The 62,343-nt window shown below is 50.1% G+C and overlaps 3 protein-coding genes across 3 annotated transcripts; 1 reads left to right on the top strand and 2 right to left on the bottom strand.

Moving 5' to 3' along the window:
• Positions 1-4,414: 4,414 nt before the first annotated feature.
• Positions 4,415-35,483, bottom strand: Uroc1 (urocanate hydratase 1). The gene is made up of 20 exons (XM_041640786.1): positions 35,358-35,483; positions 31,416-31,546; positions 30,344-30,437; positions 29,789-29,848; positions 29,383-29,511; positions 29,197-29,258; positions 24,545-24,611; positions 24,313-24,456; positions 23,205-23,293; positions 22,237-22,299; positions 21,804-21,983; positions 21,242-21,339; positions 20,764-20,836; positions 19,557-19,678; positions 17,708-17,778; positions 13,046-13,144; positions 10,937-11,036; positions 9,442-9,523; positions 6,977-7,076; positions 4,415-4,979 (listed from the first exon to the last, which is right to left on the bottom strand). Exons 1-20 carry the CDS (start codon positions 35,481-35,483, stop codon positions 4,839-4,841), a joined length of 2,031 nt encoding a protein of 676 aa, XP_041496720.1. The 3' UTR covers positions 4,415-4,838.
• Positions 35,484-41,297: 5,814 nt separating this feature from the next.
• Positions 41,298-55,365, top strand: Chst13 (carbohydrate sulfotransferase 13). Its single transcript, XM_041642231.1, has 3 exons — positions 41,298-41,419; positions 48,465-48,547; positions 53,855-55,365. The coding sequence occupies exons 1-3, from the start codon at positions 41,323-41,325 to the stop codon at positions 54,692-54,694; spliced, it is 1,020 nt and encodes a 339-aa protein (XP_041498165.1). The 5' UTR covers positions 41,298-41,322; the 3' UTR covers positions 54,695-55,365.
• Positions 55,366-57,512: 2,147 nt separating this feature from the next.
• Positions 57,513-59,308, bottom strand: CUNH3orf22 (chromosome unknown C3orf22 homolog). The gene is made up of 3 exons (XM_041635760.1): positions 59,220-59,308; positions 58,775-58,903; positions 57,513-57,717 (listed from the first exon to the last, which is right to left on the bottom strand). The coding sequence occupies exons 1-3, from the start codon at positions 59,306-59,308 to the stop codon at positions 57,513-57,515; spliced, it is 423 nt and encodes a 140-aa protein (XP_041491694.1).
• Between the last annotated feature and the right edge of the window lie 3,035 nt (positions 59,309-62,343).

The following is a 62,343-nucleotide window of genomic DNA, read 5'->3' as shown; positions in this document are numbered from 1 at the left end:
ATATTTTTGAGCCATAACATAAAATATTGCAAGTTATATCATGCCCAAACCAAAAAAAAACATTTTAGTTTTGAAAGGAGATGTGTTATAATAATGACATGTATAGGAAATGTTCAGAAGAGCTAAGTCCATCAGACAGTAGATTAGTGGCCACTGGTGACTATGGGGGAGATGGGGAATTAGGATTAACTTCTAATAGTGATAGGTTCTCTGTGGAGCAAAAGGTTTCTGCATTAGAGGTGCTCACTGAACAGCACATCGGATATACAAAACTACGAACGACAAACTTGACAGCAATGACTCTTTTGTATGCTTCAATTAAAAAAAGAATGTCTAAAAGTCAACACTGAAATTGGAATATTCCATTTGTTTGTATGAGAGAGCATTGCATTATCTGTGCATGTGCTTATATACTCTGAAAAAATTTTCTAGAATGATCTTTGATGCCACTTCTGTGGTGGGGTGGAGAATGAGGCTTTTAGTACACCCTAGATTCTCTTTGGCATTGAGTTTATTATTTGGTTGTGGGGTGTGTGTGTGTACCATAGTAGGTGGGGGTCAGAGGACAGCTCACTGCAGTCAGTTTATCCTTCCATCATGCAGGTTCTGGGGTTAAACTCAGGTCATCAGGTTGGGTAGCAGGTGCCTTTAAGCATTGATCCATCTCACTGACCTTAATTGATTTGTTTTAGATCACAAATAGCTTAGAAAATCAATTCTAGATTTAGAAATTATTTTATAGGGAAAATGTTTTGATAGTTCCTTAAAAAAACATGAAATTATGCGATCTTATAGTTAGAGTTTTAGGTGCAGACTCAAAAGCGCTGAAAGCAGGGGCTCTGGTGGATGTGGTGATATTTTGTTTGTGCTTTAACAAATAAAGCTTTCCTGAAGATCAGAGTGCAGAGCGAGCCACACTTGTTAGCCCTAGAGGCCAGGAAGTGGTGACACACGCCTTTAATCCCAGCACTAGGGTGGTGGAGACAGGAAGTGGTATGGCTGGGCAGAGAGGGAAAGCAGGAGGATACAGGAGCTCAGGATTCAGTCTGAGGTTTCGTAGAGACAGCGTTTGGTCTGAGGGTTTGTAGAGACAGGATACCTCGTTTGGTCTGAGGATTTCATAGAGGTAAGAACTAGTGGCTGGCTGCTCTGCTTCTTTGATCTTTCAGCTTTCACCCCCAATATCTGACTCTGGGTTTTTATTATTAAGACCAATTAGAACTCGCGCTACAGGTAGATACATGCACACCTGTGCTCACACCAACATTCACAGTGGCCGAATAGCTAAACAAATGTGGTCCTCTATGCAATGCAGCCTTGCTCAGTCTAGCACGGAAGGGCATTCTGCTAAATGCTGTCATGCGGTTGGACCCAAGGACTTGGCAATGGTTGAGTGAGCTGGCAAGCACTATGTGACACTGCATTTGTGAGGCCTCTGGAGCACAGAATACATAGGAAGGCAGTAGGGAGGGGACAGTATCAGCTTGGGGCGATGACAAGCTCCTAGACCTGGGTAGTGGCAACTGCTGCATTGTACCCTGGAGTGCTTTGGATCACTGCGCTGCACCCTGGAATGTGTTTGGAGTGGTAACTTTGTTATGCATGTTTTACTACAATAATAGATGAAAGAAAATGTTCTGGAAAGCAGCAGCTAGCATGTGGACGTTATTCTATGTTCTCTGCTGTTTCAAGAGTGTCTCAGTAACTTTTAGGACTCTGTTATGGGGTGCATTCAGCCTCCTGGGTTTGCAAGGAGCCATCTTACTGATCCTGCACTGCTCACTCTCCTCTGGTTCACTAGGCCTCCTGAGCCAGGTCTCCGAAGAATACTGTTCTTCTGCTGCCATCCCTTCCAGGTTGTGGTGCCTTTCGGGTCCTGGCTCCAGCAAGGATCAGGGAAGCCACTCTGGTTTTCAGATGGACGTAGGACATGCTGTTGTTGCATTTTGTAAGGATCTCCCCTGGAGTGCAATTAGGCTGAGGAGGAAGGCAAGGGACTACATAGAGGCCACTGAGCAAAACTGGCCTCACAAGCAACAGAGGAGGCCAGTCAGCACAGTGTGGCATTAGGGGCTGCTTGTTGGGGTTTCTGTCCTGCCCAGTTTCCACAGCCGGCAAGTCCCAAAGAAAATCACAGAGGTCTCCATAAGTTATAAACTCATTGGCTCATTAGCTCAAGGTTCGTATTAGCTCTTATAACTCATATTAACTCATTATTCTTATCTATGTTAGCCACATGGCTCGATACCTTTTTCAGTGGAGCTGGTCACATCTTGCTTCTTCTGTGATCTGGGAAGGACTGGGGAAAGAGCTTCCTTCTTCCCAGAATACTCCTTTTCTCATTGCCCCACCTCTACTTCCTGTCTGGCTACCAGCCAATCAGCATTTATTTAAAATATGATTGATAGAATATAGAACTGTCCCACACCAGCATAGGGCCCATTCCACACAGCTGTGTTGGTGGACACTTTTCAGAAGCTCTCCACAAGATTGTGGCTTGTTGTTTTTGAATGCTACCATATGTATTTACTTATTTTAGACGTGTGTGTGTGGTGTATACTAAGTGTGCATGTGTACTAAGAATGTGTTCTACCACTGAGCCTCCCCCAGCCTTTTATAAGGACTGCATTTTTATAAGCAAACATGTTCCTGGCTTTTAGGAGAAAAATAGAATCAGCCCAGCCTAAACCAGGTATATATGTAATTATAATCTCATTATATTTTAGTTATACTTCTATGAGCTAGAACTAAATTTACTTTAAATGAATTAAACCGTCAAAATTTACAATTCAATTTCCTGTCACACATGCCACATCCAAATAATGAATATGTCACATGAGGTATCCATTCTACTGAAGATGAGGGCTAGCAGCTTGTGTTGACTGTTGCCTACCATACCCTTCACACTGCAGGGAAGTTCCTCTACAGGGAAGGGCTGGGGCTCTGCATGACAACAGTGCACACACATTAGGTCTGCGGGTAGAGGGGGCTGTTCCAGTGCCATCCCCTGCCTGATCCTCTGCTGTGATACCACATAGAGGATAAAAAAAAAAAACCAAGATTATATCTCAACAGAGATCTAGGTATCATGGCTTTGCTGGGCATATTTGGAAACTGAGGCTCAGAGACTCTGGTCTCTCAATGAAGGATGTCTGGCTTCACACCTACTTTTCAATGTAGGAAAATTCTTGTTTTATGCAAGAAATATAGACCAAGCTACCAGATATCAAGTTTTGACCTCTGCTATGGCTCAGCTTATTCAAAATGCTGTTGGGAAGTGGCAGAACATGTAGAGGTAGAGCTGGTGGTAGGTCTTTGGGTTATTTGGGACATGCCCTTCGGGGGCTGTAGCACTTGGGTCCAAACTTTCCTTCTTTGCTTCCTGGCTCATAGTGTAAGCATTCTGTTCTGTCATGTGCTCCCTGCCATTGCCATTTGGCATTGCTGTCAGAGCAATATCACTTTTTGATCTTGGGTGGGGACCTCCAGAAGTGTCAGCCACAACACCCTTTTCTCTTTGTATATTAATTGCCTTGCATATTTGATTACAATAACATCATTAATAAAGCATCTTTTTGTGTTTGTATCAGACTGAATTACATTTTCCTAAGACTCGGTGTCTCCTTAAGTCTAAATAACTGCACAGGGAAGCCATTGGTTACTTTTGACAGTGAAGTAGGACTACCAAACCCAAATCTCTCAGTTCTGCTCCCACGGTGAGCATCATGGTCTATCCTGGACAGGGGTTGCTGGAGGACCCTGATGTCCTCCGTATGGCACTCTGGGGAAGACAAAGGGTTCCTTCTGTCTGGTCTTATACCAGTATGAGTGAAACCTGACAGACAGTCTCATAGAAGCACAGCTTTTCTGGAGCCAGGCCAGTCTTTCTCTTCCTTTTCTCTCATCCACCTTTGGGTTTTTCTCTTAGCTCTGGTTCAGCTTAGGGGACAACAAGCCTATGGTACCCACAGCAGGAGATCTGGCTTGATGAAGGTTGAAGAGAGGGCACAGGGCAACAGGGTGGTGGGAGGGGCCCTGAAAGCTGAGGTTTGGGGTAGGTAGGAGGCACTATAAAGTAGTAGTAACTTCTAGAGGAAGGCCCAAGGAAGCACAGCTACCCAATTCTCTTTGCCAGGGCCCCTGCTCCAGAGGCAAGCCAGGTGTAGAACTGGTTGGTCATTCTGAGAAGGGTGTAAGATTCCAGCTTTAAGCCAATTAAGCCAATGCAACTCCTGCAGGATTCCAGATCCCAAACAGACACCCAGGAACCTCAAGAAGTGGTTGGTTCTGTTTTTCAGATTCACACAGCTGGCCTGGAAAGTGTCATCTCTCCACATGTCCCAGTACCTGGCCACCTTGCTCAGACACGGCGCTACCCACTCCCCTTGCCCAGTTTAAGACACACACTTGCCTCTACTTTATTTTTTATTTCCTGCCTGTCCCCCCTTACTCAGCATCAAGGACCTAGTGGATGGGATGGGCGGATGGCTAGGAGAACGCTGTAGGGACAGTGTTGGACAGGAGACTGAACAGCACTCCGAGAATGTCACAGAGAGTCCCGGGAAACTGTGGCCAGCTTAGTCAGCATTCGAGGTTTCTTCCCATCCAAGCTGGAGTCCACTCTACCTCAGGTGTAAGGACCTTCACATAAGCGAGACAACGCCCTCCGTCGCAAAGCTCTCAAGCCACTGGTCAAAGACAAGTGCTTCCACCTTGATAGGCTACTGTGGCTCACTGTGTGGGACACTAGGAACACTAGGCTGGGATGTAGTGGGGGGGCAGTGATCTGAGAGGGGAGGGCAGAGGGAAGGGGGACATCAAGAGGATCTCAGCTCTTCTCAGTGCCGCAGGGCCTGCTGTAGCACTTGCTCATCTGCGACCTCGTGGGGAAGTGTCACCACTAGACCACTGTTCTCCTGCATTGTCTGGCAGATGATCTCATAGGCCTTGGGGTTCCCAGACCAGCAACGCCGAGCCACCTGCAGAAGCCAAGGACAAAGCATATCTATCAACATCACTGGGCTCTCCACTTGGTATCCTGGCTCCCAAACTTTGTGCCCTCTGCCCGGGGATTTCAGAACCTCCTTTGTAGCTGCTAGGCTCAGAATCCCTGTTCTCTTATCTGTAACAACTAACTAATTTACCCTCTTTTCAATCTGAAACCAGTTATTATTCTGGCCAGCTCTCTTCCCACCTCTAAGAACGACCTGGCCTTTATAGAGGACACCCCCCTGGGTAGAACAAGTTACCCATCCTTTCCCCTTTCAGAACCCTCACCATCAGCTACACGATCCCTCCCTAGCCCACTTCCTTTCTTATACCTGGGCTGTCCTAAGTGGTGACTATGGCACCTCCCCATCTATCTGCCACCCACCGTCTCTAAGCCTCCTTCGGCCTATATCTACACCACTGATAGTGAGGTCTCCTGGAGGAAGCCCCATCAAGACTTACTCTAACTTCTAGTGTCAGGATGTAGACCCCCAACTTTTTGAAGTGCTAAAGCTTAATGGTTCCTGGTGAGTGGCCCTACCAGAAGCCCCTTCCCTTTCCCCCCTGCCTCTGGGTACAACCTCAGTCATTTAGAGCTACTGTCTTCACTTTGGTCCTTTGCTCTGGAATCCCTCTGCGGTTTGCTCATACCCTATATACCTTTCCTCATTGTTACCTGACCTCTGACCTCAGGTCAACCCTTCTGGGCTGCCTGTGACGTGGTTTGGGAGAGGAATCTGACCCCTCTCCCCAGATGCTGTTACTGCAAAGATGGATCATAGTAGCAGGATGAAAGGCCCATCGAGCTTCAGAAATGTGCTCATTGGCTGCCTTCGAAGGTGACAGTGAGGGCTGGCGTAGCTGTGGTACAGAACCTGCCTGACATGGGCAACAGCCACCCAGGCAGCAAAAAGGAACAGCAATACAAAGCAGGGAAATATGACTGATGTGGGAATGATGTATGCTGTGAATATGTTTTATTGCCATTGGTTAATAAAGAAGCCAGCTACTTTCAGTCAATGGCTTAACAGAATATAGCCAGGCTGGAAGATGTGTGTGTGTGTGTGTGTGTGTGTGTGTGTGTGTGTGTGTGTATACATATATGTGTATATATATGTATGTAAGTATGTTATGGGAGTCAGTGAGAAGCCATGTAGCCATCTGCCAAAGATAGACATGCTGGAATCTTGCCGGTAAATGACGAGCCTTGTGGTAAAGTATAAAATAATAGAAATGGGTTAAATTAAGATATAATCTGGCTAAAAAGACACTTAAGCTATTGGCCAAACAGTATTGCAAATGATATAGTTTCTGTGTGTTTATTATGGGACCGGGCCGGACAAAAACCTCTTCCAACAATGGGCCTTAAGAGGAAGATCATGAGGCCAGGGCACAGCAAAATGACAGAGCTCATCATGCCTGAGGCCCTTAGTTCCATTCCAGTCCCCAAAGAGTGAAGCCTCAACACCAGTGTAGGGGGAGCTTCAGTGGAAGGGCTGAGCCTGCCAGGGTCCAGCTGCATTTATAGAAGCTAGACTTCAGGGCAAGACCAGAGACAAGGAGACCCAAAGGAATGTGTGGAAACAGTTGGGAAGGGGTGGTGCAAAGGGAACCCTGGGGGCTGGAGAGATGGCTCAGCAGTTAAGAGCACTAGCTGCTCTTCTACAGCACCTAGGTTCAATTCCCAGCACCCACACCATGGCTCACAACCATCAGTATCTCTCCTTCTATAGGACCTGATGCCCTTTTCTGACCTCTGAGGGCTCCAGGCACACACATAATGTACAAATATGCAGACACACTCATATACATAACATCAAATAAAAATAAATAAATCCTTAAGAAAGAGGGAGCCCTGGAAAGTCTGAAAAGGGAGTAAAGGCTCTTACTGGGGAAGGGCCAGAATTGCAGCCCAGACTTCCAACCTGGAGGCGGAGCCACGGAGAAGAAGGGGGAGCAAGAAGCTGAGGAGTTCTGGGGGACTTACACCGTTGGAGACATCCCAGCTGAGCATCATCCTGGCTTTCTGCTCAGCCTGTGAGGTCCCATCTAGCACGAGGCCAAATCCACCATTGATCACCTCACCCCTGCAAGAGACAAAGGGGTTCCCGGCTCACTCCCTGTGTAGAATTGCTTAGTGCAAACATCATGTAAGGTTATAGGCATTGACCTGAGAAGATATCAGCTTTCAGGGAGCCTTGTCCCATTGGCCTCTACTTCACAGAGCCATGTGGTCAGCAGAACAGAGTGGCAACATCCTGGCTTCTCAGCCAGTTATGCTTCTGAGCTGGTCTGGTCTACTTCATGTATACTTCCAAGACCTTCTCTATGTCACGGTCTGCTCAATGCCTGTTTGTCCACTGGGATGGGAAGCAATCATTCTCATTGTACCCAGGGTTTTGTACATGCTAGACAAGTGCTCCGAGAAGGGAGGGAGGTTGCTTCTCAGGACCCTCTGAAGTGGCCATAAAGAGTGTATGGGCACACAGGAAGGCTGCTTGGCACACAAGATGCCATGCCACAGGTGGGCTGCCAGTTACCCAGACTCACTGACTGCCCCGAGACTGCCTGTGTTAACTTACCTGATCTCTTATATGAAGTCTACCCCCTTGCAATCCTTTCCTATAGAAAGAGCCTAGAGAAGCCTTTGCGAAGGTACAATCTCTCCCACTCAGCGACTTGGCCAAATGGCCTTGTCCTCAGTAACTTGGCCAAATGGACACATCCGGGAGCACAGGGAGCTGCAGCCAACTCTTGTTCTCACTAAGCATGACCAATGGACACACGGCACAAAGGCAGTGGCTAAGCAGATACTCCAAAAGAGCAACAGTGAGGAGGCTGAGGTCATGGCGTGCCCTACAATTGACACAGCTATGGGAGGTGACCCTGCACAGAGAAGAACCTGTCGACAGGAGACCGCCCAGGAAGGGAAGAAGCAAGTCAAGAAGCCTGAGGACAAACAGCTCACACACAGATTCCTGCCAAATGAGGAAGAAACCAAAGCCACAGAACTGGGTGTGACTTGTCCTTGGAGAAGCAACAACTGAGAGCACCTTCCTCAACCCTTTCCTCAACCCTTTATGCAATAGTGCTAGAACCCAGGACTTCCCTCATCCTCCCTAGTGAATCCCTAGCCCGCCTGCTGCTTTTGTCTTGTGAGGTTTTGCACAAATTTCAGCCTCTGTCAGAGTCACAGTTGTCCCCTCCCATGCACCCCACAACCAGGGAGCTCTTGTCTGTGCTGTTCTCCAGCTAGGATGTGCACTATGGTCACATTTTCCATTAATTAAAGCCACCTGACAGGGCTGCAGCTTGGAATTCCAGCCTTGGTGGGCATGAGGCCAAGCGGGTCATCTGAATACTCTGGAGAGCTGGTTAATGGGAGGAATTGGCTCTTCAGGACAAAGGCTGGCCTGGATCCAGCTCATACTGGCTCTGGTCTTCTCCCTCTCTGAGACCATAGCAGCCAGGGCTCCAGTTTTAGCCTGCTCAGGGGATCCCAGACAGGAAACTTCCCAAGCAGAGGCAAGTCGTCTGGGCCCCAGTCTCCTCATCGTTAAAAGCCTGTGTCCTTTCTTTGATTCTGTGAGAGGGAACATCGAAAGGGGTCAGCAAATGATGCTGCATCATCTGTGTCTGATGAACCTGAGTTAATACTCTCGGCAGGAGAGGAACAGCCAATGCCAATCAGAATGAAACCCCACAGTCCGGATTTTCAATGTTCACTCGAGGGCCGTGGTGGGGCTTCATGGGAGGTCTTCAGATCACTGAGGAAGGACCCTTGCAGGACCACATGGGATCCCAGTTTCTTCTTTTCCCTGTCATGGATGAATGGCTCTATTCCCACCCCTAGAGGCTCCTGCCATGCTGTGCTGCCTAAAACAGTGTGGCCGACTGACCATGGACTGTGAAGCCGTGAATCAGATAAACCTTTCCACTGTACAAGCTAGAGACCACTTTTGTTACAGGCAAGAACAATGACTAACACGGAGGTCATCACAGAGTCCTTAATGACCCTGCCCTAGTGCTGGCTGGAAAGGGACCTGAGTGAACATAACTGTGAGCTGGGGAGAGCGGGGAGCCTACAACCTGCTGTCCTGGCAGCCATGGGCTCCCACTCTTTCAAATTAAATAGTTATGGTGGGAATTGGAATGTAGAAACGAACACGGCTGTTGCTCATGCTAGCCTTTGATTCCTATATGACAGGTTTGGGCCAAACTGCTGGAGTTACTTTATAGAAGTCTCCCTCTCTGTTCCTCCATCCTCCACACCCCAACATACTGACCCTCTGGTTCCCAGTTCGCATGAGGACTGCATTTGCATAAAACCCTCAATAGAAAAATGGCCAGAGATCTAAGTCAAGAACCTCAGGCCCCTGGACCTGTCTCTGTCCCAAGAGGTCCCCACAGTCTCCACACCAGCCCACAGCCAGCTCTCTGATGCCTTCTTACCAGCCCACACCCCCTCCATTGTGAAGAGCAACCCAGGTGGCACCACGACAGGCATCTCCCACGAAGTTCTGCACAGCCATGTCTGTAGAAACAGGGCAAACATGATCCATCATTCCTTGCACTAGGTGGTCTGGGGGCCAGACAGACTCATGCTGCTTCTTGGGACTGCAAAACAGTGTGACAGGGGACAAATGGGGAACAGAGACAGGGGAATCTGGAAACAGGAAGCAAGAGAAACGGATGGAGCCCGTCATACCTATTATCCATCTTGCACTAAATGCCCATTCATGCCTAGGGCAGGCATTGCAAATGAATGATGCTTCTTGACTCCATCAGAGAAGCAAGGGCCCCATGTTGGCTGTTGGGCAGGTATTTGACATGAGATCACCTTTGCACAGTGGGTGTGCTGCCCCTTTAAGTACTGTCTGTCAGCCCTCCACTAAGTAGTACTTTTGCTTCAGATAGGACTCTCCAGAGAAACCCAGAAGTTTTAGATGACTTCAGATGGCTCAGTCTTTTAGATGACTTAGAGAGAAATTTGTTTATTATCACACTATTCTACCCAGGAGATATTCCTAGCCAACATTTTTCTTTTGGAGTGGGCCATGTATAAAGCTGCAAGGGCTCCATCTGAGTATGCTTAATTGTGAGGTGTCTTTCTATATGAACCTGTATGAGTTTCCCGATGAAGAACCTCTGGCTTCCTTTGTTGTTTTGGCCGTGGTGCCAGTGCTTCCCCATGGGCATGGGCTACAGGTAATTAGCTAGCACCTCTTATCTCCTCAGTTCCTTTGCTGCACCAGGGACAAGCCCAGCATTACACAGCAGCCATGTACCCAGCCAACTATGGAACCAGGCACCCAAGGGAAGCAAGGCCCCAGCTGGTTGCCTTCTAAGCATCTAGCATGCTGAGGACAGGTGCGAGGAGGTCAGTGACTGTTGCCACTTTGCCACCCTGGAGACACAGGCATAAGACTGCAGCTTCCTCTTGTAGCTCTTTATCCACTTTCCCTTCCCTCCACCCTAGTTCTCACAGAGATCAGGGAACCTAAGCTCTCCCTGGTGCTGGGTGAGGAAGAGGAGGAGGAGGAAGGAAAAGAGCATACAGCCTGTTATCTAGAAGACAGGAAATCTAATTCCTCCTTTGAGATGAAATCTCTCTATGTTACCCAGGTTGCTTCTATTATTATTATTATTATTATTATTATTGCTTTTTCGAGACAGATTTCTCTGTGTGCCTTTGGAACCTGTCCTGGAACTCACTCCGTAGACCATGGTGGCCTCAGATTCACAAAGATCTGCCTGCCTCTGCCTCCCAAGTGCTGGGATTAAAGGCGTGCACCAGCACCACCCAGCTACTAATCAGAAGCTACTGCTTCTAATTCTTAAGCTCAAGCTCCCTGTGCCGCTGAGCTGCCAGAGGTGTTGGGACTAAGGATGTGCATCTCCTTGGCTGGCTAATGCTAAGGGACAATGATGCTTTCATTTTCCTCACCTGCACAGAAGGCAGAACCGTCATAAATATTTGAAGTCTCCCTGAAGGGGCTGTCAGTCCCACTCACATCATGGTGGTCACGGCTCAGGACCACTGGGGCCTGTAGGGGACAGGGAAGGGCATATCATCAGTAGTGTCTACCAGGCTTGTTGGCACGAGGCAGAGGATGAGAATGGGGCCACTCCAGACACCATTTGGATTCTTTCCCCTTGAAAATAGACCCAGTCTTAGAAATGAGAGGATTAAAGGGTAGATTATTGCATCTACTTTTAAACTAAAAAGCAACTACTAATATTTTACCTTGGTATGGATTTTTATATATTGATATAAATTTAAGGTTGTTTTTGTTATAACATACTGTATATATGTTTTTACTTTTGTATAATATCTTGTACCTATGCAGCTCATTTTAAAATGTAAAGTTCTAGCTCTTGAAAATTATTACAAACTATTTAGGATAGTTAAGAAATGTAGGTTAGTAATTAGTTATCTATAACAATCAAACTTGTATCCTTACCAAAAAAAAAAACAATCAAACTTGTAGTCATGTTAGGTATGTTTTCAAAGTCAAACATATATTTTAGATAGATAGGTGACCTTCAAACATTTCAGAGACATACAGAACATGTCATTTAAGATGTTGTAATTATATAAGGCTTTTTTTATGACAGTGAGATATGTCTGCTCCTGATAGCACTGCTCTACTTCAGAGATGCAGCTAGCCTTCCCAACCATTGACAGTGGTTCTTGGAAATTTAGAGGCTCACCAAATATGATGCAACATGCTGGGAGGCTTGAGGACACCATGAAACTCAGAAACCCCCAGCTGCCCTTGCCTTCTGTGAGCAGGCCATGCTGTGCCTATGACTTCATCTCTGCCGTGGAATTGTTTTCCGGCACCTCTGGTCATTCAGGGTTCAGCTGAATGCCAGAACTTCAGGAAGGCCTGTCCTGACCAACCATGTATCTTCAACTTACCACCTGGCTCATGTTTTCCCATGCTTCAATACACCTGTAAACACCTCCTAGCTCATACCTGCAGTTAGGTAAGCATCCCCTAGCTCATACCTGCAGCTAGGTATCATCTCTCTTTATTACAGCAGCTCCAAGCTGGAACTTTGCCCATCATACCCTCTGCTGTGTCCCTCAAAAGGCACCAGCACAGTAGAACTATCAAACCTTGTCCAGTGAACAAAAGTGGGAGAGTGCTATCTTGGGTGTGAGCAGGGACTTCTCAGCAGCACCCCCTCCAGTGGACTTCTAGGAAGCATCCCAAAGAGCTCAGGATGTTGTTCTTGCTGTGGTGACACTCTGGGCCTTCCACACCTCAGCCTTTCTTTAGTTCACCTTCACCTCTGAGTGACACTCCCAGTACTTCTGACAGAGCAATGCCACCAGGAACAGGACACAATCCCCAAAACAAGAAGGAAAGGAGCAAAGGACTTTAGTGCACGAGCTCAGGGTTCTGGGTCCCCAAAGGAGAGAGGAAAGTAAGCAAACCTGGGGACATTTGTCACGGTTTGAACAAGGTCATTCGGAAAAGATGTGCAGAATTATTTTTGTGGACTGTGACTCATTTGATCCTCACACTTACGTGGGGGCTATCAGCATGCTATTCTTCCTACAGAATAGAGAAACTCTGGGTCAGAGTAACCTGACTTGCCCAGGTCACAGCAAAAGAAACACTGTCGGGGCTTGTGTTTGAACAAGCCTGCTCACTAGTTCCCTAGCCACAATGACATATGATCAGGGTTGGGGTTCTGGGGGGATGTTAGGCCCTCTGTGCTCTCCTTCCCTCCCCCTTGCCTCTCAAGCAGGAACTGGTTCCCAAGGCAGCTCTTATCTAGGCCCCTCTGCTTATCTGCTCCACCAAGTCCAAGGCCTTCAGGGAACCAGTACCCCTACCAGGGAACTCAGCCAGGGGAGGGTGAAAGCTCCCTGCTACTAGGTCAGGGTGCTGGTGGAAGCAGCTTTCTCAGAAGGTTGAAGAGGTGGGGAGGACAGACTTGAGTGTGAGCAGGAGGTCCGAGATGAGAAGCCCCCAAGCAGAGACTGGGTGAAAAGGTGTCTGTGAAGCCTCCTTGAAGCCCCACAGGCTATCTCACTCACCTTGATCTTCCCACTGGCGATGGCCTGGTTGATGGCCACAGCAATGGCCACACGTCCTTTCTGGTCTGAGTACAGGATCCTCGCCTGGGAGCCCACCACCTGCAGAGGAGAGAATGAGAAAGCCCTCCCCCGCCCCAGCCAAAAGCAAGCATCCCAGCTAGCGATATGGAAAGATGTGAGAGATACTATAGTCCTGTTACCTGGCCAACTCCAGCCTGCTGGCCCTTCTAGGGAGAGCTCAGAGGACCCCGAAATGCATGGAAATGCTAAAGTATGGGACTCTTGCGCACCTCTCTCATGAAGCCCATTATACACCACGTTGGTAGGCAATGCATGCCCACACATTGACTTTTCTTGAGGTCAGGGCCACCTCATTCTCTTCTATGTCCTTTTCCTTATGGTCCATTCCTGAAGGCGCCCAGAGACTGACTCCACGTGTACCATGCAGGATTCCTATTGTGGACCCTGCCCCCTTTGAGCCTCTTTCACATCAGGACCACCAATGTGAGACTTGATCCAGCCTGACTTACTGAGAGTACTGACCCCACAGTCCACAGCTGAGTCCCCAAGAAGATACTGCTTTCTTGTCACAAGCTTGATCACACGGATGAGGAAACAGACTCAGACAGATGGGTAACCTCCCTATAGGTCGGCACTTGGATCTCATGCACTTGCGCTGCGCCTCTGTGAGGGAATGCCAGTGAGCTTCCAGAGACGAAAGGGAGTCATTTCTTGGCCCCATGGCTCTCAACCAGGATGCTGCTTGCAGTGGCTGCAGGTAATTTTGGTGTGTGGAGCAAATAGAGATTAATCTAGAACCATATAGGTGTCTGCAAAGCCATGAGTACGGTGGCATTATTCACAAGAGCAAGCAGTGAAAACAACACAGGTGTATGGTAGCTGAAGCACGGACAGGTGGTCTGTCCATGTGATGGAAGAGAGCCTGGATTAGAGCTTCTGCCCCTGCAGATTCAACCAGCTGCCCATCAAGAATGTTCAGGAAGTCTGGGTCTGATGGCACATGCCTTTCATCCCAGCACTCAGGAAGCAGAAGCAAGTCAATTTCTGTGAGTTTGAGGTTAGTCTGGGATATAGAGTGAGTTCCAGGACAGCCAGGGCCGCACAGTAAGATCTCATATTTTAAAAATTTCAGGAAAGGGTTAGGGGAGATACTACAGTGCATAAAATGTTTTTTTAAATGAAGGTATAAAGACCAGAGTTCAGATCCCCAGCACCCATGAAAAGCTGGGCAATCCACCTGTAATCTCAGTACTCGATAGGCTGAGATGGAATCCCTGGAGCAGCCTAGCTAGCTAGACAGAAAGTTCTAGGTTCAGCAAGAGTCCTTGCCTCAGTAAATAAGTGGAGAGTAGTCAAGGATGACACTCAGTGTCAACCTCTGGCTTCAAACACAGACATACAAGCACATGAATCAGCACACACATGTTCCCATACAAGCAAACATGCATACACACACATGCATGCCACACATATACATATGAAAGAAAAAAAAGGATATTTAGGGAAAAACATCCCACTTATATTGAATGTGCATGAGCTTTTTTCTTGTGGATATTCCCTAAGTGACTCAATATTTAATGTTACATTGCTTCTATTTTGTCTTAGATCTAAAAATTCATCCAGAAGTAAGGCATGTGGAGGGCCTGTGTAGGTTCTGGGCCAACGCAAGGTCGCGTGTACCAAGGATCTGAGTGGGTTGTGGTATCCATCAGTATCTGGAAACCAACCCCCCCCACTTCAGATATAGAGGGAAAACTGTAACATTGTAGTCTTGGGAAGACAGAAGATTCTCGCTCAAACTGCACAGAACGCCCTTGAGACATGCCAGCTGGAACCTGCCTATCGGGATAGACAAGTACTGCCCTGTCTGCTCTTAAGGGGGCCTCCTAGGGCTGGGGAGGGAGGTTAGTGTTTACTAGAAACAGAGTTTTAGGTGAAAGATGAGAAAGTTCTGGAAATGGATGGCAAGGGCAGCAGGACATCTCTGAATGGGCTTCACACACTAGAACTGTACCCTGAAAAAGGTTTGAGGATCATAAGATTTATGCATATTTATATATGTCTTGCTGCAATTTAAAAAAAATGCCTCCTCCCCAAATGTTGGTAGTGTCTGGCTGTAAAACCACAGTGTCTCTAAAGAAAGTGCTGCATGTTTTCCCCTCCTCCCTGGGGATCTGGCCAAAACTGCAAAAGGTGGCAAGGATAGGCGACGTGGACACTAAAGTCTTACTGAGTTCAGAGTTAGCCCAGGCAGTGGGGTCAGTAACCTCACGGGGTCTAGCAAATGCAAATGGCTTTAGTTACTACAGATGCCTTCTAGGTTTTTGTTTGTTTGTTTGTCTGTCTGTTTTAACCTGCAAGTGTGAGTCCGTGCTGTGAGGTGTTCAGATTTCTTGGGGGAAATGAGGAAGAACTGGTATAAAATGGCTTGTGGTAGTTAATCTTCATTGTGAATCTGACTGAATTTATAATGACCGTGGAAACACATCGGTAGCACGCTAGGAGGAGTTTAGGAAAGGCTAACTGAGGAAGGCAGACTTCTAAGATGAGCAGCACCATCTTCTTGACTACAAAAAGCAGGAAGCAAGCTGAGCGATCTTCCTCTGCCTCTGGCAGTGGATACAGTGTGGCCAGCTGCCTGGAATTCCTGTCTCTATAGCTTCCCGGCTGTGAAACAATGAACCATAATAAATGTTGTTTCTCCAGTTGCTTCTGGTCAAGGCACTGAGAAGGACAGTAAACACAACTGCCTAGTTTATCAAGAACGTCATAGATAAAAAGAATTGCCAGCTTTCAAGAGAAAGTTCACTTCCATCAAAGGTGGACATCGCGTTCTGCTTGCTGGCCTGTGACATGTGCAGCTGACTTTGAACCCACCCCTTATAGCAGTCCCAGACAGCGGCATCCCTGCTGCCAGCTCTGCCTCCTCTCCTCCGGCCTCTCTGGATGGCTTCTGTATTCTGTCTGCAGCACTCCCTCTACTCTGTCCCCAGCCCCAGGCTCCCTGGCTTGGAAGTGAGTCATAGAGACCAAGGGTGGCACATGGGGGTTTCATGGAGACACACATGCAAAATATAGCCCTAGGATGGGATGGGCCCTGATGGGGACAGTTTCCTTCTGGCCCTGAGACCTCTGGCCAGGGACCTGCTGGTGAGCAAAGTCATGTGTGGACCAAATGTTCCTTCTTCATTTAATTTCCACAGTCCTCCCATCATCTCTAACCTGGGCCTGCTGGCTGTTTTCTGTCATTAGACACCATTCTGATCAACCATCCGTTCTCCTACAGGTGATGTCCTTCACTTACGTGCTCAGTTCTGGGACTGACAGAGCTGTGTGTGTGGTGGGGGGGATCACAGAGGCCCACTGCAAGCCAGCATCACTACCTCCATGTCATAGATAGGGGTTGAGCCACTCACCCAGGGCATTTATTTGGGAGTGCCACAGAACCAGCTCAGGTGCCTGAGCTCTCATCTCCCGCAGGAACTCCAGAAACTGTGGAGTGACTGGATGAAGGATGACCTTGTTAGCTGCTTCAGAGCCCCAAGCCACCCTTCTTATCCTCTCCATTAAAAAAAAATCAGTAAAATACACTGTCCTGGCTAGTTTTGTGTCAACTTGACACAAGCTATAACTATCTGAAAGGGGTGAGTTTCAGCTGAGAAAATGCTTTCATAAAATCCAGAAGTAGGGCATTTTCTTAGTGATTGATGGGGAAGGACCCAACCCATTGTGGGTGGTGCTATCTCTGGGCTGGTGGTCCTGAGCTCTATGAGCAAGCAGGCTAAGCAAGCTATGATGAACAAGTCAATAAGCAGCACCCCTCCATGGCCTCTACATCATCTCTTGCCTCCAGGCTGTGTTTCATCACAACAATAGGAACCCTAGCTAAGATATGCATATGACATAAATTTGACTGCTTTAATAATGTTTAGCAAGCTGCTTAGTGGCATGAACCACCTCACAGTGCTATGCAGCTGGCCCCACCATCCTGCTCCAAGACCTTTTCATTCTCCCAAGCCAAAACTCTGTCCTCATGAAACACTGACTCTGCACACTCTCCCCAGCCCTGGGACATACCCTGCCACTTCCCTGCTTATGGCTTGCCTACTCTAGGGGCTGCATGTGGGTGGCATCTTGCAAGGGTTTGTCCTTCTGTGACTGGTTTATTTCTCTTAACATCAAATCCTTCAGTTTTACCCAGGTGTCAGTGACTGGCAGAATGCCTTTACAGGTTGCTTTGTGTGGAAGGACATTTTGTTGATCCATTTGTCTGCCAAGAGCCCTTTGGATTGCCTTGGCATTTTAGTTTCAGTATCTATAGCACCCTAAATAGGTTCCAATCCTATTAGGGTCTACAACCAGCATGGAATGACTAGATTACATTGCTTTACACTCCCACCAACATTGTCTAAGGTTTCCAGTTTCTCCATGTTGCTATCCAGACAGCCTTTTACAGGCTCTTTCCTGGATAGGTGGCTGCCATGATGCTGCTGTCAGCAGTACCTTCTCAGGGCATTCAAGATGGGTGCTGCGACTGTGCTGAGACCTCTGTGACTGCATCCTGTTTCTGGGCAGTTTCTTGACAGCTCAGCCTCCTTCATGCTTCTGAAGTACCCATCTTCCCCCAAGCCAAGCTCTTACCAGCCGGTGCTTGGCAGCCTCCCGGATCCAGCGGATGTTATCCATATACTGTAGCTTAACGGATGCCTTCACTGCAGGGAGAAAGGGGAGTGATATCTTAGGCCTTGGAAGTTGCTGCTCAGAGTTCCTAGCTCTCTTTTCTGCTGGATGTTTGCACAGGCACCTGGAGACCTTGGGTAATTCCTCCTACACTAGCCATTCTGCATCTGTGAAGAGGAGTGTGGGGAGCTAGTTACTGGGGTGATGCTTTAGAGGATGCTGGTTACTGGGGTGATGCTTTAGGGGGATGCTGGTTACTGGGGTGATTGATGCATTAGGGGATAAAGGTTCCCTAAGAAAGGGAAGTTCAGAGTCCTCAATGCTGAGAAGCTCTGTGGGAACAGAATTCCAGAGGGAACATCCAGCACAAAGCCCCAGAAGTGGGAATCGGCCTACTCCAGAAGGAGGCAAGAGGAGGAGGGTGGCCATGGCGACAACAGGTCTGAGCAGCTCATGAGAACAGACTGGTGATGTGAGAGGCGAGCATAGAGAACATCGATATCTTACTTAAATAAACTCCCGCTTTGAAAACTATATTCGGGGTGAAGGTGCACTTGAACTCATCCCTGTTTGCTACTCTATGGTCCTGTGCTGTGCTCTGTGCCTTGGAGGTCCTCAGCATCTGTCTTCTCTGCCTGGCAGTAGCTCCTGGAGTGTTCCTGCTCGGCACGAGCAGCTCACATTGTAGCTGGATGCTGGCTGGGCTGGGGATTCTTAGCCATCACATTTGGAGGTGTGATAGCACCCAGCTTCTCTGTGGAGCACTGGGTGGTAGACACCCAGCTGACACCCAGTTGTGTCTGCTTAGGCCCAGGCGGCTGTTCTGAGCTAGAGAAGCTGGGAAGGCAATGGGCCAGATTTCCCAATATAAAACCCCAGCTACTTCCTTTAGCTTGGTCTGGCCTCCTCTTTGCACTTGACCGACAATGTCAAGTACCTTAGAAAGGACAATGTGCTTCAAGGAAGCAGCAGAGACATGCAGACACAGGAAGACCACAGACACCTAGCCAGGAGGCAGAGCAAAACGTCTGCATCTATGATCAAGATGAGCTCAGGGGTCCAGGGCTCAGAGAAGTTGAGCATGAGGTGGATGACAACAGGCCCTGGCATGGGCGTGACATGCTCACAAAAGGCAGCTGAAGTGAATGAGAAGTGCTCCTGAAATGCATCAAACAAGGCCATTGCTCAAGTGCTTCCCTCCCCCATGCATGGAGCCCAGGGCCTGCAGGAGAGCAGCTGGGTCAGAGAGGTCAGCAAGTTATCAATATCCGGTGAACCCCAGGGATTGTGGGCCCAGTTGCCAGCATGTGGCACCATTGGAGGATGATGGGACCTTTAAGAAAAGGGAGGAAGTGAGCTCATTGGGGATGTAGCCTTAGAGGAGATGTTGGGGTTATCTTTCCCTTTGTCTCACAAGGGTGTTCATTCCAAAATAATGGAATCATCTGACCACCGTTGAAGCCTTTGAAGCCAAGAACCAAAAGGAAACCTCCCCAACTTAAGAAGGAGGTTGTCCCACTCAGGTGCTTGTCACAGTGACAGACAGCTGACTGACTTAAAGTTCCTTGTGCCTTGCAACCAGCAGAGGCAGAGGCAGAGGTGAGCACAGGGCTGGGGGGAGGGGCAGAGCCCCATACATGGATGGACTTCATGCTCTGAACATCTTTGAGAGAAGAAAGTCTGAAAGTGCTTGAGGTCCCCTTGTGCCTGTGATTCATGCAGGAGATGACACTAGTCACCAGTTGTCCTACAGAAGCAGGGAATTTGGGAGACCAACCACTCTTGAGTACCATCCACCCAGAAGTATCACCTCCGTCGGCAATGGCTTTCTCCAGCACAGATGTGGCCAGATGATCAGTGACAGCCAGGTCCTGGGGGTCCCCTGATGTGCATACCCAGCGGAAGGGCCCAAAGCCCTGGGAGAATATGTCCCTGCAAGGACAAATGTCTCCTTAGCCACAACCTCCTGGGCTGCCTGCACCTTCTTGCCGAGCTAGGGAGCGGCATGTAGGCATGCCTAAGGGAGCTGGGCAGCAAGCAGAATGAACTCAAAACAGTTGGCTTCTAAGGAGGACATCCTTGCTCCTCTGCCTCCTCCTTGGACTCTGCTCCCATCTCTTAGCGACTGGAGATGGGAAATGGAACAAAGACAGACAGACGTTTTCTCGAACTGCTCTTAGAATGACTACACAAAGACCAATCATCTAAAGTAAATAGTTGAGAAAAGTGGGTGGATGTGTTGACCTGGCCTGGCCTTCCATGGTGACTCAGCATCTGTGGCAGTTGAAGTGGGGCAGAGGGATGCTATAACCTCGGGCCATACTAACTCCATACTGGTACACGGCTGAGTACACCCCTGCTATCTCTTTCCTGCTTCTCTGAGGAAAACCCGGTCACTCTGGATCCCAGTGTCCTAGCCCACCCTTGGTTCTGCTTCCACCCACAGTAGTATGGCTCAGAAGACAACTTCTGCTTCTCTGGACTCTGTCCTGAGATATCTTACATTCTTCCCTGGCTCCCTCTGTGCATACAGGCCTGTGAGTCTAAAAGTCCACCCTCCTTGATTGGTCTACCTTGGCCCTGTTTCCTGCTGGGTCCCTTACTTCCCTATTTCTCTTGGGCTGCTGGCCCTTCTCAGACCTGCCTTGAACAACCAGATGGTGCAAGACCTTTCAAGCCACCGGGGGTCTTGGGCTTCAGGATTGAATCATCGTCCTGGCTTCCTGGCCACATAACTTAGGAAAATGAGTGGATACATGGCAGGGTGGTGTGCACAGGAAGTGACCATGGCTGTCAGGTCCCTCAGTTCCCTGTCTTCTCACTCAGGCTCTGATGAAGCCCCCTCTGCACTTGTGTGTTATGTGAAAATGCTGTGACCACCGTTTGGTTACTTCCACAGCACACAGCCCTATGGTGATCTGTGTTGGAGGCCCTTTCAGTTGGAATGGCCAGGTCCTAAGTCTGGAGAGGATCAGAAAAGGTACTAGACACCCCAAAACAGAACCTCCATCACTCACCCCATAATGTGCTGGACATAGGAGGGGTAGCGGAACTCCGTCTTGTTGGCTCCTTTCTTCTGGACATCTGCTCCTGTAGAGTCACCCATCTGTGTGAGCACCCATGACCACACAGACAGTGACTTAAACAAGGGGCCCTGGGAAAGTCAGGTATGTATGCTCACACAGGTATGTATGCTCACACAGGTATGTATCCTCACACAGGTATGCTCACACAGGTATGCTAACACAGGTATGTATGCTCACCCAGGTATGCTCACACAGGTATGCTAACACAGGTATGTAAGCTCACACAGGTATGCTAACACAGGTATATATGTTCACCCAGGTATGCTCACATAGGTATGTGCACACAGGTATGCGCACACAGGTATGCTCACACAGGTATGTGCACACAGGTATGCTCACACAGGTATGCGTACACAGGTATGCTCATACAGGCCCCAGACACCACTTGTCCAGCTTCCCCTCTGCCTACCTGCTCTCTGAGCCTCCAAGAGAAAGGCGTTACCATAGTCCCAAAAGAAGAACTTCTCCTGGGCCAACCTGTTGATGGCCGAGACATGCCTCCTCAGACTGTAACAAACAGGTGATTAGCCCCCAGCTTGTCCTCCAGTTCCGCAGCCCCACCCCATCAAGCTTCCCAAGGCCTTCTAAACCCAGTGCCAGAATGTCTCTGTGCGAACCAGCCTCCCCTAGTTTATTGTGACTGCTCCCAGTGCCACTGATTCCCGTGTCTAGTCAAAACCACAAACCCCTCAACACCCCCTGTTTTGTAGTGTCCCCCCAAGCAGCATTCTTCATTGGAACCCTGGGTCCAATGTGCCAGACAAAGGTACTACTGTGGGTATCCCAGTGTGTATCCAGCATAGACATGTAAGCTGCTCTAGGAATCTGACAAATATCAATTCAGTTTGTCCCATCATCCCCAAAAGTAACGTGCCCACGATCCCCCCTCAAAGAAGGAAGCCAAGTCTCAGAAAGGTTAGGATCCTGTAGGTTCTGCTGTCCCACCCTGAGCATCCCTTCCTGTCACCCACCTTTCTTGCACCAGGTGCTTGAAGGCAGCTGGGTTGGAGGACATGAGGCTCTGGGCCTCTGAGAAGCTGAGCTGCACAGGGTAGTAGCCGCCATTGAACGGGTTGTGACAGGACGTCTGGTCTGACCCCAGATCCACCAAGAGCTCCCCTGTGGTGTCCAGTTCATGGACCAGGCGCTCCCTGGGGAAGCGGTAGGGTGGTCAGAGCAGGGCCTGCAAGCATGGATTGGAGGAGGGCCAGCCAGCAGAAACTGCAGCCCACATGTCCATCCACACACCCTGCAGGGAGTGTCTTCTTTCTCCTTTGCAAAGTGCATGGGCAGAAAGGCTATGCGGGTCTGGATGAGGATGATGGCCTTCCCAGGAAGGACAGAGCTGAGGTTCAGAGCTTGTGGCTTGGAAACACTTAGTAGCATCCCCAAGGTACCACTTACCAAAGATCCACCACGTTGCCGTGGTATCCAAGGCTGAGCACCTCCTTCTTTTTCCTTGCTTCCCTAGAAGGACAAAAGAGCAGAACAGACAACCGACACCTGTGCTCAGCTGCCCTGGATGGAGCTGCTCTGCCTCCATACAGGAAGTGCAATGCCGGCCAAATGTGGCAGACATAGGAGGCCACCTAGGGCCTGTGTGTGAACGTGGTCTTGTGTGAGAGTGAGTGGATGTGAGTGTGTGGAGCTGTGTGTGTCTGGAGACCTGTGCATGAGTGTGAGCCTCTGTGACTATGGGCCAATGTTGACTATGGGCATGTGTATGAGTGTAAGTATAGGCCTGTGTGCAATTGCGGGCCTATGTATGAGTCTGTGTACATGTGCGCCTGCATGGGCCTGTGTGAGTTTGGACCTGAATGAGTGTGGACCTGGAGGCATGTGCTAGGGTGAGGTATGTCCTCTCATATCCCATGATACAAGAAAAGAAAAAGTGCAGGCTGGAATGTCCCAGTTGGTTGAGCTGAGCTGCAGCGGTTACTGGGAAACAGGTATCTCAACCCTAACCGGCTCTTCATAGAACTAACTCACTTATGGGGTGGGGCATGGAAGTGGTAGGACTTACTAATGATGATTACAAAATTATTTGGAGAAATAGAAATAGAAAAGAGGATGAATATAATTAAGTCAGGCATGGTAACACATACCTGCAATTCCAGTACTAGGGAGGGAAGTGTGAAAGAGTCTCAAGTTCAGAGCCCCAGGGCTGCCCACAAGCCAGCTGCAATAATCCCTGGGAAAGGAACTCTCCAGAGACCTCTCCCATGGTGCTTCACAGTGGAACCTCTAGATGGCACCTGTGGCCAGAAACCAGGCACAGAACGGCCCTAGCCACGCTTTCTCCCCCTCCCCCCCCCGACCCCCTTTCCAATGCCTGGGTTCAAGTGCTCTGAGTCCCACACAGCCGACTGTACCTGAGTCTCACAATGCAATGGTCCAAGCTGTCAGTCACCTCCATCAGCCAGCCTTGCCGGTGGCGTTTTACAAGGGCAGCTTTGTCAACCTGAGGTCACAATATACATATAGGCCACCCATTACATCTCCCCTGAACAACCTCATGAGCACCCCATGCACCCCACCCCACTTTCATTAAGCAGCCTCAGAGTTGTCACTACAGCCCATGGGAAAAGGAGAAGGGGCTTCTGTGAGACGCGACTTTCCTGCTGAGATAGACAGCTAGAGCGGACATAGCTCTTCTCATTTCTCTCTGTTTTGAATGTGGATGGCCAGACTGGCATGTGCGGAGACTTTTATCTCCATGAGAGAAGCCCAGGAGAATCCAGAGGAGCTAGCACTGATATCATTGAGCTGCTGAACCAATACCAACATTGTCAGTAGCATGAGAAAAATAACTCTCATTCATATAAGCTGCTACAGTTGCCCTGTTACCCTCAGCCCAACACAGTCCTAGCAAAGCTCAGACAAGCACGACACAGGTAGTGTCAACTAAGCCGAATTTCACGGTGTGTCCCCAAGACTTAACTCAAAGTTCCTCCCTTCTGCTTCTCCCTGTTTCCCTCCTTGACCTTGGCATCTTCCAAACAGATGTGAGAGCCACAAGCCCCCTGTGCACACCTCTGTGAAGGAGCAGCTTCACATCCATCCAGTGCCTACTCCATCCAGTGCCAACTGCTAAAGCTGGGGGAAGGGTGCTCTATACTAATATAATTCACAAATAATTATTCTTTCATCTAGGTTCTTCATCTAGAAGGGACACTGGAAGCAATGGCTGTACACACACTGTTAAAGCTTCATGGGTTGGAAGTTAGTGGGCATAGAAAATGGAGGGTGCTGGGCACTGTGCAAGCAGAGCCCATCTGTTGCCATAGGGACCTGACCAGGGAGGTAGCATAAGGCTTTGTGGAGGAGGTGACAGGGTTTGGTGAAAGAAATCAAGAAGGAAGTGGAGTGTGGGAAGAGAGGAAAGGTGTGGATGGCAGAGAAGGAAGAGATAGAAGGAAAGGGAGAGGGAGGATGAACGAGTCAGAGTTCTGAGGGACAGGCAGAAGTTCCCCAGCTTACCTCTGCTATCACCCCAATGCATCCAACAATGGCTGCAGCCTTGGCTTGGGCCCCACTCATCCCACCAAGCCCGGAGGTGACGAAGACCTTCCCGGCCAAGTCCTCGAGACCCAGGTACCGCCGACCAGCGTTCAGCACAGTGAGCTGTAGGTAGGGGAGGCAGGGTGCTTATTGTCCCCTCCTGGCAGTTCCACCTGCAGGGACCCGCCACTCATGTGTGCCCATCTCTCACCACAGTGCCATGGACGATTCCCTGGGGACCAATGTAGCAGTAGCTGCCCGCTGTCATCTGGCCGTACCTGAGCAGGGAAGAAAATGGCAGTGCTTAGGAACTTTAGACTAAACCTCAAAGGTTGTCCTGTGTTCTCTTCTGTTATAACAAGTGGAAGAACTAGAGATCATTAAGTTAACCAGAATAAGCCAGAGTCAGTCAGAAAGACAAACATCTCATATTCTCTCTTATATGGTGTGTGTGTGTGTGTGTGTGTGTGTGTGTGTATGTGTGTGTGTGTGCTAAAAAGTAGAAAGAAGACTATGAGAGGGAGGAGATCTGAAAGGGAAGAAACAAGAATGCATGTGTCACGAAAGCAGGAGGGGGACTGCGTAGGGAATAAAGGGGACTAACAAGAGGGAGAGACATCAGGGAACAGTCAGGAAGATGAGTAAGAAATATCTAAAATGGGACTGGAGAGAAAGCTCAGTGGTTAAGGGCACTGGTTGTTCTTGCAGAGGACCCAGGTTTGGTTCCCAGCACCCACATAGCAGCTCACAGTTGTACAAAGTTCCAGTTCCAGGGGACTGAACACCCTCTTCTTGCCTCCTTGGGCATTGCATTCATGTGGTGCACAGACATATACACAGACAAACATTCACACATGTAAAATAAAAACAAAACTTAAGAAAATCACTAAAATGACATACATGTATAAAATGTCACAGTGAAAGCCATTTCTCTGTGTTCTAACCAAAATATTTAAAAAATTAAAGTAAAAATAAAAAGGTAAGGATATAATAAGCTAGCGTCTCCTGCCCCCTCCTACCTACCGGTATTTTCTAGCCATGTTTTATTCCTCTAAAATCTGTCATACAATTAACTTTAAAAAATCAGCACGGGGATGATTGGGCTAGGCAGAGCAAGACTGAGCATGGCCCAGCAGGCCCGTACTACATGCTAGTCACTCACAAAGGCATTCACAGAAAATTTATCAGCAGTGGCCAGTATCTGACGCCATTGAAATGCCCACACGTGGAGAGGGGGGAGACAATGAACTGTGATGTAAGAACTGAATGAGAAAGGAGGATATGATGTGTCCATGGCACACGTGACCCAGTGAAGGTGTCGGACATGGGAAAACAAGTTCCGCAAGATTCCATTCTGGTGACATCCAGTAGGGCTTAACTTATGCTTAATCTTGGACACATGGCAAGGTCATAGCAGCGAACACATGCCTGTGAGAATCCTTATGACACACCAGATCCACAGGTGGGATGCTGAGAGAGGTCTGCTGTAGGGTTCTTGTTTGACTGAGTCTGGGCGCCATTCCGAAGGGGTTGCTTTAGTACTGTGTCCCCCACAGCCTGCCCTTGGGTTCTTTCCACCTCAGCACAGGGATTACTGGTCACGGCTTCACAGCAGATGGCATTCAGAGCCATGGTTCTCTCCGCCCTTCCGGGAAGCCTATCAGCTCTGATTTTCTATGTCAATGAATGAATAGTTATAGTGGTGTGACCTTTTGTGACCTCCTTCCACCTGTGGGCTGTGTCCACAGGGCAGCAAGCAGGCCGGAAGGCTGTGAGGTTATCAGACACAGATATTTCTAATATTAACAAATGCCATTGAATTTCCAGTGATATCACCAGTACTGCCTGAGTGTGGCCATTGCCATTGCTGGATAGGTAGCGAACACTGTTTTGGGCAGTGTAATGGGGACAGTAGCATTGCTGCTAGCTTAATTGCACTCTTTGCTGACGACTAGGAGTCTCTCAAGGTCTCTCTGCTGCTTGTTTTTCAATGCCAAGTTTATTAGGACCTGGACCTATTAGATTCCTGCCTGTCAGTGGCTTTCCCCTGTCCCTTCTCTCCTTTGATTGGAGGTTGTGTTGTCACAAGCTTATGAATGAATATCAGGTCTACCACACAACCACATAATACACCTGACCATCCAGAACCTTTGTTTTCTCTTCTAAAAACGGAGATATGGAAGCATGGTATACACCTGTAGTCTCAGCACTCAGAAGTCGGAGGCAGAAAGATCATGAATTCTTGCTTCTAGCAAGACACTGTCTCAAAAAGATAAGCAAACAAAAAGGATGCCTTGTCCCTTCTCTCAAAAGACTGCATAAGTATCGCAAACACAAGAAGACCATGTTGGCAAAAAAGACGTCATCTAAAGATGGTGAAACTCGCTATGAGCCCCTGGGGTCAGCTCTCTAAGGAGCTCTGGCATTATGTGAATATCCCAGTCCTGCAGATAGTTCCTGTCATTTGATAGTCTCACACAGTCCACTGTGACAGGACCTATGAATGTCCCCTCTGCCGACACTTCAACCAACAGCCTGAGCCTGCTCCCCCATCCTTCCCCATGGGAAGCACATGGATCTGCCTACGTGCCTACCTGTGCCACTCTCCTGGCAGGAAGGTTTTGGTCTCCACGTCTCAGTCTCCTTACACAGTAACCTTGCCCCATCTCTGCTGCAGTTCCCACCTTTTCTTTGCACTGGGGACTGAACCCAGGGCCTCACGCATGCTAGGCAAGAGCTCTACCACTGAGCTATAGCCCCAGCTTTTCTTTGAAAAACATATTTTTTTCATAAGTGAGGGGGGAAAAAAACTAGCCCAGGCTATCTTTGAACTCACACTGTATCCCAACTAGGCCTTAGGATCCCCCTGCCTCAGTCTCCCAAGGGGATGCACCACCAGGCCTGATTTCTATTCTTTTGCAGTCAGTGTCCCCACATCTCCCTGTAGCAATCCCTCAGCACCACAGGCAGACAAGCGCTGACATTTGTAGCTCTGCCATTTTTGGACTTTAGTCCCCACCTATGAAATAGAACTGTGGGGACAATTCAGGGAATGGTGGGCCAGGATGTGCTCCCTCAGCCCTCTGCTTCCACTGGAGCAGAAAATGTTTCCAGGCCAATAACATGAGCAAAACTCAGAGGCGGGTTACAGCCAGCAGCAGAGTGATTTGTTTTCTGAGGCCCTGTTTTTCCTGTTTCAGAAGACTGGTAAATCCAGGGTACACTGTTGTTGTTGTTGTTGGTGGTGGTGGTGGTGTTGGTGTTGGTGTGCTGTGCTTTGCTTTGGTTACACTATGGACTGTCACCTTGAGGCTAAGTCATTGGCTCCCCATTCTGAATTCTGCAGATTTCATTTTATGTGGTGTTTCCCTGAGTGATGATCCCAGAAGTCTACAAATATGTCGATATCAGAGCACCCTCTGTGCCGTGCTAAAGACTGAAAGCCTTGCATTAAGGGTCACGGTGCCTCTGACTACCACAGAAGAGAGTGAATTGCCAAGTCTGTGCTCCACAAACAGACTCCATGCTGTATTGTCAATGGGAAAAGGCAAAGTACAGAGACTACTGCGATGGTCTTAACCCCTAGCCCAGAGTCTATGGGCATGAAGGATGTTTGGAGATACAGGAAACACGCTCCCCTGGGGGCCCATGTGGGACAGGCTTTCCTTACTCAGAGCAATTCCTCCTGTGACATTTGATGAAACCTCTAGAGGCAGAGCCTGGGTTAGCTTTACAGAACACCGAAAGCTTCCATCGCCTGTCAGGGTCCAGGAAACTCTTCAGGTTGGTGACAGGGTCCTGTACCTGGTGAGTCACATCGCTGCATGGTTTGTCAGAGCACATTCCACAGGGCACAGGGATGAGTGTGTTTGTGGGAGAATTGTCCGTCAGAATCCTTTCGAGGGGTAGGCTCCAAGACACCCCCCAGCAGACTCCTAAGTCCTCTGACACTTACATCCTGTCTGTCAAACAGCCCACATCTATCTGCACAGAACCTGTGTAGTTCATGTCATGCAAGTGTTGTGTAGGTGGCTATGGTAACCACACTTGTTCAGAGAACAACAGCAAGAAAATGCCTGCATCCTGTTACTGTGGAATTTGATTACAAACATTTCCAATTAGCAGCTGGTTGACTGTACATATAGCTATCACTTTCAAAAGGAAAAGAAAGAGACCCAAAACAAAGATCAAATCCCAGTCAGCCATATCTGCAATGGACTTTTGAGTTTTCCCAAAGCCAAGTTGAATGGATGGATGGATTAAGGGGCAGATAAGCAGACATGCTAAAGCAAGAAGTTGTACTTTTTTGGATTGCTTGTTTAGACATAGGGTTTCTCTATTATGTAGCTCTGGCTGTCCTGGAACTTGTTATTGTAGATGAGGGTGGCCTTGAACTCACAGAGATCCATATGCCTTTGTGAAGGCTGGGATTGAAGGCATGTGCCAGAATGCCCTGAAAATTGTTTCACTTTTTCTTTCTCATTAATAAAAATCACCTTATTCTAACCATACAGAAGTTCTCTGAGCTGCTTAAAGTACACAGAACTGGGCAAGTGTTTGTGTGTCTTCCTTGAACTAGCTGTATGATGTTTTTATTTGTGGGCCAATTTCCTGTATGTCTGGGATTACTCATAATAAAATCTTTGAAACAATGGTATCCAAAATTGCGTCTTTCTTTGGTTATGTGTCTATAGAAAACAGTACGCATTTACTCAAAGCCACCAGCGTTCAGAGGTGTGAGAATGAAATGATTTTCCCAGTGCAGTAAGCATTCCCTGAAATCAGGCTTAACACAGTCATGCTGTCTTCTCGGAAACGCAGCTAAAGCAGACCGCATAGCTGTGAGCTGACACTGCGACTTACATGGTCACCCCCAGGGCAAACAGCTTCTCATACTCTGTCCTGGAGGAGTAGTTGGGAATGACCTAGAAGAAAGGAAGGGACCACGTGTGAGTGATGCAGGGCCGCCTGGATCTTCTCCTCAGCCACAGCATCCCCTTTCCCAAGCCTGGCTCTGGGTAGGCACCGTGCCTGCTGCCTCAGACTCACCATGCCGTTGGTGATGACCAATCGTGGGGCACCAGGGCTGCTGGGGAAGAGGCCCAGTGGGTGTCCACTGTACATGACCAGAGTCTGTTCCTCAGTCATCTTTGACAAGTAGGACATGGTCAGCCAGAACTGGATGGACAGTGCACATGAAGAACTCTAAGTGAACTGGCACCCGCATGGACCCCATACCCTACACTCAGACCCAAGGATTCCTACAGGTCTCAGCTGATCCATCCTAGTGGTTTTGTTGGCCTAGATCCTCTTTAATCTCCAGGGTCTCCTGGTACCTCCCATAACACCACTCTACCCCTTCTTAAAGTGAAGCATCTCCAGGTGATTGCCAGCGCTGAAGCATCAGGCATCAAGTAGAGCCATGGACCTCTCAGTGCTCTCCAGGCCACCGTACCTGAGCCCAGTTGCTGAACACCTGCCCGTTTCCTCCATAGGTCACCAGCTCCTGTGGAAACTGGAGAAGATGTGGCATCATCTGAGATGGGGCTGTGGACAGAGAGGAGCAGGACCCCTACCTGCAGCTGTGCTCAAAGGAGCAATGATGTAGCAGCAAGGCAAGAAGCCTGAAGAGGCCCATAGCATCTACCAGCCATGTGGGCTAGTGAGCATGGCTGACCAAGTGACATACATCCTCCACGTCAAGATCCCGTGTAAAAGGGGGAACGTGAGGGATCTCATTAACAATGTTAAGCTATACTATCATAAACTATTATTAAATCTTTTTATTTTCAGGTGGCCATTAGAAAGGTAAAATTATAGGTGCATTTATATAAATACATTGTTATTTTATATTTGTTCCCTGCTTTTGATTTTGCCCTACGGTTACAGAGAAAGGTCCAGGGACTGCCTTGTGCCAGCTTTGTAAATGCATTAAAGGCGTATTAGCAGTACTCGGGATCTCAGGGCACGTTTCTCTGGACTATGCTGGCCTTGGCTCCCCTGTCATTACCTGGGCCACAGCAGGGTCCAGGTTGTTCATGATCATGTGCATGATGGCTGCTGCTGCTCGTGTCCGGCATGGGTACTGATCAATTGGGTAGGCCCTGCAAAGGGAAGTCCCACATCAGGAAACAAGGGAACCCCCAGGCCTTTCATCCCACTTAGATGCTGCCCTGGCTGAGCTGACAAGCTACCTGAGAGAAGTCAGGTGATGCACAGGGCAAGGGGAGCAGCAGGGTCACCAGGCGCTACGGGACTTGAGTTCCTGCATGCCCAGAGCAGGAAGTCCAGTCCCCTCTAGTCACTGTCCCTCTCTACTTCAAGCCTGGGAGGAATCTGACTACAAAAAAAGCTGATGGCTGCTTCCCAGAGCCCTCAGCCTGTGGGCATCCACTCATTTGTTCTTTTGTTCGCTCATCAGACACCCCTGGGCAGCAAGTCCATGACAGGTGGCAGAGGATGCAGAGGTGGAGAAGGGCTGTGGCTCCTCTCTCATGGTGGAAACGAGACTACCTGGGCCATTTAGAGCAAGCCTGGGTTCTGGCTGAGTTCAGAACGATGGTTCTCTATGACACCAGCTGCAGCATCCAAGATGCAGATTCTCAGCTCTGCTTCAGAGCTGCTGAGTTTTCGGTCCAGTGAGGCCCAGCATTCTGTCCCTTTACAAGACTTCCCATGATGCTGGGCATGCCACAGTGCAAGAACATCAGCAGAGAGCATGACAGACTTGAAGTCATTGACAGCCACTCCTCACTCCATCCCACTCTCACCAGCACTTCCCTGAAGAGCAAAGACGCAGTATCCCAGAGAGACTTCGTGCTCCAGAGTCAACAGGACTCAATGCAGGATGGGGTGCAGGCCAGAGACCTATCTGACAAGGACCCCATCCTCTGGCCAGGCAGCTCCCGGTGCCCCCAAAAGACACCTCGCTACCTACTTTCTCTGCACAAGGGTGTTAACTCACTGTGCCACCTCCGTAGGTGTACCAGCTCAGACAGACTGACCTCCTCTTTAGCCATGGACTCCCTGAGGCTTCTGACTTTTGCACAGCCTTATTTGAAGCCAAGCCCACAAGTGCTCACCTCATCTCAATGTTGGGGCAGAAGCGGTACATGTAGATGTGTCCAAACTGTCGTAGCTCCTGGGCAAACTCCTGGGCCAGTGTTTTCTGAACATCAGGTGGGAAGTAGCGCAGGGCATTCCTCAGAGCCAGCTGGGGAGGAAAGGGGTGAGAGGTAGTGGGTTAAGGGCCCTGAGGCTCCTGGATTGCCTCTGCTCCACTCAGGAACTGGTTGAGCCACTCTGAGAACATCTGCTTTACTTCCTTGTTGGCCGCTGGCCCCTTTAATGAAGGAAGGCAGACCTTCAGCTTTCCTTTCTTGGTCCCATCTTCCTCTGGGGCTGCAGACTCAGGGGACGAAAGCATAAAGCCACTGTAAGCCTAGAGAAGCATCTAGCTTGGAAAATGGTCCAGAGGCTGCATTCTGGGACAGGCAGATTTGGACAGTCTACATAGCTGATATGGTAGCCACTATAATGGCCTTACCATGTGCACATTCTTATTCACCATCTTGCATGTTGCTTTACAAGGTGAAAGGCAGTTTTTGCAAAAACTTGGTTAAGGATTCTGAGACTGTTCTGGAGTCCAAGCGAAAAGTCCCATAATCATAAAGGTTCTTGTAAGAGGACAAGGGCCATCTAGTTTCAGAAGAGATGTGAGGACCAAGCTGAGGGTCAGTGAGGTGTGGTGTAGGTTTGAGGATGCAGTGTTGTTAGAGATATACCTGTATGCACAGAGGATTTTCCCAGAAGTACCTACCCCTACAGTGCCCTGCTTCCTCCTTTATTGTCTTTGTAAAGTGTAGTGATGTTAGAGCCCACCTCCTAGGTACGAATTAGCTGGCATACTTAGTATGGTGTTGGGCTCACCTATGGACCCTGTGAGCACCAGACCACAGAACTGTTGGTTGTCACACTCATAGACCACCACCTTGCCCCGTGCTGTCTGGGGTCTCTTAAAAACTGCTTTTACAATCTTGGCATGGGAGGAGTCTTGTTAAGCACCAAGCCATGGCCCTACTCAAAAACCTTCACAGATCTCACTGCCTATCTGGTGACACCAAGTGGCCTTGGCATTCTGGGTCTTCTCCAGCCATGCCGCACCCAACTCTCCAAGCTCTGCTCTAGGCTCTGCTTGCATGAGGTCTCCTCCAATTCCACATTTGGGAAGGCCCATCTTTGCCTTTCCATGTGCTGTTTCCCTTGTCTCCAAATAGGCGTGCTTTCCATTCTAGAAACCTTGTCCGAGCTGCCACAATCACTTCTGCCAAAAAAGTTCCCCTGGGTCCCTTGTAAGATATGGGGTTGGCTTCTTAATAAATATTCTTGTCCATGGATTCAATGGGCACATGCTGGTTTTGCTGGATCCTAGAGATCATCCTAAGGGAGTCCCACACTCAAGCTCAGATGGTGTGTTGGCAAAGACAGGTATGCAGATCCACCACGGGAAAGGGCCCTCAGGAGAGTGTGTTAATAGATACGTATATCTATTAACCATAGTGAAGGTTTGGCTGTAGCATTTAACAGCCAGCACAGTGCAGTGGATGAGGCAGGATTTGGGACAAAAGATCGATATGGGATGCCCTTCTGCATGCTGTGACTATGTCTTGCTTTCATTGGTTGATGAATAAAGCTGCTTTGGCCTGTGGCAGGACAGAATATAGCTAGGTGGGACATCTAAACAGAGATAAAAGGGAAAAAGAAGGCAGAGTCAGGGAGACACCAGCAGCTGCCAGGGAAGCAAGATGTGGGATAACAAGCCATGAGATTCATGGTAAATTATTGAATAACAGAAATGGGTTAATTTAAGTCATAAGAGCTAGCTAATAATAAGTCTGAGCTAATAGTTCAAACAGTTTGTAATTAATATTAAGCCTCAGAAGTGGTTATTCTGGAACTGGAGGGTGGGAGAAAAACCTCCAGTTACAAAAGGTCACTGAGAGAAACTGCACACAGGGGAGGCGGTATACAAGAAGGTCTTTCTAACAGAACTGCTTATGTTCTGAAATACGCTGTGAAGGTTGAACAAGCCTGTGCTGAGTGTACACTGGCTAAAGTGTACTAGGCAGCACTCCTTACTTAAATATACAGCTGCCAAAGAAAAGCAGGGAGCAAAGCCCCCAGTCTACCCAAACAATGACAGAATGGAATAGCATGTAAAAGTGAAACAAGGGAGAACTTGAACTATGAACACCTGAGTATACTTATGCACATATCCACACATGCAAGCACACTCACAGACACACACAGACACACAGACACACAGACACACACACACACACACACACACACACCATTGAAAGCAAGTAGATAAAAGAGAAGTGGTTACTGGTTTGGGGACTCCATCCGAGAGGGAAGACTTAGCCTTTCCGTATTCTAACTCCCTGGATCTGCAAGTCACCTTTCCTTTAAGGATGCTGCATCCTCCGAACACATGGGTATAGTACAGTGTACTATGGTCCTGTAGCGCCTATACCATGTGTACTATGGTACTACATCTGTAGCATACCGTCTGTACTACAGGACAGTTCGGATAGGGGCTGGAGATTGAAACTCACAGAGACAGAGACATGGGCCATCCTTGATTTCCTCAAGAATGCCAACTTTACTGTGTTCCAGAGCAGCTAATATAGTGCCTTCCCTGACCAATGGCCACACCCTAGCTCTCGGGATCCTTCAGCTGCAAGCCACCAGAAACCACTCCCCTGTCTTATGCTCAGAGCAGTTGCAAACACAGGAAAACAAGTTGTTTTGCTCAGAGCAGCTGCAAACATAGAAAACAATTTGTTTACAGGGAATTCAGGGTCTGGGGGTCCACAGTCCCCAAAATATGGGGGCATACAGGAATGAAACTGAAGGGGCCCAATCTCTCGGTTCCTGTCTGCCGTTCTGCCACCACAAATCACCGTGGAGGTGCAGGCTGGTCACTGTCATCCAGCCACAAGTGTGTCAACAGAGCCCTGCAGGTGGCAGAACCTTTCCAGATTTTGTGGCTAAGCATCAGTGCAGGGAGGTGCCCAAGGGGGAGGAACATTAACCACAACAGAGAAGTGAGCTCAGTGGAATTAAACAAGGCAAGTAAAAAGGCAGCCCCCCCCCACTCGATCTTGTTTTTCCTTCCTCCAGCACTAGCCCCAGCTTGCCTGGCATCACCCCATTTTCTAGGACCCTCAGTTACTTTGCAGGTCTCATTCCTATCTCCTGTCCATCAGTCTTACCCCAGCAGCTCTTACACGTACTCCTTGCTTGTGGGCAGCTTGGAGAAAGCTTAGGGGTGGTCTCTCCCCTAGAACAGCAGTCTTTGGGTGAGGGCAAGGGTGGGCTCCTTGCTCAGCCTTCATACTTCTGTGTCTTTCAGAAAAGAAGCCCCCACGCCCCCGCCGGCCCATCATGGTTCAGGGACTTGTTTTAGTCTGACAGCTTGGACAGTTCTTGGGCCTCAATCCTTTGGGCAAAGAGAGCCACCAGGTGAGGCCCTCCCTGAGCTGATAGCCCTCCCAGAGGACTGCTGTGTCCTCGATGGAGAACCGCAGGCCCTGGGAGGCTTGGGCAAGGGACGAATAAAAACGGGTGCAAAGGACATAAGTCACCCAGTCACTCAGTTTCACATGAGCTGGGCAAGGTTCATGTGAAGTTGCTGACCTAGGGCCACTTCACACCCTGCCTCTTCCTCTTCTTCACTAGAGGTGGCAACTGCACCACCACAGACTATCTGGGTGACCTTGAACCTCAGTGTTCCCATTGGGAAGTGGGGAACCCAATTCCAAGCCTAAGGTAACTCCAGGGTGGCTTCACCTGAGGACTATCAGGCAACAGTTCCTGACACATCCCCTCACTCTTCTCTGGGAAATGGTGGGGACAGGGTGGGCAACTAAGGTGTAGACAGAAGGGGTACCCAGACACCCTGACCATCTAAAAGACAGCAAGGGGCCCCAAGCCCTGGGGGACTGGGTAGCAATTCTCACCTGCTCTTCTGCAGGGCTGAGGTTGGGCGTCCTGACTGGAGCGTGTGGCACACCAGCCCAGCGCCCCTGGTTCTCAGGGAGGGGCCGCAGGGGCAAGCCAGAACACAGTTCCTGGAGACTTGACATGGCTGCAGAGACTGAGCTGGAGGTCAGCACGAAGTGACTGGGCAGTCAGGAGCAAGCAAGGTGGGGACAGACAACCCCAGGGCCACCTCCTCCGGTCCCTCATTGGGTGCAGAGAAAGCACAAAGGGCAGGTCATTTGGATCACTGGCTGGTAGACAGGCTGCCTGAATGTTACTGGGAGGAGAAGCTCCTTGGAGGGTAGGAGAAGTTCCTATCAAATTAGAGTTTGGGGTGCTTGGTGGGCTCTGAGGTTGAGGTTTTCTCAGTCTTAGAGGATGCCACACAGGTGGCAATGTTGGAATATGTGTCTTGATAATGGGGGAGTCATGTGACATTGAATCTAGCTTTACAGAAGCCAATCCCTTGTACACCCCCCGCCGACATTTGAGCACAAAGAGACCAGATGATAGGTGTGGTGACAGCTCTCCACTCCCCCAGCATTCCCTAATTAACAACTCGACAAGAAAGCTATCCTCATCATGCTGGCATTGGACCAGAGGCCAATGCTGGGTGTCGCTCCCCTCCCTCTAGCCAGGAAGGGCCCACCATTGAGTCTCAGTGGTCCTGGTAAGTGACCACTCCTGACCAGCCTTGTGGCCTTTACCCTGTCCCTGTGTACACAGGTAGGTGGTGACCAACTCCTCCCTCTGCAGAAAAAGGTCATGACACCCAGCCTTAGGCAGAGTGGGAAGGTGACCCTTAGAGCTCAAGTCTAAGTAAACCGACGAGGAAAATGAAGTCAGAGAGGCAAGGAAACTGTAGCTGGTGATTGAGTGAAGTGCAGATTGGATCCCGGGACCCCACATTTGGACGGAGACACCATTGAAGTGACTCCTGCCCTTAAGTGTCCAGTGTACGGAACGGGGTGGCGTGGGGTGTTAACAAGGTATGGCACAGCAATGTGAGAAAAATAGGTTGGTTCTGAAGCCCTTGAGGCTGGGGACACCGGGGGACTCTTGCCTCTAATGCTCTCTGACTTCCAGTTCACAAATCTTGTGGAATTCCAGGGTGATGAGGGTATTTTTGGTCTCAGTACTCTAGAGAGTCGGCTTTGGGGCTCCTGGACAGCCCCAGAAGTCACTTGTTTACCAGGAAACTTTCTACTCCGGGAGCCAGGGAGAGGAGGAGGAAGGTGTTGATCGTGACTGTGTACGGAATCCCAGAGAGTCCCTAAGGAAGGACTTCTATCAAGACACCAGAGATTCTTAGAGTCCGAAGAAGTCGGTGTGTGTGTGTGTGTGTGTGTGTGTGTGTGTGTATGTATGTGTGTGTGTCTGCACCTCGCACACCTCACCCACAGCACCTTCTGTCCAGTTGACATCTGAATCCGTAGTGGTAGTTGGAGAATAATGTAATATGCTACTCTGATTGTAGCAGGTTCTGACTGGGTTTCCTTTCTTGGGTGCTGGGCAGTCCATCTATCCTTCAGTTTCAATCTTAGGCCATAGGAACCCCAGTTTATAGCCAGTCAACCAAAGCACAGGTCACTGTCTTGCTCATGACTAGCATCTAAAATGGGGCAGCTTTGGAGACTGAGACCCCAGTTGTGGGGTGGGGCATTTGCTCCAGGTAGATGGGGTCGGGATTGCCTGTTGGCATCTGCTTGGGAACTGATGGTAGGGAAGCAAACCTCACATTCGTTCCCTTGTGCATGGTGTTGGAGATGGGTCCCTAGTGCCTCCTGCTGGAGTCCTCAGGGCCTCCCATAGGGAGGTCTCCTAGCTTCCACCTAGGACCCTGAACTTACAGGCTCAGGTGGCCAAGCACCACCACCTCGTACCAGGTACTGCTTCAAGCTGGGACCAGAGGGAATGAGGCAGGCTCCCTTGGCAGTACCAGCCTCTGTCCTCCCTTCTGCGAACCTGAGCACTACGGGCCCCAATTCCAGAGGCTGCACACACTTCTCTCTACTCACTGGTTCTGGTGCCTAAAGCCTCTTCTTCTCACATCAGGCAGAAGAGGGCTGCAGGTTTGGTTAACCTCAACTCCTTGGCCCTTGGGGAGGTGGGGGGGGGCAGAAATAGTCCCATGAGCAGCAACCCACCTTCTGTCAGTCCTAGAAGGCCTTCTCCTAGGCAGCATTGCTTTGTACCTGACTGAGTAACCTCTGTTCTCTGTTCCAATTCCCCTCCCCCTAACAGAGACGGTCAATAATCTGTCTGCCCTGATCTCAGGAGAAAGTCAGAAATTCTGTTTGTGAAATCTGATTTTTAAATGTTTGTAACCAATGCATGCATTTTTAATATTCTCCCTGAGAAGAGGTGTGGACAGCCTCAAAGCCAGCATCCTGACTGGGCTGTTCAGGATGTTATCACTGGGGAGACAGATGGGCACATGGGGTACCTGTGCCCGCTCACAACTGCATGTGAATCTCCTCCTAGAATAAGTTATTTAGAAAATAAACGTTGTAAACATTTTAAAGGAATGAGGGGCTTGCATAGGTTTAACACAGCAGTGTGCTAGGCTTGAGCCCTGACTACCCTGCTCACTAGCTGTGTGTCCCTGGGCAAGCTTCTTGGTCCCCCTGGGTCTCCATAAGTGAAAGGATGGTTGGCCCTTCGGATCCACATCCGAAGATATTTCTAAAGTTGGCCTTGCATGGTCCTTTACCTATGTTTATCCTGACTATGGGTCCTCCAGCAAAACAGTCTAAAGTCTAGTTGTACAGTGATGGCATTGTATTAGCTATAAGGCATCTAGGGATGACTGGAGGCCAATGGGGGAACTTCACAGGTCACATGCTGCTCTGTAACATGTAAGGTAAGGACTGCAGTATCTGCAGGTTCCAGCGCCATGGACTCTAACAACACTAATACCACATAGATGTGGCTGGGAATGGAATGACCTCATTCCCGAAGGGCCCTGAAGGTGCTGCATGTGTCGTCAGCACCATAATGAGGTGTGGGCACCTTTCTCATTGAAAGCTAAAGAACTTCATCTCCAGAGACAGCTTTGGCCTCTTGCTTGCCCTACTGCCCTGACCAACACAGACGCTGAGAGGCACAAACAGCACCCAGAAATCTCAGCTGTCAGGTTTGCAGTTTAGAATCACACACTGGAGGATCCAGGGAGCTGTCCCGCCTCTCACTACACTCCTTCACCAGCACCCACCCCAAAGCTTCCTTACTAATCATTTAATATCAGAGACAGAATTGAATCAGATCCTCAAATTCTCAGGCGTGTCTCTGTGTGAGGCGGGAATCCAGTCCTGTCATTGGAACCTCAGTGGTTCCAGAGAGCTAAAATAAATCAGGCTAGATCAGAGGCAGGCCACACAGTCAGAGAGTCACGTTCTGTGGTTCTAGGGTTCTAGACTTCTGGGTAAGAACAGCCATGTATATCACGTAAAACCATGAGCCATCAAATGTGCTGCTTGGCAGATTTCCAGCTGATAGCTCTTTGTTGCTATCTGACTGCAATAGCATGGGACCCCTGGGGGAAGCATACAGCCAGGACCCTTCCCCAGGTCTTGAGCCACAACACTGAAGCGGTTTTTGGAGGCTGCTAAATTTCGAGAAAATCTGTTACTTGTCTATAACTGACCCTCACTTCAGGATCTTCACAGAAGGCAGAAGGAAGCTTTTCCACAGATCTACCAGAGACCTGGGCCTGGAGGCAGGCATCTGCACACAGGTTCCAGGACTTCAAATCTTCCTAGTGTTCTCTCCGGACTCCCAATTCTAGGAACAGCGGGCTGAGTTCTTCTCAATTTTGGTCACTAGGTGGCGGCCGAGAAGGCCAAACCACTGAAGACTGGAAGGCTATACCAAGTCCTGGGAATGGATGTCTGAGGACCCCTGTGAATTTGGGTGAGATTTGGGGTAGATAGGTATTATGGGTGATCCAGAATCCTTGGGGTGCAACTCCTCGCCTAACACACTCAAGGCTAAATGCTGGCTCAGCCATACCCTTCCTGCACACACACGGCCAGCTGCTTGCTTGGGTTCCCTAAGAGGCTGGCTTTAGGGCGGCAAGACTGTCAGGCCAGGTGCAATCCCCAGCCCACAGGCCTGGTTGGATGTCTTTCTCTTCTATTTCTTTTCATTTTGCGGCATCAGGATGTAGCCCGGGGCTTCACAGTTTAGGAAATCCCTCCATCACTAAGCCAAACTCCCAGCCCTTTATCTGTCAAAGGTTGGACTTCACTCTGGTGTCTCTCTACGGCTCAACCCCCCTGTGTCTGCAGCAGCTGTGGATGAGGCAGGACAGGGCTAGCACTCAGGAAGACATGCCTGACACCCCTTACTTCTCCTCAAGGCTGGACAAGTCCTGCATAAACTGGGAGCTGAGTAGACCTGAAGACACATAAAAAGCGAGGCTCCAAGGTGGGCCTGGAGGAAGGGAAAACCATTCCTAACTGATCCTGGTGTGGTGCAGGGACTATCACGAACAGGTACCACATCCTTGAGCTTGTGGTTCAGCCCAGCCCTCTGATCTCTGCCATTAAGAAAAACAGGAGATGCTACCTGAGTGGGGCCTGCCTTCTCCATTTCACTATTTTGACAAGCTTCTGGGCCTTGAGAGGATGACGGCACGCCAGAGCAAGCTGTAACAGGTGGAGCCTGGTCAGAGATGGGCTCCCTCACATATTCCCTGCCCTGCACACCTTTGACTATGTCCTGCACTGTGGTGCTACCCACCTCTCTTCCCACCTGAAAAGTCAATATGGGCCCCGGGGCACTGGCCAGGAGCCAGGCACTTTAGTTAAGGCTGCTGTAAGGAGATCTCTATTGTAAATCACCCTTTAATGCTTACTCTTCTTTTTCCCTTTAAAGAAGTTAAGATCCCGGGCCCTGGAAGATTTGTGACACCAATTGTTATTTGTTTCTTCCCTGGTAGCAAGGCCTTTTAGTCCTATAACCATGAGGATGGTTCCTGGCTATCTTGAACTCTTCTTGGGCACCTGGGGAAGCTGAGCTCAGACTTCAGCTGCTGGATCCCAACGCACTTCCTGGTTCCTGATCCATAGTCTCTGTCACCGTTGTTTCAAACAGCTTCTGCAGGATACAGGACTTTTGGCCCACCATCGGTGTTTGGAAAATCAACATGACTTTTGGGTAGAGGGGGAGTCTTTCCCCTGGTACCCGTGCTATGATTGGTGCAAACCCAGTTCTTAATTTACAAGAAGGGCTGTGCCCTGATTGGTGAAGACACTGCTTGCCACACTTCCATTCTGAATCAGCTCATGATCACTTGCGTTGTCAGGTCGGGGAGGGGGGTTTCTCCAAAGTAGTCTTCCCCAGAGAGGCTGCTGTGGAGAACAGAGTCTTCATAGGCAAGACCAGTGAAAGTTGAGAGGAGACAAGAAATTGAGAGGAGAAGATATCGAGCCTCAACTGCAGAGGGTTCCAGCACCCTGAGTCTGAAAACTGTGACTTTTGTCAATACTGAGGGTTAAGAGTCCCAAAGCCTGGGGACAGATCTGTCACACCCAGGGTTACAATAGCTGCTCAGTACTAGGGATTAAAGCCCAGGGCTGAGCATCCAGCCTGAGCATCTGGAGCCTGGGTTTCTGACCAACAGGGCTTTGGCTCTCACCACCCAAGCTGCAGCCTCCGACTCTGCCTGTTTGGTCCTGTACCTGACAGTTTCTCCACTCCTAATTCCCACTCGCACAGGTGATGAGTAACAGGGCTAGACGCTGCATCTCACTGTCCTGGGTTCCAGTTTCACGCATTCAGTCTGCTAGAGCAGGCGCCTGCTGCTAGACAGGAAGGAGCGCCAGACGACACTCCTGGGCGGGTCCTAGGCTAAGTTCAGGACTGGGCGTGTCCTGGGTCTCAGCTGCGCGGTGAGAGAACGCACCGGACGACCGTCGCCTGCCACGCGTGGGGCACAGTATGGGGAGGCGCTCCTGCTGTCGTCGGCGCTTGCCGATGGTGGCAAGTCTGGGTGCTGCGCTCCTGTTCCTGTGCGCGCTCCTCCTTCTGCGTCTCGGTGAGTGCGCATTGGCGGGTGCCTCTGCTTTGGGGCTCCACTAGCTGGAGCGCCCCCTGGGTCGACCAGGCACCTACCCTTGTTCCCAGCTGGGCGCCTTCCACTCCCCAAAGGGGTCTTTTTCACGTCGCTGGCTGACGAGGTGACTATTGTTTGGGTCAGGTTGTGATTGTGGTGGAGCTTATAACCAGTCTAGGGGGATTCTGTCAGTGTCTCCACTCTGAGCCTCACGCTGCTGCTTCGCGATGTCCGTCTCCACCTGAGACCCCTCTGAGTACTTACATCCATGGAAGAACTGTACAGCTCTATGCAGGCCTGGGGGTACAGGATCCACATCTTGCTCGTACCAATTTCCACCAGGCATGTGGTTTCATTCTGAATGAGCTCAGGTCTCCTCAGATCCTCTGGAGGACAATTCATTCTACAAGGGTGAGGGCAGAGGCCAGGTGTGTGTGGGGGGGAGGGGGGCTGGAGGTGCCTAGGCTACATTTGTGACCGTCTGCCCATCTTTATGTGTCTATGGAGTCTGCTCCCTCCCTGACAGCCTCAGACCCTAGGGTGGACAGCGGCTTTAGTTGGGAGTGACTTAGGACAAGGGAAAACTGTTTTCTGGGTGGTACTTATCCATGGAGGGACCCAGTGGCCAACCTGGTAGATTGGAGGTCACTCAGAAAGCTTAACCTGCTTCCTGTCCCCTCCCAGGGTCTCAGCAGTCTCATCTATGGAATAGGTGCCGACTCCATCCTTATGGGGTTTTTGGGAGAGTAAGTTTGAATGTTACAGTAGATAGTGCTTACCCCACCCCTAGGCCTTTCATCATGTTGGCTTCGTCCTTAGGGAATCCCTGGGATGGAGACCAGGGTTGGGCTGTGGTACAGGTGAACAGAACTGGGGAGGCCTAAGGAGTAGTCACCAGGCCCACGCCTACCCACTCTGCCAATTAATCTCTCCATGAACAGACACAAGTGGCTGTGCCTGGACACCTCTGGAAGCCCTTCCCCCACCCCAGGAAGCCTACTCCCCTTATTGAGGACCTGAAGATGAATGGATAGCCCTGTATAGGTGCTTCCTCATGTCTACAGTGTCCCCTGGCACAGTCTGGAGTGTGGTCCCAGTGTCTGCTGTGGCCACAGTCTTTGTCCACCCTGTCATTCATTGTAGACAAGTGTTTACCCAATCCCGGGCCACAGTGGCTCAGGTCCCTCAGTACTCAACTCTGCTATGGGGTATGAGGGCCCTTGGGAGTGTCTGCAGAGGACCATATATCTTGGTGGCTCTCAGTGTGTCTTCAGGCCTCTGGTGACATATCTCTCCTGCCAGCCCCTCCAGTCAGGTCTGAGAAAAGAAACAACCACTACCCTGGGCCCCCTCCTCACCCACAGGATTTGGAGGGGAGGGGTGCGGATGTGGGGAGGGAGAAGTGTAAACACCTTTGCTCAGGTGGGGCTGCTAGCTACTCCTGTCACCCCCGCTGGCCTCATATCATCTGGCTTGGGAAGTCCCTGCTGACCCTGGCATCATTGCCCATAGTCTGAGATGGGTCTCTGAGCTTCCTCAGCTGCCGCCCCTGCCTCCCAGTCTCTCCAGATGCTCACACCCCACTGGGGTAGGTTTCCAGCGGCTAACTTTTCAGACTTCCTTGGGCCCACAAAAGCCAATTCCACCTCGTATCCTAGAGCTAGCTCTCCACTTCAGGGGAGAAAAGAATGCTTATGGCAGGCCCTGTCTGGGAGACAGTGGAAAGGTTTGGTCCTGCTGCAGGGGATAGGGTCCCACTGTCCCAGGCCTCAGGGGGATATGCCCATTTTTGCACCCAATTCTAGGTCATCAGGGGCTCATGGGAAGAAATTTATGGGTGAATGGGGGATCAGGGCCCAGGAGAATCCCTGTGCCATAACCCAGCTGAGAGACCGATCTGGGACCTGTCCTTTCCTTCCTCAGGGAATGAGATGTCATTGTCACCATCTGCTGGGCAATGGGGCACTGAACAGGGTCACAGGCCTGGGTTCTAGCTGCACCGGGGAATCTCATTGGCCTCTTTCCAGTAGGAAACTTATTCTGGTCCCCCTGCCCCAGGATCTGCTACCAACACTGACCCAGAGCCCAGGGTCAGAGAGAAGGTAGCATTGTGGAGTGGCCTAAGACACTTCTGTCCCCAGCATGCCACCCTCCCCTATGGGGTCCCAGTGGTGGTGCCATCTTCAGGCCCCCTTTGTCCTTTGCCCCCTCGACCTGAGCCCGGTGCCTGGGTTCCCCTGATGCTCATACCTATAACCACATCTGTGGAACCTGTTGCCCCTGTCTAGGAGCAGAACTTATAGGTGTCCCACCTCACAGAGTTGTGTTTTGACATCAAAACCCCAGGTCTCCACATCATCAACTCTTAGTTACACACTGAGAGGTGGGGCTAGGGTGATTTGATCTGTCAAATGGAAGGGCAGAGGAGTCGCAGAACAACTCGTCCTAAATGTCAGACTGGTAGCAAAAGGAGAGGGCGTGGCTGTCGGGATGGGGCTCACAAGAGGCTCACCAGGTCCAACTGGAGTCAGAGCTCAGGAGACTCTTGGAGAATTGCTCTCTGGTAGGTCAGTCAGCTCAAGTAAGAGCAGGGAGGCAACTGTGGTCAGGGGGGAAGATGTGACTTCCTTAAGCCAAGAGATGTGGGGGCAGGATTTGAGTCCTACAGCCCAGAGTCAGGGGAAGGGGTACATGGGGGAGATGGGACAACTACCCAGCACATCACCCTCCCCACAGGGTCTCCGTGATAGCTCCATTGCTGTTCTAGAATGTTCGTATGGCTTTGCTCCTTTGCCATCCTTGCCTGGGATGATGATTTAGGCTTTGTCTTTCTACTTTACAAAGCAAGGATACTTGACATAGACTTTGATAGAAGCATATAACTTGATTATATGGGAAACTGAATGAACTGGTAAGGTTTTTTTTTTTTTTTCTACTTGACACAGCTAAGGATCATTTGGGAAGAGAAAACCCCAGTTGGGAAAATGTCTCCATCAGACTAGCCTGTAGGCAAGTCTGTGGGGGCATTTTCTCAATTAATTGTTGTGAGCAGGCCATAGGGAGCAAGTCAGTAAACTGTTCCTCTGTGGTCTCTCCTGTAGTCCCTGACTCTAGGTTCCTGCTTGACTGACTTCCCTCAGTGATGGCACATAAACTATGATGAAATAAACCCCTTCCTCCCCAAGCTGCTTTTGGTCATGGTGTTTTATAACAGCAATGGAAAGCAAATTAGGACAGAAATAAGTGCTAAGAGTGGGGTTTGGATCCATGAGGACGTGTGTCCACTGGAGGTGCAGAAGGCCTGGGCACCATGCGTGGTGCTGGACTGATGCGTAGGGTCCGGGAAAGTGGTGGCCAAAAGCTAGAGAGGTGCCGTGAGCTGAGCCCAGTTCACAGCCTTGAACGGCCGGTTAGGAGGTGAGGTATTCTCCGGTCTTTAAATAGTCCCTACCACTGTCTAAGAAATACAGGACAATAACACAGTTCCCTTAATTACACCCAGGAACACTAGCCCAGGGTGGGCACTGCCCACAGTGAACTGGGTCCTTTCACATCGACCATTTGAAAATGCACTGTGAGCCAAGCTGGTAGGGGCATTTTCTCAGCTGAGGTTTCCCCTTCCTAAATGACTTCAGTTTGTGTCAACTCGACATGACGCTATCCAGCAGCGTGACTGAAGATATCTTCTGCCACATTCAGTGGGACATGCTCAGCAAGAGGCTTCTACCCTCGACAGGACCTGGACTCTGATGAGAGGCAAACTGGTAGCAAGCGTCACCCCCACCCCAGGTCCAGTACTGGAGACTGAAGTGGCGTTCCTTCCTGGCCGGCAAATGTCATGTGTGCTACCAGTGAGCTGTATTCGTAGCTTCCGAGTCCTTCCTCCTTAATCTTAGGTTTCTGAGCCAGGGTTTCAATATTTGCCTAGGATAGCTGGGTACTCTGAGCTGTACTTAGACTGTGATCCTCCTGCTCCAGCCATCTAAGTAGCTGGGATCACAGGCGGGCACAGGGCTGCTGCATAGATTTTGAGGTGACCCGCGTGGGATAAGCAGTAGGTTGGCAGGATAGTTTCCTGTTGCTCCCAAGCCATGAGGGCTGATAGTTAAGAGGCAATGTGGACCTGGTGATGGGGTCAAATAGGAGTTTCCTCACAGCAGCCGGCTTGTACAAGTCAATGAATGGAGTTTAAATATAAACAGAGAGAGGCAGAATGACGTTTCTTCTGTGAAGAGCTTGTCCAATGTATCCCCCTCTCCCGTCAGGGTAATCACAGGAAAGAATGCCCCTGACACTGGATTGCAGAGCTCACCCAAAGCATTTTTTTTTTTTTTTTGGTGGGGGAGGTTTGAATGGAGCCAGCAGACCCAAGGCTCTGACCTAGCTCTTCCTGGTGCTTGTGTTGGTTAGTCTTGCAACATGGCAGTGAGAACTTATTAACCAGGATGTGGCTGTTGCAATGTGCCCTGGGCTGGACTCCCACCCCCAGTCCCATCCCCCAAAACAACCAGGCCTGGGGCATGGGGCTTCCTGCTGAGGTCAACTTTCTTAGATTTTTGTGATGTATCAGCCCACAAGTTCCCGAGAGGGTGTGCCCTGCTGTTTTTCACCCTCTGTGACATTGTGCGCCTCGTCCCTCCCCACCATGGTGGGCACTTCCTTTTTTTTAATATTTATTTATTTATTTATTTATTATGTATACAATATTCTGTCTGTGTGTATGCCTGAAGGCCAGAAGAGGGCACCAAACCTCATTACAGATGGTTGTGAGCCACCATGTGGTTGCTGGGACTTGAACTCAGGACCTTTGGAAGAGCAGGCAATGCTCTTAACCTCTGAGCCATCTCTCCAGCCCCATGGGCACTTCCTTTTTAGTAAAGCAGAGCTTGAGGACCTTGTGGATCCCTAGAATGTGCGGGATGGGCAGGAGCCCAACAAATGGAAGCCTGGGCCTTAGCAGTGCAGACACTGGGACCTGAGGTTTAGCCTGTTTTGAAGTCAGTAGCCTTGACGGTTTCTGACCTTGTGGCTGTCAGTTTCCCCATCTAGTAAGTGGGAAAGTAACAATGTCCACCTGACAGGACGACACAGGTCAGTTCCACACAGCACAGTTACATAGTGTCCTGTGTCACCTGCCCTTGTGTGGACATAGGATGCCGGGCAAAGCCCTCTGCTGAGGCCTGTGGTGCTTTCACCAGGATTTCCTTCCACCCTTCAGGGGCCCTGAGTCCACCCAAGACAGGGCACCAAAAGTTCTGGTGGGCCTCACTCTGGTGTCTTGAGCTGAGGGAGGCAGCCTGGCTGGACAATCAGCATGTTCCTGCCAGTTTCCAGCCCACAGGCCTGTTTCCAGCCCACAGGCCTGCTCTGGTCTCCTTCCAAAGTATCGTTGCTTCCAGGCTCCCTGAGTCCACACTACTGTCTCCCAGCTGCTGTCCAGGGCTATCCCCGTCTCTCTCCTGCTGTTGGCACTCCATCTGTTACTTTTCTTTCCCTTTCTTTCTCTCCTCTCTAAGGCAGGGTAGTTGTTAGCTTTCCTGATGCTTGGGGTTAGAGGAAGTCTTAGTTCTGCTGAGGCCCCCCTTGGCTATACAAACCTGCTGCCTCCTTTGTATTCTGTTCTGTTCTATGTGTCTTAGGGAAGGGAGGGACCACAGCTGGGAGCAGGTTGAGCAAGCCTGGCGGTGAAGATGCTGGGGCTCCATGTGGCCCTGTTTGTAGCCTCAGTGGTCCTTATAGTTGGACTATAAGGGCAACCCTTTCTGATAAACTTGTGTTGTGTGTGTGCACACTCATGCATGTAGACATGTGCATGAGAACACACACACACACACACACACACACACACACACACACACACGCACCATCCCTTCTACAGCCAGCCTGTCCTTAATGGGCCTGGAGCCCTGGACTCTTCATTGGCAGGGTGGCGGTAGCCTGGCCCTGTAATCTGTGACCACAGCTATTCTGGGAACCCTGGGTGCCTGTCCTCTACCCACAGACCTTTGGCATCTGTTGTGGGACCCACTCTTAGACAGCTGTGGTCTGACCAGGAAATGGAAGGCCTTGGGCAAGGAGTGGCTTTTGGAAGGATAGGAACCTTCAAAGAAGGCTGTGGGTCAGATGACTGTGGTGTAGTCCCTCCAGGTTGCTCTCCCTACCCTGCCCACAGACCAAGAGGGAATTATGGTCCCCCAGTTGCTTGCTGAGGCTCTAAGAAGACCCCGTCACTGGGTGGCCTAGAGTGACACCTCTACGCTGCAGAATGATGAGGATGCTCTTCTTCCCTCCTGTTGAGAGAGGTCACTCTGCCATGTTGCAACCCTGCTCAGACGCTGATGCCAGCTGCTGTATTTAGCCACAGCTTATAATTAGTGGTGCTCGCCTTTCCTGGCAGCTCACTCTCCAATGTATGTGCTGTTCTGTCGAAAAGGCAACAGGATCAGAGATCCTTCCCTGGGTATAGTCTGGAGAAGTTCAAGGACTGGGTCCATGGGCATCTTCAAGACAGGCTTCCTCCATGAGCCCTGGTTCAAGCCCCACTCCTTCTAGGTACACACACATGGCCTCAGGTGTGCAGACAGCCCTGTAGTCTTAAGGACACCGAAGAATGCAAGATAAAAACATAGAGAGTGTCCCTGTCCAGTTCTGGAAACAGGTAAAGCTGCATTTATCAGGAGCGGCATCCGCACCCTGGGCCATGCACATGCTTCCGGGGGCTTTCATGATGCCTCAGATAGCGTGGTGCCCTTGCTCTGGATGCTCTTACCAGAGAGCAGGCAGAGGCTCCTTTCCTCTTGTTCCCTGTACTTGCCACTTCCCAATGGTGGAGGCTAGGGCACGAAGGTGGGAATGACCCCAGGGATACTGCCTTACCAGTGCCCACCATTTACCAAACCCCCAGGAGGAAGAGAAGACACAAGAAGAAAATAAGTCACACAAGTGAGTTAAATGTGTCTTAGAGGTACTGGCCAAACTATACCTTGTCCAAAGCCAGCAGTGAGCTCTCTGTCCTTGTGCCCTTCAGGATTTAAAAACAAAGCCCTGGGCTCCAGCTGGTTTGGAGGAGTGAGGAAGAGTCCCCTACAACTGTTGCACGACCTGGACCAGGTAAGTGGCTGGGATGCCCTCTACCTCCTGGACAGGAAGTCATAGCCTCTGGTATACGTGCTGTCATAGGCTCTGTCCAGTGTGCACAACAGGGCTTCCTGTGTAGTCTAGAAGTCTAATTTTCCTACTCATTATCCCTCCCACCACACCCGAGGCCTGTGCTTGTTCTGTGTTATGTACTGCAGATACAGGGAAGTAAAACAGTCCCAAATCTGTCCCAGGGGACCAGCAACAGATGGTCATTAAGCTATGTCTGGCTCAGGAGTTCAAGTAGATGGTCATTAAGTTCCAAAAGTTTAGTAATGTGGCACAACAAGGGAATGTTCAGAGGATGCCCCTACGCACCCACCCAATCAGCTCCAAGCAGATGGAGCAAGTGGCCCTACTGGGACTACACACAGCCTCTCACACACCCAACAGCACATGCACTCAACTCAGGGTGGGATTAGTTCCCAAGGAACCCAGTCCAGCCTGCTTATATATTGCTAAGTCAAAATGCTCCTGATATCTGGGACCCTTGATGTCCAGTCACTTGGCCATACAGGACACTGTGGATGTAGTTGCTCCCCTAGTGATGGTATATGTATGGGTCAGACTCACTATCCTCTCCTTCGACAAGAGTATCACTCAAGCCCAGAAAAAAGTCTCTATTCCAAACTAACAGCATCTTCTTCTGAATGCTACCATCAGAAAGTTTTTTGTTGTTGTTGTTAAATGTCTAAAATCATTCAAGTATGACTGACTGAATGCCACTAGAAGACCCCATACCCGGCTCAGTCAAACAAACACACAGACAGCATGTATTAGCACCACTGAATGCAGCCATTCTGGTACCAGGCTTTTTCTTCTTGGGCCACCAACCAGCTCCCAAATCATGACATGGAGATGATGTATTAGTTTTGAATGCTTGGCCTAGCTTAGGCCCAAACACTGGCAAGGGCAATGGGGGAACCATGGAGGATTGAGAGCAGAGGCAGCAGGGCCAGAAGATTCCCTTGGACTGCTGCGGGAGGATTGTTGGGGCTGACTGCTAAACCTAACGCCCTTGGGTTGAAGATTAGGAAGTCTTGTTCGCAGAGTATGTCTAGTTCACTCCTGGTTGCACATGAGCAGGTGGAGGACAGACTCTCAGGGGTCCCAGATTCCACCAGCTTTGTAGCCTTCAGAGGGACAGATGGGTCCTCAAGTCCCAGGATCCAGGGACTGTTGGAGTCAAATCCATCGAGGCCATATACTTGCTTCTGGAGAAATGGCAGCAATAGAAATGTCAGGGGACAAGGACTGATCCTGTGCCATGCACTCACCCACTTATGCAAACCATAAGATAGGGCTACGTTATGTGTGTTTATTGATGGGGATTGAAGCAACGGGCTGAGGACCCTGCAGAAGTCATAGAGCTCATGAAGAATTGAGTCAGCTGGGCAGCTCACTAGGAGCGACAAGAGCTGTAGTGCAGGATGCGGCCCCAGCTGGTGAGTCCCTACAGTCCCAAGTTCAAGAGCTAGTCTTCCCTCAAAATGCCATGTCTTCAGGAAGCTCACTTATCCAAAGCCGAGGTTTTGTCATCTGCTGAGGGGATCATGTTGACTGTATTAGAATTCACAAGTCTGTAAACAACAGCAGTGTTGACAGAAAGGCCGGGAGCCTCAGGGAACAGTAGTGGGATGTCACCCTCTGTCATCCTCTGAGTGTTGACTCCTGTTTCAGATTCGCAGCCTCATGACTGCAAGATGACCGCCATCCTCACAGAAGAGGACCCCAGGGTGAGGGTGGGTGGTCAAAGGTTTGGGTTCCCTCCCTTGTCCTCTTGCTTTGCATCCTAAGGAAAAGCCTTTCCCAGGAGCAGCAGGCCGACTTCCCCACAGCTCATTGACCAGACCCAGGCCACATCCCTTTTGTGATGTTGTGAAGCTGCATGGCTGGTTCTTCTGAGGCTGGGCATAGATCCCAACACAGTTAGTGAGGAGAGAGGTGAGCTAAGGAAGAGATGGCTGACATTCCTCCACAAGGGTGTGTTAGGCTGTGAGGAGGTTGAGGGCAGCCTGGTCTGTGGGGCTCTGGGTGCAGCCAGGGTTCCGGAACACTCCTGGCAGAGAGCAGGATCTTCCCAGAGCCTACAGACCCTGTGGCCATGGCTGAACTTGGCATGCTCACAAAGAATGGTGAAAGTTCAGGGCAGCACACATCTCCTCAGCCAGGCCCTGGTCTTCCCCAGATGGGACTGGTCCTTGTGTGGGATTCCAGGCAGGATCTAGGATGTGCATTGTGATGAGTCTTATTCTGTCCCGCCAGCCAGTTCCCAAATAATGGCACAGAGACTTCTTATTATGAAAACTCAGTTCCTAACTAGTTTTTATAACTTAACTCATTTATATTAATCTACATTATACTTTGTGACGTTACCTCTCTTCTACCTTGCACCTTTTCCCTCTCTTGTGTCTCCTGGAGTCTCCTGCATGCCAAGATTCCTCCTCTTCCTTTCTCTCCCAAGCCACACCTCCTGCCTAGCTATTGGCCGTTCAGCTTTTGTTACACCAATCACAGCAATACACCTTCGCCCAGTATACAAATATCTCACAACAGTGCATTTTAACTCTTCCAAGATATCTCTTTCTGAAATTCAAGTTGTGTGTCTCTGCTTGTCCACCTTTCTGCTTTAGCTCTCCTTCGGAAATGCAAGCAGGATGACTGACCCAGGACCCCACATTACACCACTGACTCTCTCCCTCCTACTCTAAAGCTCACCCCAGCCTGTGGATTCTGGGACTCTGGCAGCATTTGAAAGAAAAGAAAAAGTGGCCCTCTGCCCATCCTTTCTGAAGTAGTTTGTTTTCTTCCCTTCCTCATGAAACACAAAGTTCATGCAACTTCATGAATCGTGAACTACTTTAAAAAGCCCCAGAAACACATTTGTGCCTGTGGGCACACGCCCACATACTCCTGTGCCACCAGCATCCATGATCTCATGCCCGAGGCTGGGGAATCTTACCATTTCTGCTTCTGGTATGGCCTCTGAGCTGGAGATATTCTGAAGGCTTTTGACATTTTGAGAAATAACTCTGTGTAAATTTGCTCTTTTGAAACGGCTGACTCAGTGGTTTTTATATTTTACATGTGTTCTCACTACTGTCTATATTATCCCAAGAGAGACTATTGTGGCCATTCCTCTTCCTTCTCTTCTAGTTCCTGACAACCACCAATTCACTTCCTGTCTGTAGATTACCTGTTCTGATCATCCCATAGAAAAGGAATCTACGACTATGCTGTTAGTTCTAGCACTTGGGAGGCAGAGGCAGGAGGATCTCTGTGAGTTCAAGGATGGCTTGGTCTACATCACAAGTTCCAGAATAGTTAGGGCTACCCTGTATCAAAAAAGAATCATGCAATCGTTACCTTTCCACCCAGCATAACGCTGTCAAGGTTCCTCTGTAGCATCTGTTGTATTTCCATTTTATTTAACAGCCGAATAGCGTTCTGCTATTGTTATGCCATATAATATTTACCCATTTGTCAGATGATGGATATTTAAGATGTGTCCATGTTTTTGCCAACAGGAATAATGCTATGAGCATTCACATACAGGTTTTTTGTGTGCCTATGATTTTAGCTGTTTGGGAACTCTGAGCTCTGGGTAGGCAGGTGGAAAGAGCAGTAAATGGTGCCACGTGGCATTATAGCCCTCACTCAGGCCTGGGTGTCAGGACCTATAGTCCTACTAATGCTGCTGCTCCTATGTCAGTGCAGAAAGTCAGGGCTTCTGTGCCCTTGACTCGAGCCAGCAGCACTGAGCCAGCACCACAGTGCTTAGGCTTGCATTTGAGACTCCTGGCCCCAAGCACCTGCCAGCCTTCCAAAACTTTCCAGAAAGCAGGGCGTGAATGCTCCCCCCTCTGGCTCTTTAAGCCTTCTGCTTCTTCAACCCCAGCTCTCCAGCCTCACTATCAAGCCAGGGGAAGCAGCTGTGATCTTTGTGTTCTCAAGGTGTAAGTGTTCAAGGTGGCTGTTTGGCTGTTGTCTTTTTAGTTAGGAGATCCAGGGGAAGTCCAGTGACTAATAACTAGGTGCCCAAACTCCTCATTCCCCAAAGTCTTTGATTATTTTCAGAAAACTGAACGGCAGAAGGACGGTACAGTTATCATCATCACTAAGAGTAACTTAAATGGATTTTTAACAGGCACCCTGTAACCTAGTGGGTTGCCCTTCCTCCATCTCAAACTATGGAGGTGGAATGGTGGTGGGGTAGTCTTAGAGATGAGGACCCTATTGAAGAATAAATTTGAAGGGGCATTCTGTAAGCACAACTTGGGTCTTTGCATGCAGGCTAAGTGGACCACGCCCATGGTCCTCTGAATAGGACCTAATTCATAGTGCTATACTGTGGTTGGCATACTGGAAGTGCTAGACAAATGATGGTGGCTCGTTTTCCCTCCCCCAGAGAACAGATGGGCAGGGAAAAGGTTACACTTCCTCTCAAAGGACTGGGATTAAATTTGCTGATGGCGAGATGGAGCCATGGCTCAGCACTAAGAGCACTCACTGCTTGTAGAGAACCAGGTTGGATTCCCGGCATCCACAGGTGGCTCATTTCCACTTATAATTCCAGTTCCAGGGGTATCCGATGCCCTCTCCTGGCCTTTTTGGGCACTGCACGCATATGGTACATAAATATACAGGAAGGCAAAAATACCCATACGCATAAAAGGAAAAACTTTGCTGGGGCGGGGAATGAATCAAAGTCCAAAGAAATTTGTTCATTCACTAATACAAAATCAGCAACACACATAAAAACCCACATCCTGCAAACACCTGAATGGCAGCTGCCAAGGGATGGCTATGCTCCAAGGCTGGCCAGGGCACAGCCTTTCTGTTGTCCTTGCTGGAGTGGATGAAGTGGGGAGGACACAATGGGGGAGCAGAAATTAAGCCCACAGTAGAGGGACAGATCGTCTATTGGTCTATGTGTTCCCGCGGCTATATGCTGTGGGCCCTGTCCTCGGCCATCCTTTGACCAGCGTACCTAGTCCTGTAAAGACTCATTCTCAGCAATCCTAGTGTGTGCACAGTACCCAGCACACCTGGCTCCTCATATCCTTCCCGCCTCAGCAGTTAGACTGCATTTCCTCCAAATCCAGGGCAGATTCTGGTCCCAGACCAAGCAGGGTCTGGTGACACCTCTGGGATTCCAGTTTCCAGTAGGGGAATCCCTTGCTTGAGTCCCTGGGCATGTGGTATCTGTGCAGCCTCTGCTTGGAGCCCGCTGCACTCTGACGCTTGACCCTGCATGTTTCTGTCCCTTGTCGCCTGCAGGGTCAGCGTTCTGTGATGGCCGAGGTGCACCAGCAGCGGCGCCAGCTGCTACACCGCGCCTGCAGCCGCCACACACGACGCCAGCGCCTGCTGCAGCCAGAGGACCTGCGGCATGTGCTGGTGGACGACGCGCACGGGCTGCTGTACTGCTATGTGCCCAAGGTGGCCTGCACCAACTGGAAGCGCGTGCTGCTGGCGCTGCGTGGCCGTGGGGACCCTGGCTCCATCCCTGCGCACGAGGCGCATGCGCCTGGCCTGCTGCCCTCGCTGGCCGACTTTGCGCCGGCCGAGGTCAACCAGAGGCTTCGCGACTACCTGGCCTTTCTCTTCGTGCGCGAGCCCTTCGAGCGCCTGGCTTCCGCCTACCGCAACAAGCTGGCGCGGCCACACAGCGCCGCCTTCCAGCAGCGTTATGGCACACGCATCGTGCGCCGCCTACGACCACACGCACAGCCCGATGCGCTGGCCCGCGGCCACGACGTGCGCTTTGCAGAGTTCCTGGCCTACCTGCTCGACCCGCGCACGCGCCGCCAGGAGCCCTTCAACGAACACTGGGAGCGCGTGCACGCGCTCTGCCACCCGTGCCTAGTGCGCTATGACGTGGTGGGCAAGTTTGAGACGTTGGCTGATGACGCGGCCTTTGTGCTGGACCTGGTGGGCGAGCCTGGCCTGCACTTTCCTGCTCCGCCACGGAGGCCTGAGAAGGACCCTACGCGTGACCAGGCCAGGCGCCTCTTCCAGGACATTAGTCCCTTCTATCAGCGCCGCCTCTTTGACCTCTATAAGATGGACTTTCTGCTCTTTAACTATTCCGCCCCCTCCTACCTGCGGCTGCATTAGGGATGCTGGGTGTCGAGAGGGCCTGTGACTGAGCCACCAGGAGGTCTGGAATGAGCCCATAGTGTGGATTGGAGAGCCATTCACATTCCGTACTCAGTGGGCCTGCCAAGACCCTGGACACAGGCCACTGGATTGGGCACAACTCAGGTGACAGTTCTGGCTGGCTTCTTCTGCCTTTGGTTTGATGGCAGGTGGCAGGCTTCTTTCCAGGACCCCAGGGTTTGTTTTGTTTGTTTTGCTTTGGTGGCGTTTTGGTTGTGAGAGGCCAATCTCAGTCATGTCTAGGCAGAGCCAGCCCATGCTGCTACAGACAGAATGCCAGGGTTTGGTTCAGAGTGGTCTGAGGTCCTGCCCTGGGCCTTCCTGTCTTCACCCAGACTGGCAAGGGCAGACATGACTAAAGAGAAGCTATGTCCTGGCCAGCCTGGGGAGGTGTGTCACCAGGCACTGCCTCAGAGTCACCATGAGCAGCCTGCTCCTTTGGCAGCCACAGGATGGCAGAGCCCCTACCGTCCACCTCTGCTTGGCTGGTCTCCCTTTGATCTCATTGCAAGATTCCAGGTCATTCCCTATGTCCTCAGAGGCCAGGATGCAACATGGTGGCAGTTTTTCCTGCACGCCGGGTTGCTGGCCTGGTCATGGTTTTTAAATAAATATGTTTTGTTACGTTTTTCACTTTGGGAAGTTTCCCTGCTTCGTTAGGCCGTTTTTCCTGCCTGATCTTGGGCAACTCAGTGTCTCTGAGCCTCAGTTTCTTCTGCTGTTGAGTGGGGCAAGAATGCGCGGTGGCAGGCAGATCAGAGGAAAGTGGGCATGGAACCCAGGTCACCTCCACAGCAGCGCTCAGGAGGCAGCGATGGTGGCAGCAAGAGGGGCTGGAGTTAGAGAGCCGCCAAGAATAACCAACGGGGAGAGCAGAAACGGTGGAGAGGAGACGACGAGATATGGGAGAGAGAGGGCCAAGAGAAACGGCTGTGAGGATACGGGGGGGGGGGGGGGGGGGGGGGGGGGGAGCAGGGCTCACTTCCTGTCGGAGGGAAGGATTCTGACACCCGCGGCCTGTCAGGAAGCTGTGACACTGACGGCAGGCATTGCCTGCCATCTGCTGTCTGCCACCTGCTGCTCCTGCTGTTCCCTGTTGCCAGAAGCTGCACGTGAAGGGCTGCTGGCTTTAAAGCTCAGGGAAATGATCCCCCAGCCTGAGCGTGTGGAGCACCTAGTCTTTGGCTTCTGCAGCCTGGAACAACAGGGTCCTGGCTCTCAGGATTTAAACTGTAGCCTCTGGCTGTGCCAGTGCAGCTCTTGAGCCTTGGGCACTGAAGGGTGGGGACTGCCAGTGCTGCAGTATCTCCTCTCCCACTCGGAGTTCTGTCTAGGTACAGTAGGACCTCAGGCTCTCAGCTGCCTGAGAGCAGGCAAAGTGAAACCCCATCCCTGGGGTGCAGAAGAGCCCTGGGTCTACCTGCTCAGCCACTCACCCCTGTCCCTTTTCCATGCTGGGTTCTCCCTCACAGGAACTTGCCTGATGCCTTCAGAGCAGCCTGCTGGTGAGCAGCCAGAGGCCTGCGCAGGACTCTCGCTTCTATGGATCTTGGAAGAAACTGCCACTGCTGCTGCTGGCTGTATGAATCCTGGCCCCAAGACTGCTCTTCTCCCCACTGGAGGATTGTGGAGAACCCAGAGCCTGGTATCTTTCCCAGAAACCCAAGACCATAGCTCTGCCCTTCCAAACAAACTATGGAGTGAGGGCTGGGGCCCACCTCTCCACTTATACTTCCCGGCCCTCACTCTGTGACAGTTCACTGGGTGCTCAGTGGGTTCACACCTGTTTATCACTCACCCTAGTTCCCAGCTCAGCTCAGCTTCCACAGAGCCCCTGATGGAGCCTGTTTGTTGAAGCTGACAGCCAGCTCTAATGCCACACTCCCAGGTATGTCGCATCCAGATGCATTGAGGCACACGCTGCCACCTTCAGTGCTGTGCACGCTGCTGATAGTCACACACGCCCTCTAATGAGGCAGCAACTGTTATGCTCCCTCCAGACGTCCCCTCACATGCCAACATGTCCCCTTTTGGGCAACACATACTCACACACACATGCACACATACATTTTTAACATACACAAGACAGCTTCTCACATACATCGATGCTTTAAAATTATTTCTATACCAAGCCGGATGGTGGTGGTGCATCCCTTTAATCCCAGTACTTGGGAGGCAAAGGCAGGCGAATCTCTATGAGTATGAGGCCAGCCTGGTCTACAAGAGCCAGTTCCAGGACAGGCCCAAAACTACACAGAGAAACCCTGTCTCAAAAAATATTTCTATACCTTATAGATCTTTCCAAATCAATACATAGGTGCTCCTTTTTAACGGCTGCCTAAGACTGTAGGTGTAGCTGTGAGCACGGGTGATGCCTACTATCAGGTGTTGAGTTGGCTTCGTACTCTTGCTATTCCCAGCTAGCAGAATGACTACTGTTATTGTCCCAGTACCTTGGCTAATGTGTGCACGCATGTATCTGGATAAAGTTCTAGAAGTGTCATTTACTCTTTTGAATCTTTACTCCAAGGCCTCCTGATTAAATATTATACCCATTTTTAAAATGGGAAACTTGAGGTAAATTGATCAGTCCAAACAGAAGTGGACTGCAAAATCTGCAAAGTTTATTGGTGCTGTGCGATTTTTGCATGTGGGGTGTGGGCCACTCCTGGTTTTTGGTGGGCTACAAGGCTGTTCCCCTTTACAAGGATCTTTGTGGCAGCTACGTGGAGCAGAGAGAAGGTGGCTGAGAAAGAAGCCATGGAGAGTGGATGTTCTAGTAAAAGCTCTCAGATGGCCCTGAAGCACCATTGGTATAGGGCTGGTCAGCACTGGTCTTGAGAGGAGGCAGCTTGCTAAGGTCTTGTCTAGGGAAACGGACGTGCAGTAATTTAAGTTCCCAGAGGTTACACAGTGGAGGATGCGGAGGAGGCTGTGAGCAGCAACGGAATGGCGGCCATGTAAAGTCCGGAGCTCCGACCCTAGAGAAGCCACATGGAACCACACGTGACCCAGGGAATCCTGCAGGTCCAACCAGCCAGGGCAGACAGGACCGTATCTGGGAGGGCTTTTGAAGGATGTCTCTAGCCAGGCCTGGCCCAAGCCCATATGCAGCCTCTGTAGCTAATGACTGCCAAAGAAGCACAGGAACTCTTCTCCTGCTCCCTGCTCATCCAGCCTTGGAAATCCAGGTTAGACCCAGCCGATTTTGAATGCTTCATGGTCCTCACGGTATACCCTAGTTCTACCCATCCACTGAGGGAGCCTTGTTGGTCGACAAGCTCAGCTAAGTCATGGTTATTTTTCTTCTGTAGTTACTACCACCTGAGACCTAGCTCATCTGGAGACTGTCCTCACTGTGAGACTGGTCCCTCCCACCCGTGACTGGCTCCTCTTACCTTCTTGCCTGAGGCTGGGTCCTTGCTCTCTCCTCACCCCTTAGGTACCTGCAAGTGCAGTCCCCCTACACTGGGCTTCTCCTTCAAGGTCCCTGTTCCTCGTTTACCTTGCTCCTTCTCCTTTATCTGTGCCCTGGTCCCCACATCTGGCCTTCTTGACTGGACTCCCAGAAAGAAGCAGGCACAGGTTCAGAGCTAGAGGACCACATGGGGCTGGGGTTTCTCTGCTTGCACCCTATTCCTCTGTTCTAAGGTAGTGGGTTGGGCAGTCTCAACATGCATTTCCTAGCTGCTGAGCCCTGGCTGCTCCTCCTGCTCGGGGAAGAACTAATTTCTCAGTGGTTGGACTGATGCATTGGGGTAGGACTGGGGTGTCAGGGTACCGTTTGCCAGTTAACCTGGAAGTCCCTCAGGATGGAGCAGCCTGTCTACCATGCCTGTGTACAGGCAGCACTTACAGTCTGGTGGAGTCTCTTCCTGCACCTCTGTTTAGGATGGAGCACTGTAGTCACATGTCTGCTGACTCTCTGAGAGGGCCTGTCCAAAAGTGACTACTGAGGTTTCCCTGGATAGGACGGGTGATATCGACGAGATATTTGTCTGTGTGCGGCTATTGAAGGCAGCCAAGTACAGAACTTACCCTGGGAGGGGAATGGACCGGGTTGGCACCAGTTTCTTCTGTAAGGGCAGCTGGTCCTTCAGCAACCCTTTGCTCTTAGCCTTCCAAGACTGTGGGGAATTTCGGCTGGGCTCCATCAACCACGATAACCTAGAAGGGCCCTTGAGTGTTTAAGTCCTGCAGCCAGCCGCCCACAGGAGTTCATACCTGGGCCTTCCTATGTGTCTGGCCTCATACCCAGTGATTTACAAAGCCTTTGTTCCACCCTTTGGCTTCCCTGGCCTGGGACAGAAGGTGAAGAAGGGAGGGCCAGATTGTTGGCCACAGCAGTGTTCCTAGGGGCTCCATGGACTAGAGTCTTTCTCTCCTTCTGGCTCTAGCTCCTCAGAACGCCTGTGTCTGGCGACTTGGGAGCAATGTGGGGGCTGCGACAGAGCTCAGTCCTAGGTGTCTAGGCATCTTGTACCTGTAAGGAAACTTCTTGATGAGCTTCTCATGTGTCTTGATTTTGTATCTCTTATACCGGAGGGGCTTCTGGAGGCCTCTTGATTCCATCACAGACGGGGTCAGGCTGTGTCCTCCTCAGTCATGGGTAGAAAACAAGAGGAAGCTGCAAGAGCAGAGGCAAGAGTAGGAGATCGTACGTCGTATCTGTGGAGCTCATTTGACTTCCCCACTGGTGGAGAACATTGTTATTGCCCCACTTTTCATGGGAAGGGAAGCAAGAGCCACAGCAGGTGAACTGCTTTGTTTGCATCCACCCGATAAAAACAGGAATGCTGCACTTCCAGAATAGCCCAGACAATCCTGAACAGTCCAGATGATCCAGAATATCCCAGACGATCCAGAATAGCCCAGACAATCCTGAATAGCCCAGATGATCCTGAATAGCCCAGACAATCCTGAATAGCCAGGGTGTCAGGAGTTCCAGCCGACTGCCATCCATTCGCACGATGGCCCTGTCAGCTGCTGTTTCCTCTAGGGCAGGGGACACTGCAGAGTCCAGGGAACCTTTTGACCCCATGACACCCATCCCAGGCATGTCTACCGGCATCTTACAACAGTAACTGTGATATCTCTAAGGGGATGGGACTGTCCACACAGGCTAATGGAGCTCACCAAGGCAGCCTCACTTAAATCTTGAATGTGGATTAGGACTTGGATCACAAAGCCCTAAAATTGCTCCTGTCCAGGCAGTTGTAAGAGGGAGAGCTGCTGTGGCCCCATGGACTCCGATGCCACACTCAGAAACCTTGGTCAGATGGGAGGCCAAGGTCCAGGGTGTTCTGGGAGCAAGCAAACCAACAGAGCTGCACATTGGCGCACAGGCTTAGGTGACACCACAGGGCTTGATTCTGACCATGGTTCTGTGTGCCAGGGTACCATGGGAGCCATAACCCCATGACTTAGGGCTAATAGGGCCCACAGGCCCATTGAAAGGTCAGAAGCCTCTGAGGTCACAATCAGTGACAGGGTAGCTGCTGACATCTCTCACAGCAGCTGAGGGCAAGTATACCAGCACAGGAAATCTGCTGGGGAATCTTATCTTGCTAACTAAGGGGGGGGGGAGGGAAGAAGGGAGGGAGGGAGGGAGAGAGAGAGAGAAGGAGGAAGAAGAAGAGGGAGAGGAAGGAAAGAAAGTGAAGAGGAGCCAGGCAGCAAGATGGGCTGAGAGGTCTGGAGATTTAGTCAGTGCTGTCAGGAGATACCCAAGAGTCTGGAAAGCCAATGGGCTGTTTCTGGTGACTTAATAAGGGTTATCAGGAGCTTGATTCCCAGCAGGCTGCTCAAATCCTTAAACCGAGATTTAGGCTTTCTCCCCTGTCTCCTCTGGGCCAGAAGAGCCTCCCAGCTTCTTAGACAAGTGTCTTGAAGGGAACAGCAGGAAAGCCAGGTGAGGGCACTGAGAGTTTGAACAGAAGACACTGCTTCTTCACTGGGACCATGTTGTGGGAGGTCCTTCCGCTCCTCCAGCCAATAGCCGCTGAGATACCAGCCCATTGGGGCATGGTCTTTCTCTTTAAAAAAGCAGCCACTTCCCTCCTCTCTCTCTCTCTCTTTGCTTCCTGCTCCGTTTCCAGCGACTAGACTCATTCCTGATTGTGCAGAGGGCTGTTATCAGGGATGGTGATCTGTAAGTTTTTTCCCCTTTAAATAAATACCACCCTATTAATCATAATTCCAAACTGGTGTGGGATTGTTTGTGACTTACGCCTTCAGGACCACCTTACAGTGGCTGGGGTTGGCAGAGTGGTCTCAAAGTGCAAAGAGCCAGATGAGAACACAGCTCTTACAGTCTGGTGGTTCAGACTCTCCAAAAGGCTCATGTGCCTCAGTGTGGTCCCCAGCACTGCCATCCATCACGAGAGGCGATTAGATCGTGAGAGCTCTGAAGTGATTGAAGGGTCAGCCCACTGATGAATTCATGATTTGATGATACCATTGGGGAAGGATAGTGGAAACAGAAGCTGGGCCTTGCTTTGAGGAAGTAGGCCACTTGGAGTGGCATTTGTGTTCACAGCAACGGTAACTCTAATTAAGACCAAACTTGGTACCAGGAGTGGGGTATTGCTGTGAGAGGCCTGACCATGTGTTTTGGGAAGGACTGTGGAAGGACTTTGGAACTTTGGACTAGAAAACTACTGAGTGTTGAGATCTCAGTGGGCTATTGTGTAGGAGCTTGGAAGGAAAGAGTTGTGCCTAATAATACATATTCTGCTGAATCTTGTGCCAAGGAAGAGTGCTTATGGCTTCACAAGATAACCAATGTGAGAATCAGTCAATATGGAAAAGGTGGTAAGCCCAGCACCTTGCGAACTGGGTTTGCCTCCATCAGAATGCATTCATTCTGGTGGATCAGCCTTCTGCCTTATCAGCTGCAATCTCACTGCATGATTCCTGCAGACTGCAGCAACCTTGTGAAACTGAAAAGCTTCCATATGACAAAGGACACCATCATTAGGACAAAGTGGCAGGCTACAGAATAATAAAAGATCTTTACAAATTTGTGCATCTAATAGAGGGGTAATATCTAAAATTTATAAAGAACTAAAAGAACTGGACACCAAGAAAACAAATAACCTAATTAAAATGACATACAGAACAAAACAGTTCTGAAAAAATGGAACACAAATTTCTGAGTAACACTTAAGAAATGTTCAACATTCTTGGTCAATAAGATCCTTGAGATTTCATCGTATACCTGTCAAAATGGCTAAAATCAATAAAACGACAGTTCATGATGGCAAAATGTGGGGGTAAGAGGAACATCCATTGCCGTTGGGAGTGCAAACTTGTACAGCCATCGTGGAAATCAGTATGGTGGTTCCTTAGGGAGCTGGGAATAGATCTACCTCAAGATCCAGCTTTACCACTCTTAAGCATATATCCAGCCAAAGGACTCTACATCCTACTGCAGAGACACTTGCTCATCCGTGTTCATTACTGCTCTATTCATAACAGCCAGAAACTGGAAATAACCCAGATGTTCATAAACAGATGAATAGATAAAGAAAATGTGGGTACAATTACACAATGGAGTATTGCTCAACTGTTAAAAAGAAATCATGAAAATTTCAGGTGAATGGATG

This window comes from Microtus oregoni, unplaced genomic scaffold (genome assembly GCF_018167655.1).
Source record: "Microtus oregoni isolate MIOR12 unplaced genomic scaffold, Mior012 000002F_ref0000024, whole genome shotgun sequence".
Taxonomy (NCBI): domain Eukaryota; kingdom Metazoa; phylum Chordata; class Mammalia; order Rodentia; family Cricetidae; genus Microtus; species Microtus oregoni.
This window is presented reverse-complemented; position numbering and strand designations above follow the sequence as displayed.

Excerpts from the sequence above, each read along its gene's own strand:
- Uroc1 (XM_041640786.1), bottom strand. The coding sequence starts at position 35,483 with ATGTCAAGTCTCCAGGAACTGTGTTCTGGCTTGCCCCTGCGGCCCCTC. Across the intron at positions 29,512-29,788 it reads TGTTCAGCAACTGGGCTCAG|TTCTGGCTGACCATGTCCTA; the intron begins GTACGGTGGCCT and ends CTGTCCATCCAG. Across the intron at positions 24,612-29,196 it reads TTTGCCCTGGGGGTGACCAT|GTACGGCCAGATGACAGCGG; the intron begins GTAAGTCGCAGT and ends TTCCCTGCTCAG.
- Chst13 (XM_041642231.1), top strand. The coding sequence starts at position 41,323 with ATGGGGAGGCGCTCCTGCTGTCGTCGGCGCTTGCCGATGGTGGCAAGT. Across the intron at positions 41,420-48,464 it reads GCTCCTCCTTCTGCGTCTCG|GATTTAAAAACAAAGCCCTG; the intron begins GTGAGTGCGCAT and ends TGTGCCCTTCAG. Across the intron at positions 48,548-53,854 it reads TGTTGCACGACCTGGACCAG|GGTCAGCGTTCTGTGATGGC; the intron begins GTAAGTGGCTGG and ends TGTCGCCTGCAG.
- CUNH3orf22 (XM_041635760.1), bottom strand. The coding sequence starts at position 59,308 with ATGGAATCAAGAGGCCTCCAGAAGCCCCTCCGGTATAAGAGATACAAA. Across the intron at positions 58,904-59,219 it reads ATCAAGAAGTTTCCTTACAG|GTTATCGTGGTTGATGGAGC; the intron begins GTACAAGATGCC and ends GGGCCCTTCTAG. Across the intron at positions 57,718-58,774 it reads CGGTCCATTCCCCTCCCAGG|GGTCGGAGCTCCGGACTTTA; the intron begins GTAAGTTCTGTA and ends TGGCTTCTCTAG.